Below are 72,089 nucleotides of genomic sequence, written 5' to 3'. Positions count from 1 at the left end.
TGCAAATACCTGCACTTGTTCTTGTTCTTCTGCACAGGTTACTGCACTTTATTGTTGTTCTGTTCTGAAAAGATGTGCAGTGGAAAACGGGTTCATTGTTAATAGGTTGTTGCCAAAAATCTGTATTTGTTGTTGAACTTATTGTTATTGTAAAAAGGTGATTTATTTTAGTTTGATCTGTTTTTGAAAAATCACACTGGAATTTTTTCTTTTTTCTTCACGCCCGTGGGCGCACAGATGGGTGCAAGTATATTTGCTACTTACACAATATACAACATAAACACAATTGGCCATAATCAAGAATGACACAGTGAACTCCATCCCATAGTTTAGATCACAGCTACTTACTGTAGAATCAATATTGCCAGCTATTTGTCACAGCACCATTAATATTACCACTGAGGAGCAGCAAAGCCTGAAGTTTACAAATTGTACAAATTATGGCTCTGCATTTGGTTTGTGGTGTCTAAATGAATGTTCTATGATTCAGTGGCCCTGAGAGCTCAATGCACTGCAGCATAACAACACATAACACAAGCAAAGGAAACATCAACAATGATGAACAAAGGAGCAACCAGATTCCTCAGCAAGGACACAGAACCACAACCTTCTTCCAGCCTGGTTCATCAACAGGCTGAGAAAGCAGCACACTGAAGGACCTTCTTCTTCCCTTTGAGGACTGGGAACAAACTCTGACTGGGCATATGTAGCATAGCATTACTGTATACATGGCTAAGCAATGGTTAACCTTGTTAATGTGTTGGTTTTGATTTACTTTAATGTTCACAGAGTTTGATTATTGTGATGTGTTGTAGTTTACTGTGCAGCCATAAAGTTTAGTTGATGTTAGTTTGCTCACACAGACACAGAGTCCTGCATGGAACTAACCATCCTCTCCTAACCTGGTACCTTTATCCTACACACTCACACACACAGTGTTACAATAGACCTCGACTGAGAGACAAAGCTAAGCTAACAGCTACAGCACTTAGCTGTCCTTTGTCTGCCTCTGACCCACACACCAGGGGGTCTGAGGGCCTCACACATACTCTCCCTATTGTTTGTTAGCCTGTCAGCCTGTCACACTGTTAGAATAGACACTGTTAGTGTCTACACTGTTAGACACTGTAAGTTAGATTGTTTATGATTGACTTTGTTTTAATAAATGTTTTAATCCACATGCTGTCTTCTTTAATATTGTACAAGAGTGAATCCTGCCAACCTCTATTCTGTCAAGAGCTCTGAAGTCCTTCAGCTGTCAATGTGGTAATTCTGGTTTTAGTTATTAAGTTAATTATTAATCATAATACCAAAGTAATAGTTTAGTATTTTAGAGACTGAATCAATTAAATTGGCTCTTTTTCCTCGTTTATCGAGGTGGTGCCCCAATCGAGGTGGACTTTACAAGTCCCACTAATCAATCAATCAATCAATCTTTATTTAAATAGTGCCAATTCATAACAGCGTTATCTCAAGACTCTTTCCATAAAGAGCAGGTCTAGACCAAACTCTTTAATTAGAGAGAGACCCAACGATTCAGGAATTCAACATTAAGGATTTTGAATCAAAATAATTATTAATTATCTTTGATAGTTATTAATTATTTCCGATTGCCAAATAGCCCCAGAAATGGTGCAAACCCCAACATTTATTGGTGCCCCAGAGTACCGAGCACAGCAAGAGTAATGCCCTGATGACATCACTGATGTCGGAATTGCGGACATTTTTCAGAACTAAATACATTTGTAAAATAATGTAATGAAAAAAGCAATACACATAACGGGAATAACAAAAATATTATATATTATATATAATAACCTAAATTTAAAGGATGATGGACATCTCACCTAAATATATTGCTAAACGTAAACAGGCCTTGGATAGTAATGCGCATTGGCACTATGAGGTGGAATTTGTGGTTGACATAACGTAATCATACTGAACAAACAATGGTACAGCAAAGGTCATGGCTAGGAAAGTCTAGGTACATGGGGGACAAATGGCATGAATGAGTCTCCTTTGCCTTCAAAATCCTAAGATTTCAAACAATATGTCACTGGGTCCACTCATGACAAGGGTCACACCTTTTGGGTCTCTGCAGGAAACCGGTGGCATGCCAACTCCGGCTAGGGAATGAGCCCTTACCTCGAGTGAAGGAGTTCAAGTACCTCGGAGTCTTGTTCACGAGGGAACAATGGAGCGGGAGATGGGCCGGAGAATTGGCACAGCGGGAGCGGTTTTGCATTCGCTTAACCGCACTGTTGTGACGAAAAGGGAGCTGAGCCAGAAGGCAAAGCTCTCAATCTACCAGTCTATCTTCGTTCCTACCCTTACCTGTGGTCATGAAGGGGGTGAAGGTTACAAACGACCGATGTTATTTACCTTGTATATGCTTCCTCTGGGTAATATTATCAGGAAATACACCATTAATTTAAAGCCAGATGAATCCAATCAGTTGACTAAACTCCAAGTCTGCCTTAAGGACATAAAGTCCTGGATGAGCAGCAATGTTCTGCTGCTAAACTTAGACAACTGAAGTTATTCTGCTTGGCCCTAAACACATTAGAGACACATTTTCTACCAATATAGCTGCTCTGGATGGCATTACTCTGGCCTCCAGCTCCACTGTAAGGAATGTGGGAGTTATCTTTGATCAGGATTTGTCTTTTAACTCCCACATTAAACAGATTTCCAGGACTGCCTTTTTCCATCTATGTAATATTGCTAAAATCAGGTCCATCATATCCATAGATGATGCAGAAACACTAGTCCACACATTTGTCACTTCTAGGTTGGACTATTGCAACTCCTTATTATCAGACTGCCCCAATAAGTCCTTAAAGACTCTCCAGCTGGTCCAGAACGCTGCTGCTCGTGTTCTGATGAGAACTAAGAGAAGAGACCATATTTCTCCTGTACTGGCTTCTCTTCACTGGCTTCCAGTAAAGTTTAGTAGAGTTTAGAATCCTGGTCCAAGGCTGGCTCAGGCCTGGGACCAGCCCCTACTTATGCTGCTATAGGCTTAGACTGCTGGGGGACTTCCCATGATGCACTGGGCTCCTCTCTCCTCCTCTTCCTCTCCATCCTGATGCTTCATGTCTCTTTAATGTCTGTTACTAACTTGGTATCTTCCCTGCAGCCTTTCTGTGCTTTTCTCATCCCTCAGGTTCCTGTGGATCCTGGTCCTGGTTCTCCTGCTGTGGTTCTCTGGTTCCTGTGGATCCTGGTCCTGGTTCTCCTGCTGTGGTTCTCTGGTTCCTGTTGATCCTGGTCCTGGTTCTCCTGCTGTGGTTCTCTGGTTCCTGTTGATCCTGGTCCTGGTTCTCCTGCTGTGGTTCTCAGGTTCCTGTGGATCCTGGTCCTGGTTCTCCTGCTGTGGTTCTCTGGTTCCTGTTGATCCTGGTCCTGGTTCTCCTGCTGTGGTTCTCTGGTTCCTGTTGATCCTGGTCCTGGTTCTCCTGCTGTGGTTCTCAGGTTCCTGTGGATCCTGGTCCTGGTTCTCCTGCTGTGGTTCTCTGGTTCCTGTTGATCCTGGTCCTGGTTCTCCTGCTGTGGTTCTCTGGCTTCATGAATCACTGCTGAGGATCATCAGATGCCACCACTTTTTACTGATATTAGTCCTGTTATTATTATTCATATATGAACTATTGTCATGTTTTTCACTGTTACCATATTGCTCATTATTAGTCATGTTTCTATTGTCTATTGCTGTTTGTTTTCTCTCTCTCTCTCTCTCTCTCTCTCTCTCTCTCTCTCTCTCTCTCTCTCTCTCTCTCTCTCTCTGTCCAACCTCCACCCAACACAGACCCTGACAGCTGTTATGAATTGGCGCTATATAAATAAAGATTGACTGATTCAGTGTAGTGTTGATTCATACTGTAATGTAGAGGTTTGGGTTGGGAGTGTCTCTATTACAGGCTGAACCATGTTTGCTACCATCACTGTGATATCAACAGAGGGAGTATTGCTGTGGTCGGAGTGCAGTCAGACAATCGAATCAGAGTGATGAGATTAGAGGGGGTGGGGAGTGACTCCACACAGACACTTCTTATCTCTATTGTATTTGTACGCTAATTTTCAAGGTGTCTCTCATTATGTGTCATTGTTTATGGGTGGTTATGAAGCATGTTTACAGCTCCAGAAATGGTCACCAACAGCTGCCAACTATTCTCCCTTGAAGGGTTGTGTGTATGTGTGTGTGTGTGTGTGTGTGTGTGTGTATTGTATTACAGGCTTAATGGGGTCAGGTTAACAGGGACAGCACCCACATTTTGGGCCCCACAGTGTTTTGTGGGGCCATTTGGATGGACACCATGGGGAGAACAATGTTTTTCTGGACTATGTTGTTGTTACTGAGAAAAAACATAAAATATTAGTTTGGTCATTGCTAAGGTTGGAGTAAGGGTCAAGGTCAGGTATAGGTCAGTGTTTTTTAATGTGTGGGAAGTCCCCACAAAGATAGCGACACATACGGCATCAGCTTCAGTTAACACGAAGAGTTCCTTTATGGAGTTTCTTGCCTCCTTAACGTGTCTGAGACCCTCAGTAGTGTTGTGCAGAGGTCGGGTTGGTACACAGTTCTATACAGAGAAACAGTCCATCACTACTTAAAGACATGAAGGTCAGTCAGTCTGGATCAGTTCAAGAACTTTGAATTTATCTTCAAGTCCAGTCAGGAAAACCATCAAACGCTGATGAAATGATGAAGCTGGCTGTCATGAGGACCCTCCAGGAAAGGAAGACCAAGAGTTAGCTCTGCTGCAGAGGACAAGTTCATCAGAGCTACCAGCCTCAGAGACCACAAGTGAACAGAACCTCAGATTAGAGCCACAGAAATGCTTCAGAGCTCAAGTAGCAGACACATCTCAGCATCAGCTGTTCAGAGGAGGCTGAGTGGATCAGGCCTTCATGGTGGAGCTGCTGCAAAGAAACCACTGCTGAGGAAGAAGAAGAAGAAGAAGAGAACTGCTCGGGCCAAGAGACACAAAGAATGGACATTAGACCAGTGGAAATCTGGACTCTGGTCTGATTTGTGGTTCCACCCCCCCATGTCTTTGTGAGATGCAGAAAAGCTGAGTGGATGTTTCTACGTGTGTGGTTCCCACCGTGAAGCAGGGAGGAGGAGGTGTGATGGTGTGGGGGGGCTTTGCTGCTGATCCTGGCACACTTAACCAGCATTCTGCAGCCACGTGCCATCCCATGTAGTTTGAGCTTAGTGGGACCATCATTTGTTTTCCAGCAGGACAATGAGCCCAAACACTCCTCCGGGCCGTGTGAGGGCTGTTTGACCAGGAAGGAGAGTGATGGAGGCTGCGTCACATGACCTGGCCTCCACAGTCACCTGACATGAACCTAGCTGAGATGGTTTGGGACGAGTTGGACTGCAGAGTGAAGGAAAAGCAGCCAACAAGTGCTCAGCACCTCTGGGAGCTCTGTTGGAAAAGCATCCAGGCGACGAGCTCATGAAGCTGACTGAGAGAATGCAGAGAGTGTAAAGCTGTCATCAAAGCAAAAGGAGGCTAGTTTAAAGAATCCGAACTATAAAAAACATTCTGGTTTGGTCAACACTTGTTTGTTCACTACATAATTCCATATGTGTTCCTTCATAGTTTTGCTGTCTTTAATTCTGTATCTTCACTACTTCAATGGACACTTCAACTGCTTTCATCTTTTTCCTCCTCAGTTCAACTTATTTTATCACACATGCTGATCATCAGGTGAAGTTTATGTTTGCACTAACTAGGATTTTCCTTTTCTACATGTTGCAATATTAACCCTTCACAGGAGCACTAGAAAGAAAGTATCCTTGTGGTTACTACACAAAGAGAATGCAGGCTGCTTTTGCCGAAAGCCAGAAGTGAACTGGGAACTGTCACGTTGCATTTCATTAGCCAACTAGGTACAAGTAGGTAGTACAAGGTGCAACAGCCCCACCAAAAGAGTCACAGACTTTGAAATGTACTCTATTCAAGTTGCTGGACGACCCACGCTGTAAGTGTTATGACCCTGTTGTCTCTTCCCTGTTTCCCCCTGTCTCTCTCCCTCTTGTGTGTTTTTTCTCAGGCATACTGCGACATGCAGACTTTGATGGATGTTCCATGTGTTTATGTAGTCGTGCCTCTTCAGTGGTGCTGCTTCAAATTTCTCACAGTTAATCTTACAGTATGGCAGCTGGCAGAAGCTTTTGGTTAAATCTAGGGTGTGAGTAAGTGACTTTTCAGGGCTTTGTAGTGTTTGATTCTAAAAAGAGTTAAAGGGAAAGGTCTTCGACAGGAATACTCTGGATTTCACTGCTAAAGTGAATCCAACAGAAAGGATAAATAATAAAGGTAATGGTAATTCTGATATCAAACCATCACTATTGGGTTATTGCAAAGCATTATGTGATATTTCTACGCTGTTTGATCAAATACTTTTTCAGCATCTTAAGATACAGTAACTAACGAGTTGGAGAGGCTTTTGACATAGAGATGTCTCAGACTAAACTGTCATCTGTTTTTTAACAAAACTGAACTGAAACATCTTTCAGCACTTATATTTTAATTGCCAATACATCCTCTTTGAATATTTGCATTTCAACAACTACTTCAGCTCCAACTTAACTGTTTCAACTACATGAAATACTTCAGCAGCAAGCACACTTACACTACTCACAAAAAGTTAGGGATATTCAGCTTTCAGGTGAAGTCTCAGGATGAACCTAAAATGCATTCTAACCTTTCCAGGTGAACTTAATGTGACCTTCTCTAAACCTTTGAATGCACATGTCCAACTGTTCAGTGTCTCAGTACTTTTTGCACAAGTTGCTGTTCTCTAACAAGAAGCTTAACAGCAACATTCACAACAGGTTTGATCCATGAATCCACCAATACATTTCCTGGTTCAGTTAGAATTGGTATTTAAACAGTCCTCCTCATCCTGCTGTTCACATTCTGACATCATGAGACCAAGACGACACCTAACAGTTGATCAGCAGCACCTCAACACTGGAGGCTTCAAACAGGAAGTCCTCAGACGGAGGTGTTCACTGAGCTTAGAGGCTCACAGAGTGTCATCAGGAGGTTGGAACAGTGATACAGAGACTGGAAGAGTCACAGAAAGGAGAGGAGTGGACGTCCTTTGGCCACATCCCAATTTATTGAGGCACTGAAAATGTTTTGTTGTGGTATACCCTCCACTGTTGTTAGATTTTCTTTCAATAAATTGTTTAAAATGAAGAAATGACCATTGCATGCTTCTACTTAAATGCCCTACTTTCATGATATAATATCACTGTAGCATTCACTTTTTACATTTTCCATATATTTCACATGAAAGTCGAATATCCCTAACTTTTTGTGAGTAGTGTATATTTTGTTCAGAAAATATGGCCTTTTCTTGTTCAGTTCATGTTAGTGATCACTTTGTGAAGTCTGTGGCGTATGAACACTATAAACTGGCTTACGTTTCTGGCCTCTGTCTCCCACCCAAAATAACCTGTGATCAGTCTGAACGGATTTATTTCCTACCTGCAGTAGCTGTTTCAGTCCAGCAGAGGGCAGTGGTGGTCTGCAGGGAGTAAAGCTGGAACAGCGCATCAGAGAGGGAGGAGGAGGAGGAGGAGGAAGAGGAGAGCAGAGCGTAGCAAACAGAGGCAGAGAGGAGGAGAACCATGCAGAGTAGAAACACAAAATATTGTCAATTTACAGAAACTGGTTGACTGGCACAGGTTTCAATAACTGAGTATTCTCCTCAGTTGCCTGCTCCTCTTGCTGCCTACTGGCCATGCTGTGCCAGCTACATATCTGAGTCAGGGTGTGCTGTCACAGACAGTGAGAAGCTCTTTTGGTGAAAGCTAATGTAACTTAGCTGGTTTGTGTTTTATGACATGGATGAGGCGTTCATACAAACCAATCGAAGCAGAACTTGAGTTGAATAAAGTAAATCACAATCAGACAGAATAAAGGAAAACACTGGCCATGTTGTATGGTATGCTAGTGCCAGAGGTTTCCATGTGCAGCAGGTGATAGAGCTGAAGATATGGTCATTCTGAAAGTACTGTGAGTGATTTTTGATATTAGTTCCAGATCTGGTAATATTTTCATTTAAAGAGATGAATCAAATGTTACAGGTTGGGTTTTTTTTTGTACCTGAAAGAGCCTAGTTGGTTGAAAAGGACAGTATAAATGAAAAGAAACAAGAACTAAACTAAATCACAGACTATATGGACTAAGGAAGGATTTCTTGTTTATTGAGAGAGCTGGTTATTCAGTTGCACTAAAGAAAAAAGAACTGCACTATGTTCAGTGATACAGTTGAATAAATGCCGGCTATATGTTCTAATCAGACAAGTACAGAGAGAGTAAGCCAAGCAGCTGTTGTGGTATTTTTATTCCTCTAGTCCTCCTTGAAAAGTACCTGAGATAAGTGCTTGTGCACTTGTCGATTCATAGTGTGCTTAGGAAGTGCTTACACCTTTAATAAAGACGACTGAGATATCGCAGTCAATGATGGTTTGCAGTAAATGATGAGTTAATGATATGGGCATAGTGTTTTGTTATCTAATCATAACACTGAGAGAAGATCTCTTTTCTGAGAAAGAACTGAGCACAAGCAACATTCACAAAAACACAAAGAGCAAAATAGAAACAGCACAACAACACAATAAACCAGAATAAACATTTACATGGAAAGTTCACTAGAATTAATGAAGACATCAATAATAAGGCTTTAAAATCTGAAAGAAATCCCCCCCATTGAAAAGGGGTGTGGTGCCTGAAACCAGTTCTGCCACAGTTAGAGCGGACTTGAGAGATATCTCAGGTTCAGTGGTCACTGAGTCGTGTTGTAGAACGATGTGCCGTACGGTGTGGCAGCACGTCATCGTAGCCGCTGAGGTTCAAGTGTGTTTCTTTCTCATGTATTGTCATTGACAGGTGTGCAGGCAAAAATAATGATATATAAAATGAGTCATTATAGGAGCATCTAAATCCATTTCTTTAACATTTACAAGTTTGCTAATGTTGGTAGGAAACAAATGAACTACATTATCAGACAGCATCCCACTGATTCGTCTAGTGAAAACATTTTTGCAATTGGCCAGGTGTATTAATTCTCATTATGTTAATAGAAAACATAATTCATTGTCATTATGTTTCCCTCAAAACGTACTTTCTGTTGCAAATGACTTGTCTATAAATGTCATGTCTAGGAGACAGGGTTAGGGTGTGTGGTAACATTAAATCCCATTTTTCTATTTGGAGCACTTAAAGGACAAATTCATGCTGCCACTCTCCTGTCAGGAAACAAGTACAACAAGGTGAAGCTGCTCTTTCACGTTATGAATGTGACGTGTGTTCAGAGTCTACTACCACTACTCTACTCAACATCCGACACTCAGAGTTACTGGTTATTTTTCAGGTTAAGATTTTAAGTAAGAAAAAACATGATAAGCTATTTCCAACCCTCGCCTTGTGACCTCATATCTCAAAAGCAGTGTGTCGTTGTCCAGAAGTCTAGGAGAGACATTTTCTATCTAAACTTCTTACATGGTTCACTTTTAATGATCCAATATTGTGCAAAACATCAAAGATTAGAATCCCAAAACAAATGAACACAGATTTATGTATTAGAAATTTGTAGTTTGTTTTTTTCCTCTTTCCTCTGATATGAATCATGTTACGACCCCTCAGGTTTATATGGTGACGCTTTAACATTAATAAATATGTTATATAACTCATGTTATGTAATATAGTAATGTTATTTAGAATGATATATCAATCACAGGGACATTTACTGGTACTTTTACTGCTAATAACTAAACTACATGAAGCTGATGATATGTTTTAATTAAAGCTGCCCTGTGGGGGTTTCCAGTGAACAAACAAAAGTTTTATTTACATTCAGTATTACTGACCAAGATGTGTGTGAAATGAATGCTGCGCTCTCTGAATATCCATGTCTGTACAAGATGACATCCCCAGACTACAACAAAAATGCAAAACTGTATCAGGTGACGATACGTAACGCTGAGTAAATACTTGCCTTGCAATGACATTTTCACTTCCGTGAATATTCTGTATCACAGCGAAAAGAGCGTCTCAGCTGGAAAATGCTGTGCCCCCAAAGCACTGTCGAGACCTCCCCAAAGTGACCCCAACTGTGCATGAAAGTGTCTGGTATTTTTAGCTGGACGTGTCTGTCTGTCTGTCTGTCTGTCTGTCTGTCTGTCTGTCGATCTCCACTCTGATAAGTGCTATGGACAGCATGACCTGACCTTAAATCAGATTTAAAATGCATCCAAAGCGGGTAAATAAGTGATCTATGGAAGCATGTTCTTTCTTTTGTCTGGATTGGAAAAAAACAGAAGCCGATGTCACAAATGAGAAGATAAATCTATGAGCACTTGATGATCAGATTCAGTTATGAACATTTGTAGGCTGGGACTCCCCCCCCCACATGGAATAGTGTGAAATCACTGAGCAGAAATGTGTACCTGTGGCACCTGAACTTCCACACTACTCCACGGCACTATCCATCCTCCACTGTCTATATCGCAGAGAAAACCCACACAACATGCAAACTGCTAACTGGCAGATTTGAACCTTTAACCTTCTTGCTGTTAGACAATAGTGCTAACCCCAGTGTTAATTAGTTAATTGCCCGAGTAGTGGTGGAAGAGCCCAGGTTCAAACCTGGAAACTTCTTCCTGTTAAGGGCACAGCAGCCGCCCAGTGCTGCCTTCCATGGCACTCGTCAAGCCAAATTTATTTATGGAGCCTAAAATCACAATTTGCTTGCGAGGTGCACTTGTAGAGGTGTAAAACTGCATTCCTTTAAATGGGATTTTCAATGCTGGACTTCTACTTATAATGAAGGGTTTCTTTTTTTTTTATATATTTGTAATAGTGATTTTACTTAAATAATGTAGCTGAATACTTCCCCCACCCATTGTGCTTCCGGATGAAACAAATTGGATCAAATCCAGTGGCTGAGCAAGAAATGAGTGAATGCATCCAAAAGCCAGAGCTCAATGGGACGTTGATTATCATTAATGGAAGAGACTGGTTATTGATACTTCTCACAAGTGTGAGATGTGCTATGAGAGTAAGGCATGCTGGGTCATTTCACAACAGCAGACTGTATAAATTTGCTGAATTTTGGTGAATTGGTGAGTCACGATTTTAACTACATTGATTTGTTTGTCAAAATCTTCATCACAGCAAGAAGCACAGGAGCTGGTTTGGTGTATGAGGTGTATTATTGTATGTAGGTGTGGGGTTGAGTCGTGGGTTCAGGCACTGCTTGAAAAGAACTAGTCCAGAGAAGGCAAATGACCTCCTGGAACGTATCCAAAGTGGTAAACATAGTCGTTCATGTGAAAGAAGAAGAATTTAAAAGCCAGCTTACTGCTCTCACCTGCACGCAGCTGACCATTCACTGTATGAAGTGGGTATGAATGTTGGATTGTAAGGTTGGAAGCCATAGCCCTCTGTAGCCCATGTCCCATATTCCCCCTGTATATTTGGTGTGAAGGACAATAAGCTGGTATTAACAGATAAGAAGTAAACAGGGAAGTAGGGCATCAGTCACACATTCCTGATCCTATTTATCTGGTTTCCTAATACTTTTTTCTCTGAATGCAAAATTGGTATATCCTATAGCCATCAAATCAACAAGGCTGGAATCTTCCTCTGAATTTAGCGTGTATTATTCAGAAATGAAGAAAAATGCAAAAAGGTAGCACCTTTGCTTTATCCAGCACACCTCTAATAAGCGGACAACTTACATAGCAAAGCTGTCCTCTCAGCCTCGTACACACAGAGCATTGTCTTATGCCAGTAACAAGGGATGTCTGATTTGCAGTCATCCAGTGACCTTGCTGTCCTACTCCAACATTCTTTAAAAAGGATCTTTGAAAAGGATTGTGAGATGTTGTACATGCAGGGAGGGACCTGACCTAATTGGTACATTTTCATGGTCAGAGAACCTGTGAAACAGACCTTTGGTTTGTCCAGATATTGGACAAAGACCATCTTCTCTGTGTTTCTCTGGCTCAACCTTTCACTAAATGTGTGTGAAAACATGCCACGTAGATTTGGCTCCCTTTATGATGTCATAAGGGAATGCATTAATCACGTGACGGCCCCCGGCCCTTCAGCAGGCTGACCGTCCCTGCTCCCTGAAAACCTCCACAATCTACCTTGCTGTCTGCCATTGTAAATCTGTTCTGGCGGGACCTTCAAATTCAAGTTTGAACTTGAAATTGAGCTAAATATGAGCCCTTTAAAACAAAACATAGTGCTTATCTAGACGCTCCTGATGTGTATTTTGAGGTGAAAAATCAATCCAATCTCATGGCATAGCATATAAATAGTGTCACGTCTATGCACTGTAAGCTTTTCGTGTGTCAGTTAGCACCATTTCCCCTGACTAAGCGTTAAAATTACAGGGCCCATTCTGCAAGTTAGCAAAAACTTTCAAATTAAAGCTTTTCACATTTAACATGACAGTTTAGACAGGTTTAGCCACCAACCTCTTTTCCTAAGCACCTAACCATGTGGTTAAGTGGTTAGGTTTAGGTTGGTGGTGTAACGTGGCCTAACTGTTCACCCCCGACCTCCTCCCTATGTGGACCTCTAGGCACTATGTCGCTGTGTGTGTGCACTGACATGCTTTCTCTGCACAGAGTAAGTAGAGACTAAAGGGTGTGAAATGATGCAAAGAAGTTCAGCAGCGTTGTCATGCTATTCAAATGCCATTTGTTCAGTCCAGGCTTGAACATCTGTCCCTTCACATGAATGGGATTGAGGAAATGATGGTGGGTAATTACAAACAGTTCAACTTTGTGTACGCTGAAGTTCCACATTGTTATGTAGCTAGTTTGGCAGGTTAAATGTAATATGGTAAATGGTCTGTATTTGTATAGCTCCTTTCTAGTTATTTCAACTACTCAAAGCGCTTTACATCACATCACCCATTCACCCATTCACACATCATTCATACAGGAGGAATGCAATTTGGAGGAGACTATTCTTTCATACTCATTCACACACTGAAGCTGCTTCAGGAGCAAGTTGGGGTTCAGTGTCTTGCCCAAGGACACTTCGACATGCTGACCCATAGGAGCTGGGGACCCCCAACCTTCTGATTGAGGGACGACCCACTCTACCACTGAACCACAGCCGCCCCAATAACAGACTGCAAGTGGAAGGGCATTTATTCAGGAAAGACATCAGAGACTTGGAGAACCATGCATTTATTTGACCAGGCTGGATCCATTCTCAGGGAGCAGCAGCATAAATGACAAGGTCTCTGTCTACCCCCCTGGACCATAAATGGAGATTGGATGATGTCGGTGGTGTGAAGGAGAAGGGTTAACATCTGCAAAGACGGGAGAGACACGTTAGGTAAGATGTTCTAGCTGTACTGGATCATTTTCAGGCCATTTGGAGGAAGATGAGCTCCACAACACGCTGGAAACACACTTCTGTGAGAAGTTAACACCTTATAATTAGAAGTACTATTATGTTAATAACAACAGTTTAACTGTTTACACATCCAGCAGACGCTGGGTCTCTGTGGGCTTGTCACTGCAAGTGACATCTGTCACATTATACGGGATAATTTGATCAGTTATTAGTGCATCAGCCCACCCAAATTTCAGAAAAGCATATTTTCACACTAATACCCGGTGGTATTTAGCCATGCAAATAGTTTTGATTGTATTTGTTTGGATTTTGACATGGCTGCACAAAATGGATAGTTTACTGGCTGATTTTTAAATGATCCTTTTTTGTATATCTCGTTTTCATGTTGGGAAATGAAATGAACGGAAAAAAACATTTCACAAAATGAAATTAACCAGGTTAAATACAACTGGCAATACTACTGTCATTTCGCAAAATGTAAACACCTTGTTATCGAGCGAAAATCTCCTTTAGCGGGTGTGAGGCCAATGGATCAGTCCGGTGGATCAGTCCGAGGCATCACCTGCCCTTTATGACCCTCCTTCTTCGGGAAGGAAAAACTCAAAAAACCCAGTGGGAAAAGAGAAACCTCCGGGAGCACCACAGTGAAGGAGAGATCCAGCTCCCAAGGACGGACAGGCTGTAGCCTTGGACAGACGCACATCCATTGGCTGATGGAGAACCACATCAGCGGGACCAGGACCAGGATCCATAGGAACCAGAGAACCACATCAGCAGAACCAGGACCAGGATCCACAGGAACCAGAGAACCACATCAGCGGGACCGGGACCAGGATCCACAGGAACCAGAGAACCACATCAGCGGGACCGGGACCAGGACCCACAGGAACCAGAGAACCACATCAGCAGGGCCAGGACCAGGATCCACAGGATAGATAGATAGATATCCAGTGCACATAGTGTCCAGAGAATTTATGTGAACTATTTCTTCAACAGAATATGTAAAAAAAAAACTGCTGACAGTAAGGTGGGTAGAGTGGGAAAGTAGCGAAGCCCATGTCTAATTCTCTACTGTGCTACCTGTGTTACATCCGGAAACAGGAAACAGATTTTCAGCTTTTTGTTGCCATTACTTCATTTGGGCCACACCTTAATTAAACATAGGCCTGCCTACTGATGACTCATCCTTTGCTACCATTTACATGTCCTTGATTTTGGAAACAGCTGTTGAGAAAACATCACTACTACAATAAGGTCCATTTAGTAGCTACTCTGGAGCTTTCTATCGTATAATGTGATCTTCACCAGAAGATGGAATTTCACGGAGTTGTATGGTAGATGCTCAGATTTCTACTCAGCGTTTAGGCTGACACAGCAGAAAGTCCTTGTGGCTCTCTAAAAAGAGAAACATTTTGCAGCTATACTCCATCTGTCTTTATCATACGGTTTTGTTGAATACTCACTTCCAATTGGTCAATTACAGCATTCCATGGTCAGTTATTTCCATACAGCAGACTGTTGCTACGTATAAGAGAGATTGTTGCTATGGACGCAGTTCTGATAGCAGAGGCAATAAAATCATTTTCAAACAATAAAACAATTTTAAAATCAATACCTTACGTCCAAATATTGATTTCTTTAGTACGAAGCCATGGCATATCTTACATATTACACATTCCGTGACACCACATCAGCAGATCACAAAGTGGATTATGTGACATGACTGAAAGACATTCCTGCACAAACTGTACAGCTGTTGCACTTAAAATCATAAACTGCAAACATGTATTATTATTTTCATAGTCTGTATTGTAAATAATGCTATTTTAACTCTATTTTATATCTGTTTCTTGACTTTCTTGACTTAAAGTATTTTCTTTAACCTTTTTTTCTCTATGTTTACTGTATGCACCAACATACAAAGGCACATTCTTTGTATTGTGAAAATGTTCTTTGCAATAAACCTGATTCCAATTAGTAGCATTATTATTATTATTATTTTGAACATTGTCTGACAGACTGTCCCGATAATTCGAATCACTTCAGTTATGCGGTGGTGTCTCGGTTGAAATTGACTTAATGGTGGTCTAGTATATATATAATGCTCAACCAAAGCGTGGAGATGTCAGGGGCGGAGAGAAAGAGGGAGGCGAGCAAACCAGACAGCTTTACCTGATGCTGTTTAATCTAGAGAAGCAGTGGTAGCTGCTGGAAGTAGTGGGAAACATGTTCAGTGCACAGTAAGAAAGTTACAGAGCTACAATGTTGGCCAATGAGGTAACAATGACTGAGCCTCACATCCTCCATTACTGCAAGTCTGAGCTTGTGATTGTGTGTGTGTGTGTGTGTGTGTGTGTGTGGGAGAGAGAGGGAGAGACAGAGTATGAGACTGTGAAAGAGAAACAAAGAGGAGAGACAAAGACAGATTAATTAAAAGTATTTTGAGTTGAACAAGAAACAATTCAGTTTCAGGGATCGACAAAGGCACAAGCAGCATGACCCTATATGTAACGTGTTCAAGAGGAAATGGCGTATATCCGCCATTGCTGCTCTTTACTGCTTTTTCCACAAAGTACACACACACACACACACACACACACACACACACTCAAAGGCAACGGATGACGTAGAGCTCATGCTGCGAAAATACTGTCGGCTTCTTCTGGACGTCTCGTAAAACAGAACATCTTTCCACTTCAGTCAAAGTTGTTTATACTGTGTTTTTACGAAAAATGTTCTTCACGGCACTAGTTTGGTATTTGACAAGCAATACATATTCATCCGCTTCGACATGAGTGTCAAGAGCACGGCAGTACCCGGATGGACTGTCATGGCCGCCGTCGCTGTGGTTCCATAGAGAGGAGAGGAGGAAGGCTTATGTTTTCTGCTGTGAGTATTTTCTACCTTATCCTCCCTGTTACAATGTCGGACGATGACGGGACGCCGCCCGAACTTCCGTCGAGTTCATAGTAAGAAATAACTGATTTTCTGTAACTTTGAATATCTTCGCGTGGGTGGGGGCTTTATTTTTGATGTAATATAACTGCTTATTAAACTCCACGGACACCAACAGTGTCGCGAAGTGGCTCGTATATTTTCCACGTATCGAGGTAGAAATTGCCACAGTGCCCACAGTAACATATAAGCCAGCGCAGAGTCCGTGTCCTTTGTTGCTGTCCGTCCACAGCCTTTAATTCTTCCACTAATGCAGCTTTCACTCGCGTTTCTTAAACTTAAGCGACTGTGGAGGACCAAGTCAGTGAGGGAAAAAGTAAACATTAATTGAATGAAGATGTCGGGCTGAAGTGTTCGGGGCAGAAGAGTCACATTTCGAACAACGTGTTGTACTTGTTTGTGGTACTGAGGCTGAGTGGAACTGCAGTTATGAGACGATGGAACTTTTCCTATCATCTCCCCAGCTTCATTTCTAGCTTGTGAACCATTGTGTCCAGATGATGTGGGCCCGGAGCAGCCTACCTGTTTGCAGCCCAGGTGCTCTCTGCAGCCCTGCTCGGCTCCCATTCCACCATCACTTTCATTAATCCAGTTTGGTGGTAATGATAAAAGCTTAGTAGGCTTGTGTCTTGTGTAGTTGAATTTGAATGGGATTTTAAAACTTCTTTCCTGTTTTTCAAGTGTTCTCTGTTGATATGCACGATTTAAGTCGGGATTAAATCATGTCAAGTTGTTTGTGTGGACAATATTTGCAGAAATTAAATTGCATTAGATTGAACTAGACTACTTGGTGCAGATAAGTCATAAAATCATGGCAGCCATTTTCCCCCCAACATGGCTTCCCCTGATCCACAGGAGGACATATGGAGTTGGCGCAGGGCTCCTGCTGATCTTCCATCAATACATCCCTAGTGCAATACAGAATTGCTGTGGTAATACATAGTTGCATTTTGCTTATGTAATTAACCCTATGAATCTCTACTGTGGTACACAGGGCACGCAGGAAACAAAGCTGCATGCTAACACATTTCCCTGTGTTGATTGTCAGTTAACTCAATGTTGGAAAAAGATGCCTGTTCCAGTTTCACAAAGCCAAACGATGTCAGAGATATTAAAGGGGAATGCCACAGGTTTTTACACATCGGAGTGTGTTTCCAGGTGTTGGGAAGAGCTACTACACATGTGAAAAATAATATAAAGCTTTTAGGGCTGCGTAAAGTTAGAGAGGCGTGGGCTCACCGGACATCCTTAGCCCACGCCTCATCTGTGCTCAACGTTACATTAGCTGCTTCCAGCATAATGCACTGAAATCTCTGACTGAACTGCCAGTGATTAGCTGTATCGTGTGGAATTTAAGCGCCATGTTTTGGCAAGAAGGAAGACGTGGAATACAAAAGATGATGTCTCTGGTTCTGCAGTATTACCCTTTGATTATTTTTTTTTTTCTAAACTGTCCGTTGTTAGTCCCACTTTAATTTAGTTATCACATTTTAGTAGTATTCAGTTTACCGTCACATAGGATATAGAAAGCCATCCCTCACATTTGAGAGGCTTCAGGTTGGGAATGTTCTGTAGACAATAATGACTTAATAATGAGTGATTGATTATCACTGATGAATCATTTTGGCTCCGTATTTGACACAACATTAGTTCTGTCATTAGAAGCATTATGGCGGCAGGCATTGGTTCAGTTTTCACCTAATTCTACCTGCTCAGCCTCTTTCATTAGGAAAAGTGATCTCGTACGGGGTGTTTTCCCATTCATGCTCTAATGCTATGAATTTGCAAAGCAACCAGCAGAGTTATGAATATGAAAGGCACAAAAGAGGCTTAACTGATTCTGCTATAAGTGAGAAGCCAGCCAGTAACAGACATTTTTCTGTATCATCATGTTTTTACAATGAACTTGTAATTGTAACACTCACACATGCAGCCACAAAGTTAAGTTGTTAATATATAATATATTAACACTCTAGAAAAAGACTTCACCTTTGAAGTAAGGATACTTATACTTATTTTTATTATCTTATTAAATTAATTATTTAGAAATATAAGTTCATCTCTAAAGTTAAAAAGTGGATATATTAAATTTACAGATATCTGAAAAAGAAACATTCTAATCCTTAGTATTTGATGTCCAACTTGTAATAATATGTATGTGGACTGTGTCAATATTGATCATTTGGAGTTAAATGAAGTAATAGTATTTGAAAACTGTTGAGTCTGATTTTTATGCTTCTGTCTTCCAGGCGTCGTGACCACACTATAAGATCCACTTCTTCTGACACAACATGCATTAACAAGTGTTTCCGAAAGCAATACAGGTAATAACTGCTTTCTAAATGTATTTTCACCATTTCTCCATACCTCAGCAATGAAGCTCTAACTTCAGTTTGGATCTTAGAATCTGAAAAGAATATGCCTTATAAGTAGAGTAGAATATTGTTATTAGTGTCACCAGTAGTGGTATCTAACCATGTCAGTGCGTTTTGTTTCTGGTGCTCAGGGTCTTAACAGATATTCTTACGATAAAGATTTAATAGGGATTTCTTGAAGTGTCCTCTGTAATTCATTCTGAGTAACAGGGGCGTTATTTCTGAATAGGGATGTTGCTGTTAAACTTTTTCAAATGTCATTTTTCACTGATGTGATTACCTTAAACTAAATTCAGTTCTCCTCCATTGTTTTGGGGTGGAAATCTCAAGCTATGAATATCTCAAAGCCTACTTGGCTAGATAACCCTAGGAGTAACTGAGAATATATTCATATGTATTTGTTTTGTAATTTTTGTGAACTGACCATTTCAACATATGTAGATATAGACTTGTATGATGGGGATGGCAATTCGGTATTATCTCATCGGCTTTCGGTGGCATTGGATCCATTTTAATCTTTGTTTTCGCAGTGTAAAATGTCTACATAGTGAAAGTGACAGTCTACACAAAAGGATGAAAAAGTGAGAGTCACCTACATTCATTCAATTCAGTTCAGTTGGTGCTATTGCCCTGAGAGGTTTTAAAAAAGAAAAATACAATGTGTCCAAATATTTGGACAGTACACAGTAATATGAACATTAATCACATTAAAACACTATATACAGCATATCATATATCTATATCCAATAATTACATTTCAGCAGATTACATTACTGTGTGTGTGTGTGTGTGTGTGTGTGTGTGTGTGTGTGTGTGTGTGTGTGTGTGTGTTGTACTTGCTACATTTTGTGGACCAGATCATGCATTTTAGGTTAGGGTTAGAATTTTAGTTGTGGTAAGGGGCTGGAGTATGCATTGTGTCAATGAGGGTCCTCACAAAGATGGCTTCAGAATTAAAATTAGCTTATTCATTAACTGTGATTGAGTCACTATAGGCTCGTAACAGCAGTCGGAATAGTGTACTGTTGTGCACTCACGGTTTATGTCAGTTGATGGGGCATTATCTGGTCATGAGCGCTGAAGCCATGGGAGGGTGCTTGCCCCATTTATCTTAGTGAAGGCAGGCTGAATAATAGAAACATCTGTCTTCATAATGCAATGTTTGTCATTTTAAATGTGGACATGGCAGAGCTGTTCTACTGAATTGCATTAGATTACACAGTTGTAGCTATTAAAGTGGTTAGTCTGTCAGTCACACACCTACACGGTCCTGAACAGCGTTCAGCTGCATGCTGGGCTCTGTAGGACACTGTTGGCAATGTTGGTCTTTATATTGGTCCATATCATTCTGTAGATGGGCTGAGCCAGCTAAGCTCCCAGTTCAAGAGAGAGGAAAGAGACAAAGGGTGAAGGCAAGAGACAGCAATCAGCTGTCAGTGTAACGTCACTGGAAGCCTGAGGCACACTCTGCTAAAATGATTCATGAAAAAAGAGAAGCTTTAACAAAGCAAATCCATAGGTAGTCTCCCCCTAACTTTTCTTTACACTCAGATTTGTTCATTGTATTGAAAAGCCTGAGGGTAAGAAGTTAATTTGCATGCAAGCAAGCCAGGAGGAGAGAGACTGAGAAATGTGATTGGTGGAATTTGGTTTTTCTAACCACTCTGATGGAGCACTTGATCTCCAGGCAGTATCCCTGCTAAGCACCTCTGACTACGCTGACAACACTGGTTTGTAGACTAGAATGATTCTGTGTGAATAAATGCCTCTCAGTAGTTTTGGAGAGATGCAGATACCAGCATTCCCTCTAGGTTTGAGGGTCAGTGGGATGGGGGTGTGTGAGGAGTGGAATTCTGTCTTCTTCATCCATCCATCCATTGTCTATACCGCTTATCGATAAGGGTCATGGGGGCAGAGTGCACCCTGGACTGGTGGCCGGTCAATCACAGGGCTGATATGTTAAGACAGACAACCACTCATGCTCATTCACACCTACGGGCAGTTTAGAGTCACCAGTTAACTTAAGCTGTATGTCTTTGAACTGTGGGAAGAAGCCTGGGCATGTGGAAAGAACCCACTACAAACATGTAGTTTTTGTTCTGACACCTATTTTCAATTGCATCCCAAGCTACCTGACACACAGTAAAGGTCCATGCTCAAGGGACAAATTTCAAGATGTTGTTTTCAGGTGTATTGACAAAACTAAAAGTTTTTGTGGTTAACTAGACGAACAGGAAGCTATTTACCGCTATGCAGCGCTACATTGGCAGCTTGTAGGTACATAGAATAAATTCTTTCAGCTGTTAGGAGATGCTGTGAGAGAACTATTGAGTGTTTGATAATTTTGTTCAAATGGTCTTAAAATTGTAAATAATTTCAGTGGTGGTTAATTTATTGACACTCTTGGTCACTGATGGTAGCAGCAAGTGTGAATGCTACAGCAAAGACTTGTTAAGCAGCTACTTTTTCAGACTGACATCTTCATTATTATTAAAATGTGAGTTTGTTCAGCTGCACTGTAAACGCCCGTTTCTCTTCAATCAGTGTGCAGCTCTTTGTCACTGCTGTCTTCCATTACTCCCATACCAGGTTTCTAACGGAACCTTTATCCACAATACAGAAAATGACTATTGTCTCTTTCAGTAAATGCATTTTTGTTGAACGATCATTGTCAACACTGACCTTGACTAACCATGACAAATACCCTGTGTTTCCTTCCCGTGGCTAGCTGAGCACTGTAAATGTAAAACACCTGCAGTATACTAAATTACATCAACAATGACATCATACGGTTTTGATATGATGTACAGAGAATGAACAGTAAACATTGAAGCTGATATCACTGAGATCAAATTACAAACAGTAATGCTGAACTATATAAGGCATCACTTCTGTGAATCCCTCATGCATAGATTGGCAATTTAAAACCAGTATCCAGAATTCGGTGCGTACATTAATTGGCTATTGCTGAAAAAATTCTGACATTAAATGGTATCAGAAATGGGGAATGCTAATTCTGACAATCTTAAGGTTTATAACTTAAAAATTAAAACATTGCAACTATGGCTTATACTGGTTTGCTCTTTTTTGTTTGTCAGGCAGTGACTTTTATCAAGACTGGTTGGCTTCTAGCATGAAAAGTGCAGAGCATAAAAAAAGTTCACTGCTTTAATTTGGAAGCATTTTTCAAGATGCAGTGTGTAGGATTTAGTGACATCTAGTTGTGATGTTACAGCTTGCAACCAACTGAATGACCATCGGCTCACCCCTCCCTTTCCAAGTGTGGAGGAGAAGCTACGGTGGCTGATGAGGATTCACTTGTTTTTTTGTGAGATAAATAAAAAAAATGATCTTCCATTTATCAAACCTCCAAACCAAAATCCATTTGGCTTCATCAAACTTCTCGCAACACAACGTTGTATTCCTCTTCTTTTTTTTCTTCTTCATCTTCAAACCAGTACATTAATTCCAAACCAAATTCAAACTGCCTCTTCAACGATAAATCGCCAAAGGCCCTGATTGTTGGTGCAACGTGGCACACTCTGTAGAAGAGGACCCACTCCCAATGTAGACATAAAAAGCTCATCCTATGCTAGCGTTTCTTTGTGGGAATGGGATGTCAGAGTATCATCTTTAAAACAGTACGTCTACTGTGTGCTCTATTCTTTAGAGTCCTCTGTCAAGGAGACTAAGAGTTACTTCCTCTTGAAAGCATTTATTTCACCCAAGGATCTTCCACAACACCATGTTATTGCCATGGTTACAAATTTACAGTGATAGTCCACTGTTGGGCTACACATCTAGCATTCAAGCACACAGTGAAGAAACTGGCAAGCATGGGGGCTCACACTAACTTTCAAAGCAATTTATCTTACTTTTCTTGAGTTAAGATCACTAGTCCTATAATATATGTGCCTAATATTCACGGGGGTTCTGGAGAAATATGTCTTCACTCCAGAGACTCTGAGTTTGTCAGTCATGAGTGAAAAACTCCACACAGAAAGGCCCTGCAAGCCCATAGGGTTGACTTCTGGATGTGACAGTGTTAACCACTGCACCACCATGCTGGCCATTTAACATTTAATAATGTGAAAGGTGATTCAGAATTTTCCCACCTGCTAGCCTCTCTGCAACAGCTATTCACCGGTGTCTTCACTGAGGATTATCCCTCCAGATATCTGAGGCTTTCCCTCCAGAATCTGTAATTTATTCTCCAGAATTCCCGACTGGACCTCTGTCAGCCACAATCACCGGATTCCTGTCAGTCTGTGTACTGGACATCTCCACTGATCAGCTGTTAGCTTTTAGCATCCAGCACCAGCTAGGGAACCGCCATTGTCAAGACAACTGCGGATTACCTCTCCAGATCTCCCATAAGGACTCTCATTTGCCACGACAACTGGACTCTTCCGGACCTTGTCTGGCCCTGCCACCCCGCTCCGGTTCTCTGTGGCACTGCCTCAGCCCAGTCCCCTGTCCGACTGCTAGCGTCAACAGCCGGTGCCACCCGCGGCTTCTCTGCACTGCAGTCATGGTCCACCTAAAATATTCCTCACTTCAACTTCTCAACTTTGCTTCAGCAAAGTAGCAGAGGAGAGCTACGAGATGCATGTCTGGTTACTCTGACCATGCCATCCCCACTATATTGTCGGACCGGCACCCCGCCCCACCACAGTGACATCATCACAACAAACTACATGTGCAATCCGGCAATCTGAGACCTCTCCTATGTATTGACAGTGACATTCCTCCCACTCCCTCTTGCTCAGCTTCAAACAGTACTGCTTCATTACCAATAAAGCACTTCTCATGACATCATTACAGACAGGCAAATTGATTTCCCCTGCTTAACTGAAACCTGGCAATCACCGGCACAGTCTAGGCTCCAGTGCATTCAGAACTCAGCTGCCAGGGTTCTCACCCACACCAAGCCCTGGCGTTCTGCCAAACCCTTGTCCACCCTCACTGGCTTCCAGTGAAGTTCTGCATCCATTATAAAATCCTCCTATTCACCTACAAATGCCTCCATGCCCTTGCTCCTCAGTACCTCTCTGACCACGTTCAACCACACACCCCGTTGTGGAACCTCTGGTCCACAGACACCGGCCTCCTCTCCCTCCCTCACAACCATCTCCGCACCATTTGGGGACAGAGCTTTCAGTGTTGCAACCCCGACAACTCCCTGTTGACCTCTGGGCACGTTTAAAAAAAAAAACTCCGCAAACAGCACTTGTTCAGCACAGCCTACAACCTCTCCTGACTGTTTTTTTTATTTGTTTGTATTAAGTAAATCGTCCACGGGTTTCTTTTTAAAGGTGTTATAAAGATCCAAGCTGTTATTGTTATTGTTATGATTATTTATTGTAATTATTTAATTGGTCAAGAGCATTTCTGTTCTGTGTTCAGTGTAGTCATATTCAGTTTGTTCTACAGTATAACATGCTTTGGATTAAATATTTATTAAGTTCTAAAGTTAGAACCAAGAAAACTCAACCAGCTCAACTCACTTGCTGTACCCCACACTACAGTGTCTGTGATAAGCTATTAAATAAAGCTAAACCAAAAAGTAACCTCATAAGCTAATTAACAGAGAGCCCCTTAACTGGCTTCTTGTAAATAGAGACATACTGCACTTATAGTCGGCCTGCTCTTTACAGCCTACTTAGTAATGCATTTAAGATGGAGCATCTTTGACAGGTGAAAATCTTTGCATTCCAATAATATTTTGTCCTATACTGGTCTATGGTGATTCTATAATGTCCATGGAGAAAGATCTTTAACATCAGCGCTTGCTTAACATGCACTGATCAGTTTTTGTGACAATTCAGATTGTGTTTGGCTGGTTGGCCAGGATTGAAATTGCACATTTTATAGACTGAATGTGAGCAGTTATGCAAACATTCCACAAATGATCCTACTATTCATTGTTCTTTGGCTCTTAATTAATTTGTAACTCAATGTTTTATCCACACGTACTTAAATGTACATGTTAGTAAGGGTATAATTTATCACTGGCACTGAGACATTCCTCCCTACAAATCAAAGCCAAAGAGGCAGTGAAATGTGAAACATACTGATTGCCGTCTTGCTAACCCTGTTTTTTTTTTTTTTTTAATGGTAGATGGGGTTTCCCCTCATGGAAAATGTTTAGTGGAGGTCTAAGCCTCCCAGGTCTTGATGTATTTCACATGATGAGTAATTTACTCATTAAATATACAACACTTAAAATTGCATATTTTGTTTTTTTTCCTGAATGCTAATGTTTTATTTCGAAAAAGTGTATTTGTTTCTTGTCTTATTAGTAGAGATGGACCTTATTTCAAGGTGGTCAACCTCCTATTACAAACGTCAGCAAGCCGTGTTTTGAATGGGCACTAAACCATGATCAACGTGATCACCAATGGCCTTGTATCTCTTTGAAACAGGGATTATCATGCATCGTTGGATTGGTGCACTGCATTACATACATTATACATTGTGTAGGAGTGTGATCCTTCTGCCTGTCTTAATGAAAAACATTTGATCTCTTCTCTTACAGTTCTCTCCAGGTTCACAACTATGGAAGAAGATCTCACAATACCTCATAACTCTGCCAAAAACTGCAACATATCAGTAATGGAGGATGAAAAAGAAAAGGTAAAAGACTTTGTGTATAAGCATTTCAGGGAAGCGACAGATGGGTCCCTCCTCAATAATGCAGAAGAATCTTCCATTAAGGAACATGGGAGTACCACCAAGAAAGAGAAGCAAACACTCAACAAAGCCCATTGTAAAATTCAGCAGGGGGCAGTTTTCTCTGGAAAGATTCTGAGTTTTGAATGCTCGGTGTGTAAAGACGATTCCACGTACAGCCCCAATGATCTTCTTAAACATTTTCGAGCTGCTCATAAAGGAACCCTTCCTACATACCCTTGTGACCTGTGCAGTTTTGTCACACACGAGTTCCCTGCTCTTCAGCGCCATCGGATTGAGCACAGGAATACTTTAGTCACATGTGAACTCTGCAACGATGATGTTCAGTACTCTCTGCTCTTGCTTACCAGACATTACATCATGTGTCACAGTCTGAATGGGCAGTTTAACTGTGACTGGTGTGAGTTTAGTACTGTCGATGCTGGTACATTTGTCCAGCACATCCATCATCATAATGAGAGTCCTTGGAAGTGTTCAAAATGCAGACATATCAGCTTGAACGAAGAAGATCACCAGAAGCATATGAAAGCTCACGCGGGTACATTCCCCTTTACTTGTCAGATCTGTGGATATGGTGCAGCAAGAAGTGAATACCTTAAAAGACACACGACAGCTGTTCACAAAGAGCAGGCTGAGAGAATGAATGCATGGAAGGCTATAGAAGACAGCAGCACTCTGGCAAATTCATCTGCAAGCTTAAAACCTTTGCTAAAGAAGAGTGGTGAATCACAGGAGGGTCAAAGGATGTCGAAACTGAACTGTCTTTCTGGGAGTTTACCAAATCAAAACGGCAGGCTAATCAAACCAGAGATGTCCTTGGAGGAGACACAGCACTTTGTGGATAGCATTGTAGCAAAAAAGGACAACAAAACTTGGTACAAAGACCCTCATAACACAGAGCAGCAAATTCCAGTCATGTTACAGGAATGTGACAAACCTGCAAGTTCTGACACTGCAAGTCACACCAATCCTAATGGACTGACTGTTCTGATGGTGAAGAATAAAATCTGTCTTCCCCCCAACTGCACCACCAAAGTGATGGGATTCAAGATGGTTGATGGCAAAAAACATTTAGTTCTCAAAGTAATACCAACAGCAAAGCAAGATCTATTAACTCAGAATCATTCTTCAGTGGAAGATGTGGGATTCTCAGCACCATATTCTGTGTTGGATAGAAGTAAAGCTACTATTGAGAATGGGGGATGCTCTGACAACAAGACTTCAACGTCACATTGCTTTGCTGTTTCACCAAGAAGTGGATCATGCATACAGGTGGATCAAGATGATGATATTATGGCAGTAAAAGTAAAGATTGAGGATGAAGAAACCTCAATTTGCAACTTTGATTCCACCCCGCAGACAGATGATAATGATGAGGAACAAAGTAATCCTTCACTAAGTAGGTCATCAACTTGTGCAGATACGTTATATCCCATGACAGATGACTTTGATCATGTTGGTGATCAAAGTAGCCTAAGTCAAACAACCTGCTCAGAGGGAAGTAAGTTAGATAATAACTCTGTAACATTTAATTCTGGTGCAGACAGCCATATTGATCCTAAAATCAGTAATACTTCAACAGTGTGTGCTGGTAAGCTCACTGGTGTATCGTCACCTTCAAAAGTCACTCAAGCAAGATTGCTTTCAAAACAAGTCTCCAAGAAAACTGTTGAAAACTGTGGGGCTGCAGATAAGTTATCACTGACTGATACAGTAGCAGACGAGGTCAATGTTGAAGACAAATGGAACTCTTCCTTTAACACTATAGAAGTTGATGACCAATTCTTTCAGAGTACTCCAGAAAAGAATAATCCTGATAGGGTCCGACCTGTGATTAAAGATAAAAATAGCCAACAAAATCTTAAAAACCTTTTGACAAATCCAGTACCTCCATCAGACTTATCCCCACCTACTCCAGGTAGCTGCAGAGAAAGTGCTATTGGCTCAGAAAACTGCACACAAAATTCACCAAACCAAGAAGTATTTTCTTTCCACAATTATTCCAAGGAAGCATTCAGCACCTCACCTAACACTACCCAAAACTTTGACAGTATGTCCAAACACTCAGTAGACAGAGAAAGTATTTGCGAATCATCACAGTTTAGCTTGACATTGGCAGAGTCTCCAGAACCATTCACAGAAAGTGGCATTGGAAAAGAGAAGGTGTCAGATGATGACATTGAGGTTGACGAGTGCATATTTGACGATCCTCCCACTGAGGATGAAAATCCTGAGTCAGTGCTCCAAGACTTTAATATTATCAAAATTGAGGAGGACTGCATTCCTATATCAAAAAAACAGTCGGAAACAAAGAGTAGTTCAACTATGGGCACGTTTGTGGAGGAACATTCAGATGCAATCATCCACCAACAACTTAACAAGGAAAGAGTTGGATCTTCAAGTGCAAGCAATGATTCTTTAAAACAAACAAAAACAACTTTACGAATTCTTCAACTCCCCGAGGGTAAGAAGCCAGTACTCCTGAGAACTACAGAGAATCATTTTGCCATGCCAGTGCAGGTCAAGGCAACTCCAGGCTTCAAACTGATAACCAATTCTGCAAATCCTCAGATAAATGTATCTTACATGAAGCCAGGATCAGAAAGATCAAGTAACACTACTGGCGTAACCCTCGCACAGAGCAGCAGGAGGATAGGTGTATCAGCACCAAAGGCAGGAACTGTTGAAAAAGGGACAACACTTCTCTCTGCTGTTCAACCAAGTGTTAGCACCACCTCAAATCACTACTTGATCAACAGTCCAGGTTTTAAGGGTCCTGTACTTCTTTCAAGCACACCTCATAATACACCTGCAGACAAAACAGCAAAGACACAGCAAACATGTTACTTAGTACAGAGGTCTGTTCCATTTGTTCAGACCCAAAGCACTCCTGGCCTCAGATTGGCTAGTACACAACTCCCGCTGAGCTCGCGGCCAGTTTTAGCCATGCCCGTGGGCTCTGCAGACAAACCAAGTACTCTGCAGACTGGTCGCCAGGCATTCCTGCTCCGGTACATTTCTCCACCCAAATCAGGCCTATTATTAAACAGCCAAGAGGCAAAGACAGGGACTCAGTGTAGCCAAACCATTGAAAGTACTGGAAACAAAGTCATATTTAAAATTGTCACACCTACTGGTAGCCTTCTTACAAGTGGCACTCCGACCTCAAGCAGTCAACCTTTGTTTTTGGCTACCAGACCTCAGACCCAGTGTTTTCTGGTGTCATCTAACAAAACAAATGCAAATGCCTCCAATGGAGTAAAGAAATTGATCACCATACAAAATACTGCACAAAAAGATGTCAAGGAATCTTGCTTTTCACCCTCTCAGATGAATGTAACGGTACCACAGTGTGAAGCAGAAAAACCTATCCTAGCCCCAAGGCCAATTCGGCCTCCAAGCCAAAGGAAAAGGCGCAGGAAACCATTATTTGATGAGCTTCCAGCAACGATGTATAAATCTAGAAGACTCTCAAATAAAGTACTCACTGAGAAAGAGACTACTGTGTTATGGAAGCCTGCAGCCAAAGAAGTTGAAAGGACGCTGAGACTTGCCCCATTCAGTTGTCTACAGCAGGTCAAGTGCCCTCGTCGATACCAACCTGTAGTGGTGCTCAATCATCCAGATGCTGACATTCCTGAAGTGGTCAATATCATGAAGGTAGTTAACAGGTACAAAGGTGCTGTTACTAAGGTCTCTCTGTCTCAGAAAACAGTCCAAGCACTCACTGAGCTTGGTGCTCCAGGGAAGAATTCTTCGACCAAAGGTGTTCCGTCTCACAGCAATGATCCGAGACCAGTTCAGAGTTCCGTCCGTGAGCGATTCCTCCTGAAACTGAAGTTGAGGAAAAAAAGCAAAAAAAAATATGAGGTAGTTGACACTCGATCAGGTTGTAGACAAGAGCCCGTGGTGTTTGACTGTTGGTTTTGTGGTCGGCTCTTCAACAGCCAAGAAGACTGGATTGGTCATGGCCAGCGGCACCTCATGGAAGCAACTAGAGACTGGAATAAACTGTTCTGAAAGTTTTCCATCACCTTACATTAGGTTGATATTTTGTCCTTTTGAGGTAGAACAAATGGCTGAAGTTGTATATTTTTTAATGACCTTCCACCTACATTTGTTCCATTTCTGTTCCTGTAAATATATATTCTTTAGTAAATCATAGTTTATCTTTTCATAGGTGCATATTCTGGCAAATGATGTACTGTAAGCATGATTTATATCGTGCACGCACAGGTCAAGTTGAACTGTGAAAATGGTACACTGTAATTAGGAGTTGTTGTAAGAGGACTAGTTAAAAGAGAGGGGACAATGTTAACAAAGATTTTATGCAGAGTTGGATTAAATTACTCAGGTGATTTCATATTAATCTGGTTTGGCAGTTTTGCTCAGAAATTAAAAAAAAAAAAACATAGGCCTAGTTTAAGGGATTTTTTTTTATCTTTTATCATCCCGCATGAGGAAAGGAAACTATATTTGTATAGCTTAAAGCTTAAGAATGGGAACAAATTGTTTTTTGAGCTTGTGATGGAAAACGTTCCGGTCCAAATGATTCCTTTTTGTATATTTTAACTGAAGAGGATATATATATATATAAGTTTTTTTTTTTTTTTTTTTTTACAATATTCCATTGTCAGATTTAGTTTACAGTGTCCTTGTCAGCAATTCGTCAACCTCTAGCATGCTTTTTTTCATAACAGAGCAGAGATTTTTCATGGTAATCTCTTGAACCTGTCGAGTGTTGTAAGAGAAATCTCGTATCTGTTCAACAGGGATGTTTCATGGTCTGTTAGTACTTTGGAAAAGCAGGCCATTCAGCCCATTTGACACCATATGCAGTTCTGATGCTGTTCTTAGCGTCTCAGGCTGGCTGCTTGTGCTCATGTTGTTAATCATGAATCCATATTTGATTACTGAATTTACTAATGAATCTTAAAGGTCTCATGGTTTGTTTTTCAGATCACACATTTTTTGGCGGGTTCAATATTTGTTCTTTGAAGAAGATGTTGGTGCAGGATGTTAACATTAAGAGCTACATCAGAAACATGGAAATATTACGGTCAAGTGTTATCATAGGGCTCAACTGTAAGATTTTGCTTTTATTTGAAAGATGTTTAGATGCCAGACTTGAGAGAATCACTGCATTTGTTTGATTGTATATAATTAAAATTGTAAAGGTTGAGTTATTATACCTAATTTGTCAATACTAAGTGATATCAACAATTGCTAAACTATTGCTGCAACTACAAATTAATAATATTATCCATTAATCTGCCGGTTAACTTCTCAAATTCACTGTTTTTTTTAAAGACATCATTGAATGTCTTTGTGTTGTTTGTCAGTCCAACACCCAAAGGTATTCAGTTAATTATCACATAATTCAAAGAAAACATGAAATCATCACAATTTAAAATCAGTTTGACTCTGAAAAATTACTTAAACAATGAATCACTTATTAAAATGGTAGGAGATAATGATAATGTAGACGATTTTTATGTCGATTTGACAAATGATCAACTAATCAGTTCAATTTGATTTAAACTTTATTGTAAATGCGCAAATAAAAGTAGGTGTTCAAATAATGTCCAAGGCTCAGATACTAGAACACATTCCCAGTTCCTTTTACTTTGCCTTTTTTTTCCCCCTTTTTTGATTGTTGTTTAGGTAACAGTGGTGAAACTCAACACTTAATGTAGATATTTCACATTAAAAGGCTGTCAGGAAAGGGAAATCTTTTAATATGAAACATCTATGTAGGATGTTTAATTTTTTTTGATTGACACAAGTCTAACAGCAATTAAAGTTGAACCTGTGTTATTGCTGACAGTGCTGATTATGGCAAGGATTAAGGTAGTCTATGATGGGACAGGTTGGCTGGATCCCAAATCTTTTACTTGAAGTACAAAATGCAACGGCAGAAAATTTTTTAACTGTACAAGAATTGATGATTGTATGTGTAAAATGTGAAACAGTGTATTTTTTACATAACATTTGCTATAGCACAAAATACAGAAAGGAAATTTGCATATCTTTTAAACTGTTCTTGGTTCAATAAAAAGTTCCTTGTAATATCACCTACTTTGTGATTGAATAGTTACTGTCACATTTGTTTTTCCTACTGTATAGACATTGTGACAAGTATAGAAGGACTCTGAGCGTAACCCCTGTGTTTGGATCCTGCATTAACTTTCATCTTGTATTGCATTAACATGCTGTAAATGTGATCACTGTCATCAAGTCCAGTATACTGTACATACCTTTGTTTTAATGTTTGTTACATCATACTTTTTTTTTTTTTTACAGCATGGACACAGACTTTGTATTTTCTTTTTTTCTTTTGGTTTTAATGATTGTATTACTCAACGATTGAACAGAAGAATGAATGTTTGTATTCTGTTCAATATGCAAAGGTAACTGAACAATGCAAGCCATGCTAATGTTTTTTTTTTCTTTTCTTTCATAATAGTTCTAAACAGCCAGCCTCCAATTACTGAAATTCTGACCTCTGGGGTGCGCTTTTCACCAGCATTCACTAAATGTTCATTCAACTCATTTTATGCCCTGAAGGTTAATTTCCTGAGGTAAAACTCCTGTAAATGTAGCATGCTTGGTAGCTACATTCCACATTCGTTACCATCTTGTTTTGTTCCCTTTTTAGATGTAATAACATCCTAACCCAGCAAAAAGCTATTTCAAATCTACTTTGCAATTCAAGGTAAATTTGCGAACATTGACCTCTTTAATTGTTGTACAGTCTCTGATTTAAGACAGAAAAATAAGCCTGTCTGCAAAATATGTAACTTCACAACTTCAATACAGTGTTATAACTTTTTGTTTCAAGGATTTAAACTCCTGGAATATTTATGTGGTTCATGTTCCTCTCTAAGCTGGTTTTTGGAACTTTTTTTTTCAAATCAAGGGCTACAATTTGAAATGTTGCTTTCATATGCAGAATAACAGGATAAAGAACAACTAAATGTCCCTAATAGTTTTACTGTTATCATTGCAACCTTAATGTCAAGGAATATTACTTGTTCTCATGGTTCGTACCAACAATTAACAACATTGAGGTTTGGGAATCGATCAATCGAATAATAAGTTTGACACAATTGAGCATTTAGGTCACATTTAATGCAGCTAAATGGATGAAAACACCAAATGAACAACAGGTCTCATTCACTTTTGTTTTCAGACTCCTCTTACCTGATTTCATGTACATGATGGAAATGCACAGTGTGAAAACAGCCCCGTCATTGTTCCCTTTCTTTCCACTGCTACTTCACCGCTGTCAGGCCAAAGAGAATTTGGTGTCATCGCGACGTTTTCTAAAATTTAGAAGTGTTGCAGATTGGATTTCTAACTGTACAAATGAGTTCTGCACTGCATCAAGTACAAACCACTCGTGATATGGGGACACACTACTAGATTGGCTTATTTAGTCAGTCGTATGAGCCTGTAATTAAAAGTGAACAATCATTCAAATCCACCCCCCCTTGCTGCTCCCCATCAGCTGTTGGGATGATGATGCTTTACCACAGACTACATTAGAATGTAGGTTTCAACCCTGAAATGCTGAGCTCATGTACTGTCCAGCAGGCTGATCTGACTCTTTCCTCATGCTAAGTGCCTTTGGCAGGTTGACACTGTGTACTGTATTCTTTTGTTAATCTTAGTGGTTCTCTCTCTTCTAATAAATGTATATACCTTATGGAAACAGTGTGGTGGGTGTTTTTGTTGACTTATAAATGGTCACAAATGATGACACCTATTCATATGCTTTATATAGCACAAGTGTCTGATGCTGAGAAGGTCCACATGAGGGCAGCACAAGACAAAATGTTAACTGAATTTTATTCAGGTCAGTAATCTTTCACCTAGTGACTTCCTAATGAGACAGTGAGTTGAACTGGAAACCTCAAATGAGTAATATCTTCTGAAATAAAACATTTATGGACTGCTTTGTGTCGTCACAAATTGTATTATTATGGGCTTAATTATCTTTTGCATTACTGTAATATTGGTTAGCGCATGCTATACAGTGCAGTTGGCTGATCAGGTCCACCCAGCTGAAAGTAATGCAGTCTAATGCAATGGTCCTGCAATGGATCTTTCTATTATGAAGGTACTAATGTTCAATTTGTGTTGATTTTATTTAATCTGGTATGAAATCTATCTGATTAGAATTTATAATAAAGTAGGTAAAGTTAGTAATATAAGAAACAAAATAGAGACAATTCAAGAGGCATGAAATGAGATCAGTCACAAGAACAGTTACATAATATAGATGTGACCTTAACACAATATACAGTGTACACACTATATATGAATAGAAACAAAATATCACATTTACAGTAAGTGACAAAAATTGCATTTGAATAAAAGGCTTGAAAAATCAATAAATCACAGCTAAATTATCTGGCAGCGGAATAACTGATCAATCAACTAATCATCATCAGCATCAGCACTAAAATGTTTTAATCTCAGCAGTTTAAAGCCCATTTTTAGTTACAGTTATGAATGGAGAATGGAAAAATGTGCAAACTGTATAGTTTAGTGGCGCTGCCTATGGAACCTGGAGGGGGGTGTGAATGCTCTCCCCAGGGATTTAGCATGAACGTTAAACTGCATCACACACTGGCCTTGTATACATTCAAATATTGTATGAAATATGTATATTACATAAAGTTCTTCCTGAATGAAACTGTTGAGTGAAGTGGATTGAAATAGCCTGCCCTCACGAATGAAATGAAATGAACAGATTTAAAGTGAATCAAAATAGATATAAAATGATTCAATATTCTCCCCCCGAAGTCAGCTGGGATTGACTCCAGCTTCCCCGACAACGGATGGATGGATGGATGATTCAATATGCCCACTTAAAAATGTAAATGTAAATAATAAGCGCAAATATAATGTATATAAACAGGGAAAGGACTTTATGTGTAGAGAAGCTGAAGAAAAGCGCCCAGGGGGAAGGCAACGCAGCAAAAAGACTGGATATTAGTGCAGCAAATATGCGCTAATTAGGTATGAATACTGCGCTGTAAAAGTGAATTAAAAGAGCTTCAGTCTTTATCTGTGTGTATATACTGTAGCATGTCATGTAGGCAGATGCAGGCAATAGGCCAGCGCGGCAGGAAGACAGCCAGGTCTGCAGGCTTCTGTAGGGCTTCAAAATAGGTCATGTTCACATCAGGGATGTCTGCATAATTTTTCTGACTTCTCTGCTGCTGAAGTGGTTCAGGCCAGTGGCCCGTGGCTGTGGAGAAGAGCGCTATGTGGGGGGATGGGACGAATGGAGGAGCCCTCTCCGTGAAAGATTATTGTCGTCAGAGATGCTAGGACACATTTCATCTCAAATCATTTCTTGATCAGTCACTGGTGGAATTACACAGGCTGGGGATTAGAAATATGAAAGGTTGAGTCTCCTCTTGTTTAGACACAGAGTTTCAAATGACAGTGACTAAGTCAATGTGAATACAACAAGCTCATGGGGTCACATGAAGACTGTACTTGTATTTGATCATTTTGGTTCGTGACATCTATATGTTATTGTTATCAAAAAGGAAATAGAGAAAAGATCTGTTGCTGCAACTACGGCAATTAACTAATTAAACTAACACTGAACTTGAGCAGGGCTGCACTCTGGTGCAGTGGTTAGCATTGTCTCACAGCACAAAGGTTGTGTGGAGTTTACATGTTCTCCCTGTCCTTGTGTGGGTTCTTTCCAGGTACTCCAGGTTCCTCCCACAGTCCAAAGACATGCAGGTTAAATGGTAACTCTAAAGTGAGTGTGAGTGGTTGTCTGTCTCTGTGTGTTGGCCCTTAGATTGACTGGGTGTACCCTGCCTATAGACAATGGATGGATAAAGCTGGCCACAACATAGTGTGTGCCAGTGGTTGCCATCACCAAAGCATCCTCTGAATGTGTCTGACTTCACTTTAGTGGTGGGAGCCACGGTGGGTGTCCACTGGTGCGTCCAACTGACAGGCCATAGCTCAGAATTGATTTCAGTGTAGACAAAGTAAACCAGAACTCCTCGGGGATGAAGGTCATTATTCATTGTCCATCACAGTCTCAACTAAAGGACTTTCTTGCAAGCAGCAACACATCAACTTTATTGTGATGGCGTTTCATTTCTCCTCCTTCTTTTGCCAACTGCCTTCAGCCTCTTCCTATAACATAAAACACAGCATAACAGGGGCAGAAAGGCTGAAATGAAGCCCCCCTTAATACAAAACAATTCAAACTAAAGACCATCTTGTGATGGGATCACACAAGCCGCTGCGCCAAATCGGAGTGAGTTTGGTAAAACAGGTGACTTAACAAAAATTGTTTTAGATGAATCTTCCACTGAAAACAGTCATTCTCTGATTCTGGGGAGTGAATAAGACTAAAACTCTACATTATATTCTGCTAACTTACACACACACAGAGGTTTTGTGAAGGTGAGCGAGAAGCTGCCAAGCAGGTTCCTGGGCTCACCGCAACCTGAACATTACAGCCTACATGATGTTTTTATAAAATGATTGTGGTAACTAACCCTGTCAATGGTACTTGCAGCCACACAACCGTTCAGAAACGGCGGGGCATCTGATGACGGGCAGGACTTAGGTGTGGTACGGTGGCTGTGACCTTGTTCTTGCCATTCATTCAACTTTTCAGGACCCGCCGCACTCTGTGGAGATATCTGGCTATGGCTGACTTCCTTGTGCCCTCCGTATGGTTCCCATTTGCCTGCTGGATTCCAAGGTATTTCTAGATGCTTAGATGCCTCTGTATATATAGTTTATTTATTCAGTTATCTGTTCGATTTTACAGTACGTTTATTTTGATTTCCAAAATGCTAAATTCCTCCAAATGTTTCCAAATGTTTTTTTCTGTTTTTTCCATTTTGGTCTTTAGCATTAAAATGTATATACACAGTAAAGAATAATATAATAATAATAATATCTGATGCTGCTCATGTGGGAATTCTTGAATCCTTCATGTTGAATTCCTGAATCGTTGGGTCTCTCTTAATTAAAGAGTTTGGTCTGGACCTGCTCTTTATGGAAAGAGTCTTGAGATAACGCTGTTATGAATTGGCACTATATAAATTAAGATTGATCGATAAAGACAAATGTTCTGAGTGTAAAAATACTGTACCAGCCTATAAAATACCCACCATGTATTGTGGAATTTAACCAAAAGTGGTCAACTCCAAATCAAATACAGGGAACATGATCATCTTTGATGGTAGCTATGGACCTGTACAGAAAGAGATCATCGACTCATTCAGTGTATCACAGTCATTTTTTTATTTTTAGTGCAGACAACACACAGTGCTCATATTGGTTCTCCCTTTGTCTTACAAGGTGTCACTATGTTTCTTTACACTGTTGAGAACATCCACAATATAAGTGAGAAATTAAAAAGGTCACATTAAAATGAACTCTATATGGATATCATTCTTTGGTGTCATTTCAACACCAACAGGTGATCCCTCTCCCTGGTCTGGGGAGACACTTAAAGCTGTCGCAACACTGGGACACAACAAAACATCACATGCACACTATCATCAATGCCAGGCTGGGTTAGTGTCCTTTGATGATCACATGGTACCACAAACTGTACTCCTACATCAAACTGGGATATGCTGACATATAAGTGAACGTGTGTGTTTAACCAACAATATATAACAAAGTGATATAATTCATCCCTCTTTAAAGTAACGCTAATTCCAGTATGGAGGCCTAATTATGATTTAAAAGTAGAATAAAATGTAAGGATGGGTGAAATTCAGAAGACTCACTTGTTCCAAATGTGTCGCTAAATACCAGAGAGGTGTTTCATAAAGGAAGCCCAGACGAGCGGAGCTTACTAGCTCTTCTTGGAACGTTCATCTCTGTGCTGTTATATACGTGTCTCGTTTCTGAACGCATGATGGGTCATTTTGAGTACAAAACTTAACTCTCGTGTCTTTGTCTTTAGAATGGAGCAGGAGGTGGTGGTGGTGGTGGTGATCAGCCAAAACAGCTAAATTAGTTCTGTCCAAAGTCCAAAAACATCCCTATCATCACGTCTACAGCTCACAAATGAACACGATGTCTCATTTGTTTAATTCATACACAAACATGTAGAAATGACAATTTTGGTTTGATGGTAAGTCACATTCTGGGACTTTGTGCTAAGCTGGATCACCTCCTGGCTCTATTTTGACATCCACAGATTCTGCTTCAGCCTGAACACTAGCTGTACCACAACTAGGCTAGTCTGGAAAGCTAGGTTTCCATGGTAACTTACTTAAACCTGCTTTATGAAACAAAAAAAGTAAGCCTGGCTTAACTGGTAATGTATTATGAAACACCTTTCTGGAGAAAACATATGGACGTGTCTGGAATGACTTGACAGGGTTGCTGATGATCTTCTAAAACCTGAGTTCAAGTTTGCATGATGCTACAAACTATATGATCTCTCAAAACTCTTTGAGACTGAGTTGTGTGTAGTTTCTCATCACAGTGAAAGCTGGCACATCATTTTGGCACTATACAAAGTTTGTGCTTGTAGCACATTGCACTTTTTTGGAATTATTATCTCACTAAGTGAGGTTTACTATAGTTCATACTAGTGCAATATTTGTCAGACAAGAGTCTCTCTGACTCTATTTGGCAGCATACATAAAGTGTCTCCATAAAAATCTTCATAGGCTGCATAAATTAATCTTTGTCAAGATTTTAATAAATGTAAAATTCTGCAAGGGTGGATTCATAATAATAAATACATATAGCACAGACACACCACATCTGTATGTAACTACTCATGCACTGTTGCACACATAAAAACACGCACATGCTCACACTGATCCAAGTGTTTTCACATGTGTAACCACTCCTATTAACATTTTTACTGTGTCTAGCAATGCCATTAAAAACATAATAATATATAATAACAAATATAGACCATTTTCAAAATGATAAATCCAAGTATTTAAAGGTGCAATCAGTGGTATTTTTCTGCCTGTGTGAATACTAATGAATATTAGTATTAAGAGAGGTTTGCGGATGTTGATAATCAATACCAGTCATTTCTCATTACTGCCACAATTTTAGGTTTACTTAACAGACCTCTTAAGCTGCTTGTGATGCACACAGTACAGTAGTTCCTCCCAAACCCCAGTGAACACAGGAGTCTCCAATTTTTCCACTTGCTGGTTAACTAGCCTGTGGGTATTTCAGCTGCACCGTGTTCTGGTTCCATCATGGCTTCAGTGTACACAAAAACCATTTCAGAAGCAGTGGCGTCTGTTCTTAGCAGCCACATTAATAATATAGTTTAGAGTTGTTTTATGTTTTACAAGCACAGATACACATAAATGCAGCTCACTTAGATGGCAACACATGCACATTTGTCGCTGCTAACTTTCTCTGTCATCACTCGTTTTAGGGGCCAGTGTGGCTGATATGGCAGCACAGCTGCTATTATCAGCCTGTGTTCTTATTTTGTGTGACTATGTCATGATCATAAAATAATGATTTCATCTGCAGCTCAGCAGTTTGGTAATGACTGCTGGTCAACAGAATGTTTATGAGCTGCAATCAAATTTCATACTTCTTCAGTCAGAATTTATGTCCATTCACAAATGAACTTCATGCTTCAGAGCTGCTGAAATTGGACCCCGTGGATAACGATAGCAAAGGGAGGAAAAGAGTCTTGTACACACACAGAGGCTGGAATGGCCGCGGTCGTCTCTGGCAGCTATGACGGAGATGGAAGGTGACACAGCCGGATACTGTGTACATTGGCCATTAAACTTGAAAGTCGCATCTCGATAGAATGTTTGTTTTCAAATTCAACTTCTGAAGCAAAGTGTCAAAAGCGGGGCTTAATTTATGATCCTGCCCGAAAAGGGTCAATCATTATCACCAATACCCAGTTTAGTAATGCACGGGTTGGCTGGGTTAGGGTCAGCTTCCAAGTAAATACCATGGGCATGTTTGGCATATGGGCCAAAAATGACAAAGCAGCATTCCAAGTAAATTATTAATAAAGAAACACTGTGAGTAATAGTACACCTTCCAGCTTCTCTTCCATGTCTTTCCTGTCACACTCTTCCTCTCTCTCTCTCTCTTAAACACACACACACACACACACACACACGCATGCTAGCAGCTTTGTCATCATTAGTGTTGAGGCTTGACCTACAAGTTTTTTTCCCCTAAGTGGAATCAATGGCTCGTGTTTACACCACAGGCATATTGATGCATTTGCAGGTTGGTTCAGGTTTGAGTTGACTCATATTGGAAGTTGGCTCTCAGTCAATCAGTCAGTCAGTGCGTGTATTAAAAACCCTGACCCACACATCACTAATAGACAGGCAGAGGAACACGTCACTTAGTTCGGTTCCTTAGTCTGCTTGCTGTTCCTTAATCTGCTTGACCCACTGGAACAGCCCTCTCATCTGTGTTCCGGGTCCTCCTGATTTACAAATTAAGCACTGATTGCTTGTTAATTGTCGTGCATACTGTTGCTGCCAGTGTTGGTCTTTTCTGCCAGTTGGGGTCTGTTTTGGTTTCAACCACATATTACCTCAGGTCTAAATATCTTTGGGTGTGTGTGGAATGGGGTCGTCCAGCCTTTGGATCACTTTATTTTTTCCAATGTGTCTGTTTTGGATTGGGTCCAACCTTTTCAAGACCCCTGCTCCAAAACCCAAGTGAGAATATACAAGCAGCATTTGAGAGATTAATAGAACTTTCTTTTTTCTGAATAATAAAATGTGAGAAAAGTAAAAATACTGCCTGTGACTGGGAAACACTGTCAGCCAACAGTTTCTGAAACAAATCCCAATAGAAATTTTGTTTCAAAATTCCAATTCCTTGGTTAAGTGCAATGGCAGTAACAGCTCCATGTGATACCTAGTAACGAAGACCAGGTCTAACAAGGTTGAGTAGGGTACTATTATAAGTCTCAGGTCTGTATATCAATATGTTTGATTCCCAAAGGAATCCAGACTTGCTATCAGCTTTATCCTTGACATCTTCACATTTGGTACTGTCCTTGAGTCCCTTTTTCGATCAGGTCTGTTGTTTTAGAAAAATAATTTACGCACATTGAGTTTGGGTATTTTCCACTGGTCTGTTTGAGTTCAGGTCCAAAGTTTTGCATCTGCAGAAACCTCTACATAGGAGCGTTCCCTGTACCTGACCTGCACCATCTTTGGACTGTGGGAGGAATGTGAAGCAACTGACACAAACACTGGGAGAATTTTCAAACTCCACATAAAAAAGGCATCAACTGAGCTGATGGGGTTTGAACTCAGGACCTTCTTGCAGTGTCCTTCCTAACTACTAAGCAACTGTGCCCCAAGAGAGCCACACAATACTGATTGCAACTTTAAACAGCATGGAGCATAATATCAATTCAACATTATTTGAACCTTTCCTGTGTTTGAATATTTCTTATAAAAACTGATTAGTAACACACCTAGAGATAACTTAGTCATAAAGGGTTCTGAAATATCTTCAGGATATGAGGTCTCAGTGAAAAATCAACCTGTGGTTTAAGGGCAAAGCTGAAGGCATTGAGACCCTAACACTTACAGAGTAATTTGATAACAGGGCTTCTGGTAGGTCTGGCAAGTATAAGCATAGGAAAACTATACTGTGGTTTCATTCTTCCACGGGCCAGTCCGTATGTTTCCTGTGGCATCTGAACCAAACAGGCCGTCTTCCTGCAGGCTCCTGTTTCGGCCGATGGTACCTCGGCGGCTGACAGCAGCATGCTGCCGAGGCAGAGTATTTCTGGGGAAACCTTTCTCCTCTGCCTCTATGCAGAGATTACCCTTTTCTTTGTCTGTTGTCTTTGTCATGCAGCTGTATGTGTCGGGGTCTTGCTGATACTGCAAGGTGAACAGATCGGGTTTCTCACAGCAGCTTGTAGAGGAGGAGTGATCAGCTGAGCTATACATGTGCCATTGGCAGGTGTGAAGCCCATGAGAAGGCAGGAGGAGGCTGTGGCAGGAAGTAATGCTGTCGTGCATTTTATTTGCGTGGCTATGGCAGGAAGTCATAGACTCTTGTACGCTGTGGCAGGAAGTCTGGCGTTGCAAGCTGTGGCAGGAAGCCAGCTGCTTATCCAAGTGAGGGCTGGGGCAGGGAAGCTGGAGGTCTGGGTGTGGGCTGCTGGAAACCAGAGGCGAACCTTCATGATGGTGCACAGCATGAGGGCTGTCCAGGTGGGAGCTGTGCACACTCCCATCCATACTGGTGGAAGTCATGTGAGAACGGTAATCCTGGAGGCATGGGCGTGGGCGGTTAAAGGAGCGTGACTTTGTTCTGTTATTAAGGCAGCTCTGTAGAGGCAGAGTGGGACGGGGGAGATCGTCAGAAAGTGACTGTGGATGCGGTGAGTGTATTGGCTCAGCAAGAGGTGAGATGGGGGTTGGGGTAACTGGACCTATCATGGACACGCAGCATGGACCTGGTTGATTGAGTGTGGGGCTCTGTGGAGGTGGTGTCATTTTGTGATAAGAGCTCTGCACGACGTGAGGAGAGAGCAGAGGCTGCTTGCCTGAGTGTGGGGAGCTCAGGTGGCAGTGTGGCTGATGGAGTTCCTGCCTCTGGCCCTGTCTGTCCCCATTCCCATCCTCTGACTTGGACTTGGACGGGCAACAAGCCCACCAGCGGTGCCATACGTCATCACGTTTGGCACAGTGCTGAATAAGAAGGAAGAGTCCTAGAGTGACACAAAAAGCCCCATACAGACAGCTGAATATCATATCCAGGAAATGTCCCAATGATACCGCCAGTGCTCCTAAAGCCCAGGTGGCCAGGAACAGAAAGAGGGTGAAGGCTGTAGCCCGGAGCTGAGATTTAAATGAGTGCTCATTAGCCAGAACCGACACTCCTGTTGCAAATGGAGGACAATCGGCAGCAGGCCCCGAAGCCCCCCCAGTATCGCTGTGGTAGTGATGGTTTGACTCACTGGATGATAACTGCTGCTGCTCCTCACTCAGAACTCGAAGCTCGTACTTCCTCTCTGGGTGGCGTTTAAGCTGGATGTAGGTACATAAGAAGTACACAGACATTGCTAAAACCAGAAGACTCATGGGGGCATAGAAACTTCCCAGGCTTGGTTCCCATGCCATCCAGCAACTGAAGAAGACACAGAGAAACATGAACATTTATTTTATTTATTGAACAATGAGCTAAAGCATCACTGTTCAGAAAAAATGAGTACTTACTACAACGCGTCATCCCTGCTGCCATAGTTATCCATACCAAATGCTGCCGTGACCCCGACAATTATGAGAGGTATTCCATCACTTACGAGATAAAATCTGCAAAAAAAAAAAGGGAACATTAGAAAGTATGAGGGCTTGGGGATTTTGCAGAGTAACAGGTGGGGCAGAGAGGTCCAGAGTCCAGCTGAATCAAATTACTGTATCTCATTAAAGTAAATTGATCTCTGCTGTTTTAGGCTTAGTTACATGTTGGAACAGCCACATTATTAGCCATGCTAGTGACGTGCCGCATTGCATCAATGTCTGTCAGTCTGTCGGTCAGCTGCCACCATGTTGGACCTTTCACAACCCCCGGTCCATCATCATCAGGTCAAAATTGTTAATTAATGAGCCTTAGAAGTTTGTGTAGGCATATTTTTACTTTGTACTAAGACCGGTTAGCTGTTTCCTGTTTCTTCCAGTTGACTTTGATCAATTGCTTCGTGGCTCCTCATACTGTCATAATCCTGTAAGATTTATCAGTTGGTGCCGACAGGGTGAGCAAGTAGGGACTACATCAACTGGCATTGTTACAGTTCTGCAAGGGCATTTAAGGATGAAGTGAATAAGGACCAGCTGGCTCAACACTTCAAAATTAGTTTTCTTAAAATCAGCTCAGAATCTTGTAAGAGTCAGAGGTCCAAGGCCACCTGTATCACTGCTAAACTTACCATACAACACAGTTCAACATCTTTCAAACATCAAACCCTAATGGCGGTTTGAAAAAGCAGGATATTGCTTGTTAAAAGAACCCAGTGAAGTAGTCATGACTAATTCGTACATTGTCAGTTAGTAATTTCATCAGAACATTATTCAGCCCTGTTGTGCCCTTAAACCCCTGCTTACTAGCTTACAGCTTACCTGAGGATAGTTGGTTTGGTGCGAGTCTGAGCAAGCCCGTTCCTGTCCTGGCTGCGTAGTGGGTCTTTAGACACATCTTTACAGATGTTTCTAGCAGTAAACGTCAGCCACAGCATGGTAGACAAAGAGGCATAGTGGAGCACGATACCTACCTAACACAGATGAAGGTGTAAACAAATTTTATTAAAGGCATCATGCGTTCATTGTCCAAATGAGTGTGTGTGTGTGTGTGTGTGTGTGTGTGTGTGCGTGCGCATTAATGTTTTGTATATGAATTTGTGATGGAATAGCAATCATCATACATACCATAACCTGCTCTATAATTATGTTTGCATCATGCTGCTGAACAAATAGCCGTGTTATGTTAAGAAAGTGGACTAAATAAATGAGCAAGGTGGTCGAATGAACTGGTCCAGATTTAGAAATGCTTTGCAGTATGTCGAATCACAAGGTACACATTGTTGCTGTGCTGCTTTGCAGTATTAAATTCTTTACCCAGCACTGAAGGTATTGAAAACTTGACTGAAAGATAAGTATTCACTTCGCTTTGAACTTGAAAATGTGAAGCATTAGCAATTACAGTTTTTAAACACTATTAGTGGGGTGACAGAATGTAGGTCTGCACCATCAATTTGATCCAAACAGATCTTATTATAAAAAAGGTGGAATAGCCATTGATGTTCCCCACAGTATCGCAGGCCCCAAAACTAATGTTCCAGTGAGTATCAACAGTGCTTTGTGTTTAATCCTAATTAGCGATGTTAATTACATGTTAATCTTAAACTGATGTTGTTTAGAGCACCACTGTGCTTAAGTATAGCCTCACTATATCTTCCTTCATCATGCTCTTCCACTGAGACTGAGTGTAGCAAAAAAAGTGGGGGCAAATACCTTCAATATGAATAGTTCTGTATGTTTGAGCCAGAACCAATTTTACACATGAGCAGCCTGAAAGGAAACCAGAAAATAATGTATAGCAGGCCTCGACTATTTCAGCTCAAGGAGTAAGGGAATGGTAGCGATTTAACTTCACACTCAGTGAACATTCTCTCTCCCATGGACACTGATGCCTCTCCTAGTTTCTGAGTGAAGCCTGTAGCTGCCAGTGACCTCAAAGCTGACTGAAACGGCTCAACCAACAACTGACAAAGCTTTCAGTTCCCTTCGGACCATCATACTGCGCAGAACACCTTTTTAAAAGTGCTGCGAAATAACGCTATGTTGAGGAAATTGGGGGGAAAAAAAACAACTTACAATTTGACACACAAATGGTAAGCTGATCTGATTGATGCCCCCGGCAAAAACTCCAAATGTCAGGCCTGTGTGAAAAAGGAAGTTGAGGAGTGTGTGCCAGCCATTTCTGCTGATGCGGATCACACTGCAAATGATGAACAGAGTTAAGCGTTACAAAGATGGATGTCCTTTTACCTACTGTATCCACTGCACACCAAAAGAAGTGGGTTGTAGACATGAATAAAGTATTGGTGCGAACTGTCACACTATGCAGTAGTGCCCTGAGATGTATTTAATGGATAAAGTAGCATTAACTTGTAACACTATAAGAGTGACACAAATAAACTGTACAGCTTTGTGAGAGTATTTTGGTATTAAAGCCAGATTTAACCTTTTTTTAAGTGTACAACATTTTAAACGTTAACCGATGAACAACATGACCCAAACCTCAACTTAAGGATATGCCATATGTACGTTGAAAGAATTATTGTTGGCTGTGATCATTCTTTCTGTCCCTACTGACCCTGAGGTGAACCCTTCCTAATGTGACTCCCCTGTTAGAGATGGAATAACAATCCACAGTACTCGTCCCACGCTACAGTGAATTCAAGCTCAGTTCAGAGTTCAAGATCAAGATCTAACGTGACATTTAAGCAGTCTAAGATACAGAGTGCTCAGATTGTAAACAGTGCTGCATCAAAACAATGGGCTGCGTTGGTGGGGGAGCGTATTACTTCTGGTACCAGTGAGATGAATCCAGAACGTCCAGGTTGGGTCTTAGATCCGAGTGTTTAAAGGCTTATCAAAAGCCAAAATACTGCATGTGTTTAAAATGCCATGAGACATCATTTTACAACATCAAATCAGGAATGCACGCTTGCATGTATTTGCCTGGCATATGCAGGGTGTTTCAGGATGATGTCGCTGCACAAAGACGTTAGTGTACTAAAAAGTCTTTGATTTTGGGTCCTATTTCTTACACTGACGTCATGTTGAGATGGGATTCCTGGGAGGCCTACATGCTTCAAACTAACTGACACGTTGTCCTACTATGTATAAAGTCTGATCTGCTCAGAATGGCCACACTCAAGGACTGGATGAAAGACCTGCTGGATCATACAAATGGGAATAGCATGGCACGACTTTCAGACAATCTCTCCCTGAAGGCACTGGCATTAAAAACAGGGGGGCTTCACACACTGTTAGACAATCCAAGAGGCATTTTGAAGCATACTGTGACCTTTACACTGACCAATAGCTCTTTTAATGTACATATGGGCATGTGAGTAGTACACTAAGATAGACTTGAAAAGTGTGAAAGAACCCTTTAATAAATGTTCTCACCTGTGGTGAACAATATAAGTCATGATGGAGACGAGCAGACAGAGTAGCATGACTGCTGTGCAGGCATACACCACTGGATGCAGGTAATCTCCAGGGTAAGGTGGGAAGGAGAGCACTCTCTTCAGATCCTGCAGGATGGCAGAAGTTTACAAAGACAGCAGAATAATGAGATCTACAAGAATCAGTGGAAAGCAAAACACACAGAAAGATAAACGCTCCTGTTCAGTTCACTTTGATAAGCTTCCAAAACTTACAAATTACAAAACTATCCAGATGGTTCCGTGTGGATCGAAGCCAATGAAGACTTGGTCACGAGGGAGTTGGTGCATTTGTCTGCCTACATCATTCAGCTTAAAGGAATAGTTCAGCATTTTGGGATACTGGATTAGATGTTTTGACTGATACCAATCCCATGTCTCTACTTGTTAATTATAGAGCAGCAATCAGGACTTTGTTAGCCATAATTGAGCATAAAGACTGCACACAAGGTGAAGTTTCTTTTTTTTTTCTATGATGGCAAAGGCAAGTCTGCCTGATTGACCTGACCCTGATGGTCCTATCCAAACCATCCTTCTGCCTAAACCCAACCAATCATGGTTCCCCATGCCTAACCCTAGCCAATCAGTGGTTTCAGAGGTGGGACCTTCCATCACCTTCCTAATTAATTAATAATTTTACCAAGGAGGCTGAAATAGCCTGTTCCCAGTTCAGAAATACACCTACCAACACCTCTAAAGCTCACTAATGAACATGTTGTTTGTGGTTTGTATATTTAATATGCAAAAAGAAATGTTTTAGGGGGAGTTACATGCTGGAAATTGTCCTTCCAGCCATTTGTTCCGTTCGCACGCTACGCCTGTGTCTCCAGTTATAGTGCAGGTGCAGTTGGTGTGCACATGATTTGGTATGTAGTGAAGCATGATGCATGCATGAAGCATGATGGTAGCAAACCTGGCAACAGTGCTGCAGTCATGCCTTTGGAAATTTACCTGGAGTTTTCTGAAAGCTTCAAAATGTGTGACACACTGTTTTTAACCCCTACCACGTCTAACCACCACACTGCGAGTATACAACTGTTTTGAGTTATCCAATGACATGAGTGCTTGTAAGCTGCAAATATGGGAGTTCTTCCATCTCTACCAGCCATTTATAGCTACAGGATGTGAAAATGACTCAAGGAAGACTCATGGGAGCTGCAATGGTCACTGCACCCAGCTGTTACTGCTACAGTATGTAATCCTGTATAAAACCATAATTGTCTACAAAGAAGATACAGCGTGTTAATCCATCGTTTCCAGTCTTTATGCTAAGCTACGTTAACTACATCCTGACTGTAGCACTGAACTGAAAACACACATAAAATTGATATCAATCTTCTCATCTCACTCTCAACAAGACAGCAAATGCAGACCTGTTCCTTTACTGATCTAAATAGCCGGCCTGTAGCTGTTCCTCCTTCTGACATGGATGCCAACATGCTGCTACGAGCAAAGAGCTGTAAGAGAGCTTATAAAAAAAGGCAGTCATGTTTGCTCTATGCATGCGGACAGTGATGCTACCATGAACCATCAGCACTCATAACATCCAGCCTCACTCATTCTATAGTCAGAATGACTACATGAGGCCTGCAGACTTGCTGCTGGAGGTTGGAGTTGGCTGCACATTTCCAAACTGTGCACAATTACTGAAGCCTCTTTCAGTATTAGCACATTACTGCAATCTCCTGACACACGTACAAGGATCTAGCAACATGGTGAAATGTCTATGTACAGTAACGTAAATTATTCCAATTATACTGATTACGTTATTGAAGCAAACTGCCTGAGCTTGCTGTAGATGTAAAGTATTACTGTAGTTGTGGTGTTGCCTAACTACACTGACATCACCTTCTTAAAATAACTCATGCATATCATTAAACATGTAAAACATAGTAACAGGGACTTCGGTGTCTCCTGAAATATGAAATCAAAGCACATTATCAGACCTTGCTTGGAAAGCTGTATATATTTGCCTTTTGTAACACTTAGGCAAGAGTAGCTTTCTATGATGAAAACCCAACTGCACTTTTCTCCCAGGTAGATACCGTCTAGTGATCTGATACGTTGAGAGGACCATACCGTACCGTCAGTGCTAATTATGTAGGGCTGCAACTAAGGCTTATCTTCAGTATTGACAAATCTGCAAAATCTTTTCCGTTAATTGATTTTAGTGTAAAATGTTAGACAAAAATCATAATCCTAATTTTCACACCCCAAGGTGACAACTACAACTAAATGTCCAAAACCCAGAGATACGTCATTTATAATCATATACGACCAAGAAAACAGCACACATTCGCATTTGAAAAGCTGGAACTAGTGACTGATTATTAAAGCTGCATTAACTGATTTAAAGGATTTGAAAACTTCTTCTTCTGGCTTTGATCATTAAAGTAATCAAATCATTGTAAATTAACTTTAAAACTCAATTGATTTTTTTTAACCACTTGGAGCTGAAAGCACAACACAAACACATAATAATCATGTGATCAGAACAACATCAGCATTCATTTTGAATCGTGTTGGCTCCGATTCATTTTTGTTTTCTGTTTTTGGTCTCCATCAACTGCTGAGAAAAATGTCTTCTCATCTCACTCTCGTCTCGCTACGTTCACCAGCTGCTCTCTAACTGTGTCTGTGAAAGGGCGGTGTTCGGTGGGTCTGAGAAAACAGAGCAGAGTTGGTAATAATTCTCTGTGGGTTCATCATTAAAAGCAGCATTTTTTTCCATTGTCATAATCAAAAAGTTTGATTAATACAGTTTCCTACAATCAACCAACCAGAATAGATGCGTATCAAATATTTTAGCACTATAATCAAACATTCCTACTATTAACAATACATTTATAGTCCTTCACTACTTCAAACCTATGGCTAGATTGCAAAGCTGGGGCTTGAGTTTATGTATCTGGTCGTCAAATATGTGCTGTTCAGCTATATACTGAGCATCCATTGGTGCTTGCACACACTTTTACAGATGCTGAAATTTGCAAACGATTTGGATTTCTTTAGTACTGCAATGATGTTACATTTCTTTCATATAAAAGGCATGTATGTTGCAGGTTTACTGAACAAGTAGTGAATGGACTTAACCTGGTAAAACACAGCCTGATTTACAGTAGTTCATTCCATCATGCCATAGAACACACACACACACACACCCACCTCACCCCGTCGAATGGCAAACATGCAATCAGCCTCTGTCATCATACATTTACATGGAAAAAACAAAGATGAAAGTCACAGCTACAGTGCGATCATCTGCAAAGACTCTGAAAGAAAAGAATTCGAGCTTTTACAGGAGCCGTCTGTGCCATGTGAAACGGTGAATTCAACACTAAGCCATTACAGGCTCGTCTTGATGCCTGAAGGTGTCTCTCTAAAGGCCAGTATACACTGGGCCATTTTGGGCTGTCACACACAATTCGATAACTGAGGTGAAATCTTTGGTCGTCAATCTAAAATGCCTGTAAACATGAGATTGATATCAATCTTCTGAGTGAATAAACACTAGTTCTCAAAATGTTCAATTATTCCTTTAATCTGCGCTTGTGATTGACATTTCAAAAGACTGTTCCAGTCCTTTGGGCGATGGAAAATCCATGAGACTACCAACAAACACATTGTATGAGATGGGAATCGCTGCACTTGCGTTAGTACTGTTTAGCCAAGATCAGATGACTTCGCTGTGGAGGCAGGAGTGTGGAGGAGGCTTCGAGAAAGTGACTCATATACAGTAAGTGATGTGCATGTCCTGGACAGGTCAAGGATTCCCTCTTTGTTAAAAGGCAAAACGTGCCTTCGACCAACAGTTAGGCCCTCTCCTTCCTTTCGCTGGCGCTCGCCCCTGCATGTGCATAATTCAAGCCGAAGATCCCTGTAGAGGCAGGAATCAAGAGCTAACTTGGCTCTGTCTTTACGACAGCGTCAACTCGCTTTTCTTTTGTGTTCCAAGGCCTTGTATTTTAGAGACGCTGTCATGTCTTCCTCCTCTCACCGCTCTCTCACTGCGGGACAGCATGCTCTCTCGTCACGCTCCACTGAACAACCCATCTATTAGACAGAGCATGACTGATTAAATCCTTTGCAGATCCCATAAAATGAAAAAACAGGCATGCACACACAACAGTGGAGATCTGTGCGCACTACACTCCACTTATCTCAGATGACTGACCCTGCATTGTGTCAGGAGGTAAGATTTTGTAATTAGGCTTCTTTTGTTCTAAATCTTAATCAAGAGCACTGGATCTTTTCACCAGCTTACAAGTGTTACAGAGTCTCCAGATACAAGTTACAAGAGACCAAATCTGATTTTCTTCTAAATACATTTGAAGTGGCCGAGGATAGAAGCATCCAACTGTTGTATTGTCCTTCCGCCCCTCCATTTTTCTTCCTACTGTTTACATTTCTGTGGCATAGGGGAGCCGAATGGACCGCTTTTGAGGAATATCGATCATGGATCTATCAGACACATTTCATTAGTATCAGTGAGGTCTGGAGCAGATATACCGGCTGTATTGGAGCTGGTTCTCTAACTGATATCATCTGCCGTAAAGCCTGATTCATTTTGAGTCCAGCTACACCCGATGACAAAAATACCACCACTCCACTATATCTCAGTTTCCTAACCAGAGGCTCAGTGGAACACACACACCCAAACCCAACAAGCATGAGCAGATGATAATATAATTAGATCTGATAAAAATGAGCCAAACAGGGAGAGAATATCAACACTGGTTCCTAGGAACTGAGGCAGTTTGAACCTTGAAGATGAGTCAGGCAAACCTGGCAACTGCTCCGGAGGCCCCAGACCAGGTTTTAGGCAGCCTGAAGGCTCCAGGTTCACTGCATGGTTATTGGTGTGTTGTACTCTCGTTAAAGAGGCACTTTGGTGATTAACAGTTGCATTTCCATAAAGTTGGGAAAAGACAGATTAAGGGTCTGCAGCCATGCTAGCTGCTGTGTGAGGCCGTACTCAGGCACAATGATGTACACGCCGAAGTCATAAGGATCCTTTCGTGGGGCACTATGGATCTCTCTACAGATTTTCATGGTGACCCATGTGGAGATTTTACTTAAAACTGAGCAACAGACCAAAACCGCCATCCCTAGAACCAAACCACTATAATGACTAAAAGAATAGAATCACGGCTTTTTTTCCTAGTTTGGGTCAAGTTCAAAAACTCTGAATTATGTGCTGATCCATGATGCAATCCCATCTTGTCCTTTGCCAGACCCGCCCGGCCTGCTAACTGTCAGTTCTCCATGTTTTGTCTCCACGTCCTCACTCATCACTGATTTTGCCAACATGGTAAAAACTCATGCAAAGTCGCTGAAGACACCATACAGCTGTGTTCACAGGCTGAGTAGAGCTCTGTGTGACTAGTAACTGTGTGAGTTTGGCACATAAAACCAGGAAGGCAATACCCTGTGTTGGTGTATGTAAAGAACTTATTTCAATGCTTTTATGATATAAGTTTATATTGGATTTTATCCACACTGACGGTGAGTGTCGGTGAGCAGAGGTGTGGGTTCAAAAGAACAAGATGCAATCGTACATTTATTCTGTTTTAGAATGAATATAACAACTTTACAAACCACATGAGGTTTGACCCCATCAATAAAAAGCAACTTACCATTAGTCTTGGTGGAGTTACACTTCAGGTATGAAGCTCTGGTCTCTCCAGGAGGGCCCTGCCGCCCCCCCACCCCCTACCCTGCGCCCTCCGGCTCCATGTAAAGGATGAGGCTTTTTAATCAACTTGGTGTTGCTCCTTCCCAGCAGGGGATAATGTGGTCACAGGAGTTGGTCCAGCAGAGGGCCGGTGCTATTCCTCCGGCTCGGAGGCTTCAGGAGCAGCGCTGACGGGCTGCCACGGCCTCCCGGTCCCGACTCCATCTGCGGAGAGGAGATTCATGTGTCGTTCGAACACTTTCCATCTTTCTCTCTGAGCGCACAGGAGTGTGGGCGGCGGGGAGAAGGACAGGACGCGTTCAGGGCGCATCGGGACTGTTTCAAATTGATGTTATATTCGATAGTGACGACAGGCAGGAAAACCTGTCAGGAGATGACTGCCTAAATGTCTACGTCTACATCATTTGTCCTTTCTATTGCAAGTTAAGGAAACGTGGCTATCAAGAGGGTTTCAGTGCGTTTTGCGCTCTGAATGGATAATACATCAGTTATTTCTCCAAATACATCATTTATCAGATGACAAAGATGTGAACGCACCAACGATTTTCTACGACAAGCAGAGGGCTGAGTTACCTGCGGTGGTGTCCTCTCTTCCTGCAGACCCTCCTCAGTGCAGCTCAGTGGACACGGACCCTGCGCTCCATCCGCTCGGAACGGGGTGCCGCATGTTACGTAGAGAGCGAGGGCGGGGACAAGCATTAAATACAGCGCACGCGGTACACGAGACTGAGGAGGCTGTGACGTCTCAGCTGCCAATCAAACAGCATCGGGATGTGGCAGCCATGGCAACCGTGCTCTTTGAGGATGACTTGTTATGAGACGGGGAGAGCACTATTACTCAGTAGCCTACTGTCCTTGAGTACAATGCTTCATAGTTCCACTCCACACCCAGTGGCCTTTTGGGGAAGAATAAAGTGATGACATGTCAGAGGGAAGTAAAGTTTGGAGGCATGGTCCTGTATGGAAGCTGTCAGCGTGTTCGTTTTTTCGATGAAGGACAGGCAACTTCTCTCATTTGAGGTGTTTTATTTTCTGTGTGAATAAGTATTGATCTTGGCCAAGGACTCAGTCTGAGCTCTGAAAACCACAGTCAGCAAGCTGTTAGTCTGTAGCCAACAGGTCAAAGAGTGAGCCCCGAGCACATGTGCAGTAACAGTATATACATTTCACCAAGAATACAATTATTTTTGATTGGTTGACTAGGTGGGGAGTAGCCATGGATTTATGCTTGGCCCTCCCTTCGTTGGTGCACAGGCTGGTCCCAGCCTCTTGGCATCACGACCTTCATCCAGCAGCCGTACCTGTAACAAAGTATCCTCCTTGGTGACCTTTCCCTATCGTGTGTGTGCATCTTACAATGGAGTCTTTCTGAGAACATCCCTCCCGTGTAGTTATCTCATCCTGCTGTTCCAGTAACGGCCTCCCACCAGCCTCGTCCTTGGAGCTCCCAGTACTGGGTGTGAAGTAGTTTATGAGATGTGTAGTGGTGCATGTAAGCGTGTACTTTCTTGCCATATACATCCCACTTAATCATCATGTGTCTGGCCCTTCAGAACCTGGGGCCAGTGCTTGTTCCCCTCTTTAGTAACTATGGGGTATGGCTCTTCCCTGTGGCGGTGCATTGCATTAATAAGTCTCTCCCTGCTGATTAACATAGAGCATACATTGTCAGTAAGAACTGAGCTTCCAGTGTTAGCAACACAAATGATTCTAATGATTGGTTATATAGTGTTATTAGTTCACTCACAGGTCATGTAGTTAGTTCAAATAAAGGTCATACAGTTTGTGATAACGTTAATCAATACATTAATAGTGTTAATTCAAATCCAGTGTTCTGTAATTGGTTATATATGATGTTGTTAGTACTTACTCAGTTACATATATATTTAGTGCAGTTAGTACAAATTTGAGGCTCAGTATTGTATAATTGGCCTTTTAAAAGTAGTGATCAAAAGTAATAATAAAATTCCCCACAAAGCCCATGGAGGCCACATTAAAACAACGTGAATTGGAGAATGGAAATATAATCCCACATTAGAATTACAACACTCACTTACACTTACTTGAGCAAACATTTGAGCATTTTCATTTTTCGCATGCCGTTCTATGACCGTACCAAAATGAAAATGGAAAAGCCATTTGAAACATAGTTTTTAATTTCACCACAGAGTAATGGGCTAAAAACTATTTATAGGTGACCACATGAATAGCTTCAAAAAGACACCTGGGAAAAATGACATTCTGAAGCTGGAACTGTGTCATGATTTTAAGAACCTCTTCACTAGCTACTGAGTCTATGTTACCTGACTACTGTCATCTACTACAGCGTGTCTATGCATACATCTATTGTCTGATTTGTTACAAAACTCTCTGGGTGAAAGATTTAAGGGCTGAAGCTATGTCTCCAACTTGGATTCCTCCTGTAGGAATGATGTGTGAATGGGTGAGTGTGATTGTAGTGTAAATGCACAATGACTGGTATGAGTACGGATCTGTACTGAAATTGTAGAAAGAAAATAATATAAAATGAAATGATATATACTAAAAACCTCAAAACCAAATTTAATCGCAGACTACAGCTTTTCTTGTGCTCTTACTGTTGTAAGCATTGAGTGCTGAGTTAGTTTCTGATATTTCAACAGGACTTTAGCATCATCGGATGAGCTCTAATCAGTCACTCTGCACAAGTGATCAGTTCTTCTGTTACTCGGATATACATACTGTACATTCTAGAAAGTGTGTGGATGTCGTTTGTGTTACGACCCAAATGCTCAACACGAGGCAAACAGATGGTAAAAGGTGCAGTTTATTGTTGAACACAATCAACAAAGACAAGGCACCAAAAACAAGACACAGATCCACACAATCCAAAAAATACTTACTGACTAATACAATCCTGACTAGACTCTAACACTCTGAACAAGATTCTAACACTGACTAGGATGCTGGAACGCTCGACACAAGGGCACAAGACCATCTGGGACAGGAGAGGGGCAGGGAAGGGGGCACAGGTGGAAACAATCAGGGAGGGGCAGACAGTCACAGGAGCAGGAGGTCAAGAAGCCTGAAACAAGAGGGAGAAGTTGAACGCCACAATAAAAGAGGAAATACATAACGCATGAACTAAACTTAACAAACTAGACAAGACATAACACTGTGTTAGTTAACTGCAGTATCATTGATAGCTAAAATTGACATATTGGACTACTGCTGTACACAATGTACACACAGAGTCTGAAGTTATTCAAAGACAGACACGCAGATACACTAAAACGTGACTTGCAATCATAACGCCATCCAGAGTAATATCCAGACTCAGGAAGTCTTGTCACAGATGAGGACCGAAAGCCGGTAGATATTGAGGATGACAACCAGAAAGTTTTTAATGGCGAAGAAGATCAGCATCTGGTGCACCACATCAAAGTAGATCATGACAGTGAGTCGGACGACCAGAAAAGGCCCATCCTGGATAAACAAAGCTTCTACCATGCTCCAGATATCAGTCCTGAGGTGAGAGAGGCGAGAGTGGGCAGGTTCGGCGAGGTTGTCTGAGGATGCACCCATTACTGTTAAGACAAAAGGAAAAGAAACTGAGGTCAGCTGCATCAGTTGTAATCTGCAATATTTTCATTGGAAAAACATCTGTTGTCCTATTAATCACTGTTTGATATGTCACAGTTGGAATCCCCCTTCTTTCAAGTATTTGCTGTTCCAAACACCTGCTGTCTGGTGGATCGTTTTTTTCACAGGCAGAGTGACCACTACATTAGTCTAGATCAGCTTTCTCAAAACTTAATTGACACTTATATACACTGTATTATTTGATATCATGACTGTAGTCTCTTTTTTGTACTGGAAGTCCAATATTCACTCTCCTTTTAGCTCTGTTTTGGTCTCCACCAACTCTTTAGCAGCGAAAGCTCTCTGTTGCAGGTAGTCTACTGTGAGTTTATCAGAACTTTTTCACTTAACATAGCTGCCTGTTGAAAATAGGCTGATGGAAACAAGGTTTGCCACTTTGTTGTGTTGAAAGAAGTACTCACCTGTTCATATATCACACATAAACCAAAAAAGTAAAATAGCCCCCTATTAGTGATTCAATTATAAATGTAGGTTTGGTCGATGGATCTGGTCAGTGTCATGTATTTGTACAAGTACGGCCATGGTGATTATTCCTCAAGCTGATGTGAGCACTGAGCATTGCCTGCCCTTTCGCGCATGCACTACACAAAGGTCAAGTGTTTTGTGGTGGCTGCCTGACGAATGCATTGCCTTCGCGCCTTCACAGCAGTCCGGACTAAAGAAAAGGGAAGCAGGGCTGGCCAAAGGGGGTTCACTTACAGTAGAGAAGATAAGATAAGATATTCCTTCATCAGTTCCACAACGGGGACATTTACAATGTCACAGCAGACACGAGGAGATATAAAAAATATGTACAGATAAGACTGGAAGTATAAAAATAGAAACAATATAATATACATGGGGGGATATAAAAAAAAAAAAAATAAGGGGAATGGATGAATATATTGCACAGACTGAGGTTTTTCTAAATAAATATATTGCACAGTTGGTGTACATTATAGTGCTGTTATTGTCAGTTTAGGTCGAGTGTGGTCTACTGGGAGCAGCTGCCAGAAGGAACGACCTGCGCTATCGCTCCTTCACACACTGAGGGTGGAGCAGTGTGTCGCTGAAGGAGCTCTCCAGTGCTGTCAGTGTGTCCTTCATGGGGTGGGAGTCATTCTGTCTCATGGATGATAGCTTTGCCATCATCCTCCTCTCTCCCACCAACACCCAGGACAGGGGCGTCTGTGCGTCTGTGGAAACACCAGTTCTTTGGTTTTGCCCGTGTTGATCCGGAGATGGTTCCTTTGGCAATGGTCCACAAAGTCCTGCGTTAGCTCTCTGTGCTCCCTGTCAGCTCCATCGGTGATGAGACCAACGGTGGCAGAATCATCAGAGAACTTTTGCAGGTGGCAGGTGTGCGAGTTGTAGGAGAAGTCTGCAGTGTGGAGGGTGAAGAAGAACCAGGACTGTTCACTGCAGGGTCCCGTACTGCAGACAACCATGTCGGACACACAGTCCCGTGTCCTCACATTCTGTGGATGGTTGGTGAGGTAGTCCAGAATCCAGGATGTGAGGTGTCCCTCAGAGGCGCTGGCTGTATTGTGTTGAAAGCACTGGAGAAATCAAGGTACAGGATCCTCACAGTGCTTCCAGCCTTCTCCAGGTGAGAGAGAGCTCGGTGAAGGAGGAGGATGACTGTGTCGTCCACCCTGATGCCAGGTTGGTGGGCAAACTGAAGTGGGTCCATCACAGGGCTCACCAGCAAGTACCAGGCGCTCCAGGGTCTTCATTGGGTGGGATGATAATGCCACCGGCCTGTAGCTGCCAAAGTCCCGGGGGTGTGGAGTCTTGGGAAAGATACCACGCAGGATGTTTTCCACAGCTGTGGCACCCTCCCCAGCTTCAGGCTCAAGTTGAAGATGTGTTCCACAATCCCACACAGCTGGTCTGTGCAGGACTTCAGGAGCCTGGAGCTTCCTCATTTTCATCTTTCTGAGCTGGTTCCTCACCTGGAGTGCTGTGAGGGTCAGGTTGGAGCAGGGGGGCTGTGAACTGGAGTATGTAGGCGGTAGGGTTGGGTGAGCTGTGGGGTCATGTATCCAAGACAGGTCGAAGAAGATGGGGAAGGGGGTGGGGCAGACGAGGGGGGCTGCAGCGGGGCTGACTGGGGTGGGACAGATTGGCATGGTTAAAGTCCCCAGAGATGAGAAGGGGGGGGCTGTGGGTGCTGTGTTTGCAGCCTGCTAGTGACAGTGTGGAGGACATCACAGACTACATCAGCACTAGCAGAGGGGGGGGACGTACGCAGCTATCGTGATAACATGCGAGAATTCCTGCAGCAGGTAGTACAGCCTCATGCTAACTGCTAACAGCTCAGTGTCCCTGCTGCAGAGTTGTTCTTTAACAGTGATGAACAGAGTTACACCAGCTATTAACAAACACTGCTGCAAACACGGGTCAGTGCAGATAGTTCGTCCATCTTATTGGGGAGAGACCTTACATTCCCCATGATGGTGGATGGGAGGACGGGTCTGTATCTCCTCCTCATCAGCTCGCAGGGAACGTCGGGCCTCTCCTTGGGCAGCACCGCTGTGTTACAGAGCGCCATCAGCTGATCCCAACAAACAGTAGGGCCATGGCCGCTCCCGGGGGGGCCTGACACAGTCGTGAAAAGTGCAAAAAACAGCAGAGGGGCCAAAGCAACCACGGAGACTTTAGGCTGCATACTAAACTTGGAATGAAAACAATAACACTAAAATAACAGGTTAGATAAAAACAAAAATAAGAAAAAGTAAGAGGAAAACAAGTTGGGCAAGAGCTGCTGTAACAGGCTGCCACTTGTACAAGCAAAAACATCTAACGTCTATCTCTCTACACTACTTCCTGCATTGGCACTGAACTGAACTGAGAGTCATCAAATATTATATTCCCATTCCAGGGAATTCCAGATCTCATAGCTTGTAGTGACAGTAGCCCCTTCAAAATAAGAGTTGCTCAGTGGGAAAAAGTTGCACACAGCTATGCAGCTCTGTTTGTTGATGTATGCACATTGCAAGGCAATTTGTTGATGATAAAGAATTGATAAAGAGCTGATAATGCATCTTTAGCTAAACCTAAACATAAGTATGTGTTCTATGTATATTTATAAATGAATAGAGAATAAAATGAAAAATTGGCTTGAAGCCATGTTAGTGCTGTACCTGAGAAATGCAGTGGAAACTGCAGCATGCTCCAAGTCCACACAGCTAGAATAATGTAGACCATGGCTGGACTGCTGTCCCTGTCTCATACAAACACACACACACACACACACACACACACACACACACACACACATTTGATTTCACCTCATTGTTTTAAAGGCAATGAGCATCCCTTCTGTTCCCCTCTCACTCACTTGATGTCAGACAGTGTTTCAGACGTGAACTCCAGTATGTCAGCAGCTGTGCCCACAAAGATGAGCAGTAACTGGGAGAGCTGGTCTCTGCTCAGCTCACCAGCGGCCGGCAGCAGCCACTTCCCCAAGATCAGTAAAATGAGCAGGATTTGGTGTAAAGCCAGGATCCAGGCGTTGGCACACACAGAAGACAGAGGGATCCCCTGTAGTGTGTAGACATGAAAAGAAGTCACACACAGAAACGCAACAGCATCAGATGTTTTACAGGCCCACAAAGTCATGTATATACCAATCACCAGGCCTGTCACAAAAACTACTTTTGTCTTTACTAGCTCCTTTACGTTAGTTAGCTCTCCTTTCTCATTGGTCTTAAACCCAAAATGTCTCCACACCAGAGATGATTAATTCTTCTGTCCAGGAATAGTTCAGCATTGTGGGTAATATGATTATTGGCTTTGTTTCCACAGATTAGATGAGAAGATGGATGTCGATCTCATGCCAGTGTGTTAACAAGTGGAGCCAAGGTGTGGTTATCCTAGCTAAGCAGAAAGACTGGAAACAGATGGACTCAGGTAGCCTGGCTCCATCCAAAATTTAAAAAAAACACACCACCTGACACCAATGATCTAAAAGATTACTGTGTCTTCTGATCTGACACCACTGTTGGCAAGATATCATCGTTTGTCAGTGCCTTACAAAACCCAGTTTCAAAAGTCTATGCATTTCCTGATCTTATAGTCTAATGGTTAAGGTTTAGTTAGGTTTAGTCAAATTTGCTGATATCAGTGATGCAGTTGTAAACAAAACGTCACTGGATTTTCATGAAAAGATACTTTCATTTTAAATCTACACATTAGAAAAGGTTATAGGTAAAAGTAAAAGGAGAAGCACCGCGGGTTAAAAATACGTCTCTGTAGAAAAATAATTGAGGAAGCCGAGCGAAAACACACAGCCTACAGTATTTTACAGAGCAGACTAGACTTTTCATGTTAAGCTTGTAATTGTTTTTATTGAGGGTGGATCGTTTCATTAAAAGCAGCCTGTTCTATGAATGTGCTTGGGTTATAAGGGAAAAAACACCCGCAGCCTTACAACAGCCCCTTTGAGGTGAACCAGCATTACCAAACACTGTGCCGGTAAAAGAGCCCCACTGTCTAGACATGTTAGCACATGGAAAGCAAAAGTGCAGGAAATTACATGATGTGGGACTCAGCAAAGACATAGATATTTATCATTTAGTAACGCTAAACAAAGAATGAATTTTTTTTGGAAAAGTACCATCCTACCTTGACTGAAAAACATCCAAATGCTCTCAATATTTCTCAACCTAGAAAACAGTTTGTACAGACCACAGCCCTCCACTGATGTAATTATTACAATGCGATAATTCAAAGATCTCTTTCTCTGCGGTCTAATTATGTGAACTAAAGCTACATTCAGGACAAGCATTTGAAACAACAATAACCACCATAGAAGTTTACTCTGAAACCTACCTCGGGTGGCTCACTGGCATTGGTTGAGTTCTTCCAGAGTCTAAAAAGACTCTTAATATTTTCAGCCGAGTCAAGTTTTTCACACTAAAATGAGCAGCACAGAGGTTAACACTGTAAATGAACACAGGGATATGGCTCACAGAGCAGATGAGAATATGGTAGAGAGTAGAATATATGGTGATACCCGTGAGATAGCGGATTTGTTCTCCTGGTGATGAAGCTCTAAAATCCATATTGATGGGATGATACTGATGAGGAAGAGGAGGATAGCTGGAGAAAACCTGTAGGGAGGTATGTTTATCATTTTTACTCTCTTTACAACTCACTTACATTCTAGCTAAGTGTTCTATTTGTTCTGTGATAACGAATTGGAATTCAGTAGCTTGTACCATTTGTAATCATTTCCCCTCCTTCTCCTCAGGGTCACGATCATCTCAGCCACCAGAGGCAGGTAGAGTATGGTGAGAAACCAGTAGAGTCCATTGTCCTTCACCCACACCACCCTCCACACTCCTATGAGAGAGATGAGGATAAAGAGCGACCTGGTCACCACGGCGCAAATGAACTTGAAGAACATGGCGCTTGAAGTCTTGCAGTTTGTGAAGCACACTGGAGGAGCTCTGGCTGCTGCAGGGGACAGAGGACTTCTATGTGAGTGGTCTGAGGGACTTTGTGTGCTGCAGAGGCGTGGGAAAAGGAGCTGGGCCACGCCTCCATCTGCCCACTATTATGTCATCTTTCTGTTTACTGCCATGACATGCACTTGACATGCAGTTGTTGGCTCTGAATAACAAATCTAAGGTTTCGAAGTATACCGCATGCTTACAATACTACCTGCAGTTAGTAAAATACTTTTTATAATGGCTAAACAGTTTATCCACAGACATACAGACTCTACACCCGAGTGCACTCATTGCTATCTTGGGTGACTTCAACCATGTCACCATGGCAAAGGCACTGCCCAACTTCACCCAGTACATGAACTGTTTCACCAGAGAGGAGAGGAGCCTGGACTCTGGACTCACCTGATTATTATTATTGTTATTATTATTATTACATAATACAGCTCCTCACTCGGAGTGTACATGTTGTTATATGTTATTGTTGGTGGTAGTAGTATTATTGGTATTATACAATTCATCTCCTCACTCTGAATGTACATGTTGTTATACATTATTAGTAGTGGTATTATTATGGTGGTATGTGGTGGTATGTATTATTATAAGACTCTGGACTCACCTGGTGCAATAATTTACCTCAATAATACCTAATAATTTGTAATAATAATTTTTAATACATAATTTTTAAAATGTACTTTTCTATGTATAGATTTTTACTTTTATGTTTGAAGTTTATTCTTAGTCTTTTTGGAGCTGTGTGTAACAAAAACAATTTCCCCCTGGGGATTATTAAAGTAATTCTGATTCTGACCACGGTTCTTAGTCTTCGTGAATTCATTAAAGCACTGAAATATTAATAAACCGAGCAGTACAATCGTACTGCTGTCTGATTCCAACTGTGACACTACTCACGTGTCTTACCTGTGTTCACAGCTCTCACACCTGCTCAGTGTGTGGCCTGTCAGCAACCTGCTGACGTTGCAGTCTGGTGGGGCTGTTGCTATAGCAACGACTACACAGTCAACATGGCCGGAGGAGCGACGCGTCGTGAGAAGAGGGAGCCGCCAAAAGTAAAGGATAATACGTTTACAGGTGATGACTGCGCCGTTTGCACGTGTTGCCTGCTGTCTTATCTTTAACGTGACTTCAGCAGAGTGCCCCCCCCCCCCGGTCTCAGAGAGGAGGCGCTCCTCCAGTGGGACGTCCTGCCGCAACAACGGATCCGGGAGCTGCTGAGCGGGACGGCGGCGGGCGAGCTTGAGGCGTGAGTAGAGTTAGCACCTTCTGCATGGAGAGAGAGGGTTCAGAAGGCTTCTGAAGATGCTTGAGTAAATGTGTACACAGGGCCGGCTCAAGGCATAGGCCATATAGACGGTCGCCTAGAGCGCCAACTGCTGGAGGGGTAATAATTTGCATCCCCGAGTGGCGCCCTCCGTCCAAAACCCACTTAACAGTCCCACTGAAGAACACAGTCCATAAGATATCTGGGAGGTCTAACATGAAGAGGGGACAGCAGGGGACCTCCTAATCATGACTTGACCAGAGGGGGAAGCAGTCAGACACTTAGTCCAAGGAGAAGGTGATGGGGGAGAGTGGGAGTGGGGCTCTGTCCGGCAGATCTGAGGGACCAGTGAGGGGACACTGCTGCAGCCAGGTACGTTGTGGCTCGTCGTTGCTGCAGACAATGCAGTAAAGTGAAGGAGTTGAGACTGGACAGATGGGTCACACTCAGGTGTGTTAAGTCCATGATCTGGTACAGAAACATTGTAATGAATAATCTGGGGTTTGTCAGGCTGATCCAGGAGGTAATCCTATACATCACTGCAAGAGAATCCACATTAGATCCAAGGTACTCCAATATTTCAAAGGGGCCTTTCCAGTGTGGAGCAAGTTTTTGTTTTAACGGTGTTGGACGCATTTGTGATACAGCTGTTTCTGCTGTTCGCAGGCACACACACTGTTCAATGCAGCAGAACTGAAGGCTGATCAAAGTTTCTGGGTGAACTGTGCAACATAGTCTGCAGGAGTACCTGGAGTAGATAACGATGGATTGCTGTTAGGGAACAACAGATTAGGAAGTATCCTGGCTTCATGACCATGTGTGAGGAAGAATGGTGTGAAACCTGTCATAGAGTGCTGGAGTTCTAACCAGAGCCAGTTTCATCATACTTGAGGATACAGTCAAAGTTTTTGAAAGTTCCAGATTGACTGACCTTCAAATATATATGTATATATATCCCTCATACAGGTTTGATGCTATATATATCTATATCTGGAACTTTCAAAAACTTTGAATGTATCCTCATTGATATATACACATATATATATATATATACATAAATCTCTTGGGAGTAATGCTGAAGTCTTTAAATATTTGCCATGTTGTTGACCTAAATTTTTTAATTTATTGCAAACAACTGGAGCCAGCTTTTAAAATAAACATGTTTTTCTAGAGGAACTGTCCTTTGGTTGCTAAAACCCACAAATTCACCAAAAAGAAAAAACACACACTGATGTCATACCAGATGTTTCATCCGAAGTGAAGTGACTCTATTTTAGTGTACAATTACAGCTGCACTGAAACAGTATTTATCCAGACCTGTTCCCTGCTGTCTGCAGGGAAATAAAGGAGATTCTGGGCTTCAGCAACCATCAAACCTGTATGAGGGAAGCTGCCCTGCTGGATTACTATGTCTGCGGTTTCTGGTGGGCAAAAGAGTCCAACCTCACCCCCGCACAGACCTCCTTCACCATGGCTGTGCTGCACATGCTGCTGGATAACATAAGAGGTGAGGAGGGCACACTATACCACACACTATATATCTTTCCATCCATCCACTGCTTCGTCTCCACACATCTTTACTATTCCTCCGCCACTTTAACATTCATTCAAATACTTATTATTGTAGTTTTTGGAACTCTGATTTTAAAAATAATTATAGTCAAGTTTTACTTTACTTGGTAGTTATGTAGAGAGGGAGGTAGAAAAGGTCTGTAACTACAACACCTCCATGGATCTAACTATTTCTGACCTATTTAAAAGAATCTCTTACTCTTAGTCACTGCATCCTAATTGTGTGCTTCATTAAATCGGATTGTCATGGACACTGCTGTAGCTTCCTGCTCCTAAACCCCACCCTCCTGGGCACACCCCATCTGCCTATCTGCCAGTCAGCACCCGCCAGCTTTTTCACAACAGTTTACCATCCACACACACACACCGTTTTGTCTGCCTGTCACTCACTCATCAGCTCATACTCATACTCATCTATACCAGTCGGTTTGTCAGATTCTACCATTGCCTGCTTGCCTGGATTTATGATTTTTGACTGTACATTCATCTGTCTCTGCCTCTCAAAGTTATATGATTGTTGCATGGTGAGGAAATTTAAGTACAAAAGAATTTGAAAATTTAAAAAAGGGATTCCATCAGCATTTAAGCTAATGCCATGTCTCAGTACGATAGAAGACCCCAATGCTAATCATAGCCCCCAATCGATTATCTGGTCGATAGTGCTGCACGGTCAATGCCAATGACACTTGACTCCATCGACCCTCTAAAAAAGAAGATAATTAAAGAAAAGAGACAAGCTCCTTGGTATAATTCCCAGACCCGCAAACTTAAGCAAAATTTGCAAAAACTTGAAAGGATGTAGCGTGCCACCAAATTAGAAGAATCACACTGTAATGCCAGACCTGCCTATTACGCCTCACTGATAGAAGATAATAAAAACACCCCTGGGTTCCTTTTCAGCACGTTAAGTAGACTGACTAAGAGCCAGAACTCCATTGATCCTTGTATTCCTTTAGAGCTCAGTAACAACGACTTCATGAGCTTCTTTAAAGATCAGGCTCTGATTCAACCTCAAACTTAGGAATCATGGAAACAGCTGTTGGGCTTAATGTGCATTTGGACTGTTTTTCTTCCTGAATCGGCTTCAATAATTTCCTCATCCAAACCGTCAGCTTGTCTCCTAGACCCCATTCCTACTGGGCTACTTAAGGAAGTAGACAGGCTACGTCCTTTAAAGTAGTGGTAATTAAACCTCTTCTGAAAAAGTCCACTCTTGATTCAGGTGTATTAGCCAACTATAGACCTTTATCCAACCTTCCCTTTCTCTCCAAGATCCTTGAGAAAGTAATAGCCAATCAGCTGTGTAATTTTCTAAATTCCAATAGTCTATTTGAGGATTTTCAGTCGTGTTTTAGAGCGAACCATAGCACAGAGACAGCATCTGGCCTTATTGATAAGTATAATTAGGTATCATCTGCACAACAGTGGAAATTAATGGACTGTGTCCTGATAATATTACCCAGAGGAAGCATATAAATTATAACGTGAATAAAATTGGTCCAAGCACCGAACCTTGTGGAACTCCATGTCCAATTTCAGTGTGGATGGAGGACTCATTGTCATCATGTACAAACTGAAATCGATCTGATAAATAAGACTTAAACCAGCTTAATGTGGTTCCTTTTATGCTGATTAAGTGTTCCAGTCTCTGTAATAGGATGTGATGGTCAATGGTATCAAATGCAGCACTCAAGTCTAACAAGACCAGTACAGAGAGAAGTCCTCTGTCTGATGCCATAAGGAGGTTGTTTGTAACCTTTAGAAGTGCTGCATCTGTGCTATGATGCGTTGAAAATCCTCAGATAGACTATTGGTATTTAGAAAATTACACAGCTGATTGGCTACTGCTTTCTCAAGGATCTTGGAGAGAAAGGGAAGGTTGGATATAGGTCTATAGTTGGCTAATACACCTCAATCAAGAGTGGACTTTTTCAGAAGAGGTTTAATTACTGCTACTTTAAAGGACTGAGGTACATAGCCTGTTAGTAAAGACTGATTGATCATATCCAGAAAAGACTACACACCCTGACAAATGTATCAGCATCACAGCACTAATTTGTGCTTTTCGTCATATTTCAGAGAAACAGATGGCTTTAGTGGAGAACTTGATGGAGTTTGCTAAGGCCTTAGGAGCTGCCTGCCAGCCCTCAAGTTCAGAAGACACCACTTCACTTTTAGACAGGGAGCAAGCCATGGCACTCATAAGTTATATCAGAAACAGGTAAGAAAATTGTCTGGTATTCAAAGCAAAATCTTTAAGACCCAGAAAACATGTCCGTGTGGTTCAGTTACCGATATGCTGGCTTGCAAATGTGTCCATCAATTTGCTCGATGCAGACCCCATGTTGGTTACCTTAGTATACTCTAGCCAGTGATTAACATTGGGCTCACACCATTTTCAGATGGTGGGAACCACATGTTTCTTTCTCCTTTGAACAAAAGGACTCCTTTTCTGAACTTACTTTCCCAAAGTCCGTAGGTTGTCACACCGAAATGCAACGCTTCACCACCATTGGTCATTGTGTGGTACATGACCCATGACATCTTCAGGTCAATGAAAGCAGAACTCCCCTCTTGTTCTCTCTCTTCTCCCCTGGGGCTCTCTTTTCTCCCGGACTTTGCTGAGGATCCAGCTTTGCTGCTCTACCTCTTCTGCTGGGATCATCTCTTAGGCTGAGGAGGCCCTCAGCTGCTGGCTCTCTGCATTAGTGTGGCCTGTACAAAGCAGATCAGAATCAGAATCAGAAAGTTTTATTGTCATTGCCATCTCCTCATGTCAGCAATGCAAAGTTCTACCTGAAACAAGCAGGCTCTTGCATGCAAACTAACCATCCTTTATCCTACACACTCACATGTACATCCACAAAAGTTGGCCTCAACTGAGAGACACACACCAGTTGGTTTGAGTGGCAGCCATTTTGTCTTTAGTCACCTTTTGATTCTCCTGTCTTTGTAGACTTCCTTTATCTCAACTAGCACACGGCTGGGCTCCCCATCTCCCTTCTTTTGCATATTCACACATACACGTACACATACACACACACGCACACACACACTAACAAACAGTTTGTTTGTTTTATTAAAACAATCAGTTAAATTGACCGAATCAGTTAAATTGGCTATCTTTTTCTTTTAAAGAAGTGTGTTATTAAGGCCTGTTAATCAGTATAATTATTGATTATTATTAATTCTTTTTGATTCTTTTTGAAGTAAGTCTGCTGTTGTTGTGTTGTCATGTCTACTGTCTGACTGTCAGTTGTGTCAAATGGAACAGTGCTGTGAAAAAGAATTTCCCCCCTGGGGACAATAAAGTCTAAAGTAAAAGTAAAGAGCTGGCACACCCCCAACATTAACCTACATGATTCACACTCAAACTCAGGTCCTCCCATGTGGGCTTTATAGTCACAAAAATGGTCCTAAGGCTCCACCTGTAACCCACATTGGCCTTACCCGCCACACACCAGTAGCATACAGTATATGGAGCTGACAGGCACATTTCTATGCCAGTCTATAAGGGACAGTGTGGCCAATGGGCATGCTGACTGGATTAATTCTGGAGGACCTGATATCCTGGTGAACACACAGACTCACAGAACTCACAGAATGTTTACTGAAACACAGAAAGTGGGCAAACAGGGGACATTTTGGCTTCTCAGTCTTTTTAAAATCAGGAAAAAGTAACGGCTAAATCTCATTTATTTCATTTGAGACTCATTTATATTATGAACTTTTCAAAGTTCTCATAAATATTTCAGTAAATTAAACTGATTTTACTGTCTGCAAGGAAGTATAGATAGAAGATAGATATGTAACATGACTCTGTGTTCTTGTAGGCTTATTGTGTTTTAATGGTGAAAGTGATGCAGCTGATCCTGTGCATCCTGTATGTTGGCTAGTCTGTTTCAGAAATACAGACTCTATGAGCTTCTCTTCACCATGCCTAGAGAGGAGCTACTGACAGGCATGGAGGTGAGGCATCTTCTCTGTGTGTGTGTGTGTGTGTGTGTGTGTGTGCGCGTGCACATGTGTGCGTATGCAATTAGATAATATGAATGCACTCTTTTCCAGAGGACCATTGAGGTGTTCAACTGCCAGGATGCTCTCACTCCATTGAAGGAAGGCATTTCCACTCACCTCTACTTCCTGTGAATGGCTCTGCCTGCTTTCCAGAACAAATGAACAGGTGATGATTGGCAGATGGATTGAGTGAGGGACAGCATTGACTGTCTGTGTCATCACACTAAACATAAGCAGTCTATATTTCATACCCCACTGTCTTAAGTTTGCTTTGTTTCTTTACTATTCACACAATCCATTAGTGAATCTATCATTCATTATATACTAGGCTAATATTATTTAGTATTTGGAATTTTTATGGGTCTGGTGTTTACAGTGACACAGAGGTCTACACATGGTGAGGTGTACTATCGTTGACTACTGTACAAACATACTAAACCTGACCACAGAGTTAGAGCACATTAATAATGCAGACAGGAATGCGTACAATTCAGACAGGATTTTAACTTCTGAATAATGTATGGGGTTCTATTGCAAGCTTATATGTGTATGTATGCATTGTATATAGTGTTGCAGGATATAGGCATTTCACTAGTTTCTAATATAATTAAATATGTGAAGTCCAACTCCATCTCAATTTCTAATGTTGAAAACTCAAATTTAATAGAAGATAGGTCAAGAGTACACTTCTACTTATTGTCCTGGTGTTTTTAGTGTGAATTTTTTGATGAATTAAGAGCTCCATTCCATGACCTGGTGCTTTCACTGGGATATTTCAGTTGGTTTTTAGCCTGTCACAGATTGCCTGCACTCTCGTAAATGGTTTTTATACCCTCCCCCCACCCCCCTCCTCTTGTATCTGTGGTAATAATAATCACGGCATGTTTTATTCAGAAAGCTTTTTTCAAGACAAAATCTCAGACCGCTACAAGGAAAGAAGGCCCAGAGTGAAAAGCTCTGTCTCTGTGAGTGGGAAGGATATTTGAGTTTTTCTAACTAGGCATGCAGCTCCCATCAGGCCCTCTGAGGTTGATGTTCAGAGGGCTAGAGGTAGTACATAGGTTTGGAACAGTTGCATTTGCAAGCTTAAAATGACACAAAGCCGATAAATTCAACTATGATATGAGAATACATTTTTAACATGTGGAATAAAGTCAATTGAACAGAGATGAATGTCTGTTGTAAAGAAAGGCAGTCAACAAAAAGTGTCTTATAATAGAGACAATAAATGCCAAGGCTGGTATGTGAATAACAAAGTGAAGTACATTTAGAGATAAGATCATGTGACGTCCTTTATTATGTAACTATGTAACAAACTCCTTGAAATGACCAACCTGACTTTGTGTTAGACAGACTTTGAATACTTTCCGACATGCCTATTGCTATCAGTGGCCATTGGTTCCTACTGAGGACATAACACTTTAAAAAGCACAATGCACACAACAAGCACAAAAGAAAAGTTTCCCATATGCACAGAACAACATTAGCATTCATTTGGAGTTGTGTCTACTTCTACTAGATGTATGTCAGTATTCAGTAGTAGTAGACTGTCAGTAGTCCGTTTTAGTTCCCACAAACTCCTGAGGAAAAAGAATCTGGCTTCTTTTATTATTCATGGGAATATTGATGAGTGCGGCTTTAAAAAAAAAATGGGGCACAACCAAACAGTTGCATATTTTAAAGGGCTTAGTAGTTTTCTTGTGGTTTTCTAAGATATGACGGTAAAGGTTCATCTTCTGTTGCATCCCATGGTCCCAGTGTGATGTTTGTGTCCGTGTGTGTGTGTCATTCTCAGGCTCTACAGCTTGAAGAGGAAAGCTCTGCTGTCAGACCAGAGTGCCTGTAAAAACAACACCAATCCAAAAAGCTGCAATAAAGCACATCTACAGATTTACAGCCACATAGCCAATGTGAATCACACATGCTCCTTTAAAGATATTGTTTGAAGTAATAAATACCTTTGTAGTTCCTATGGCTGTCTGCAGTTTCTTCTCCTGCCTGGTAACAATTCAGGGGAGGATGAGCAAAGCATAGTGTACCCTCAGGAAGAATGCGCTTATTACACCGGAGAATCTGAATAAAACCACAGCATCACATTTGAGTTGTAGACAAAAACTATTTTGGTGATCCTGGCGTTACTCAGCCTTGTGGTGTTTTAGTGAATAGGTGAGCAAAATCTATTTTTTCTTACTTAAATCAATCAACTTTTGTTTTTGTTTTGTTTTCTACTGACATAAACTACAGATGTAGGAAAGCAATCTTAAACTACTGATTCTGTGTCTGTGGTTTGAGTGTGTACAACAGTTGCCAGATAGATTCTGCCCTCTTCTGGCCAATAATACGCATTGTAGAAGTACTGAATATCATTTCAGAGCAATTTATGCAATCCCAACATTGACATAAGTGTGAACAAATCAGTGGATGGAAACATGCATTAAGAAATTGGGAAATAAATGAATACGCCAAATAATGACTGGTATTTGTCAAAATAATCTTATAGCACACACAAGTTTTAAGTTTTAAGTGATTCAGTCACATAAAATAAAACTATCAATTTAGTATTATGATTAATGATTAACTTAATAACTACGACGAGTTACCATGTTGATAGCTAGTTGAAGGCTGACAACCTCTGTCAAGAAATTCTGTCATTCTGCTGCACACATCACAGACTGTCAACTAACTGGCAGTTAAATCCGTTTTATTGTATTTTAATTTACTGACTCCTTGGTTTTTAATACCTCTTTTATGTCTGATTTTAGTGTTTTTTATCCTCTGTTATGCTGAACAGAGTTACTATGGTTGGTGATTTTAATATTCATGTTGATGACACTTCATGTAACTTTGCTGCTGTATTTCTTAATATCACTGAGTCTTTTAATTTTGTTCAAAATGTCTCCACACACATTAAGGGTCATACACTGGACCATGTTTTTACACATGGTTTAAATATTGACTCCATTTGGTCTGAGGAGCTGCATGTTTCTGACCATGAATACGTTTTACTAAACTAGTCTTTCAAGTTTGATTCTCTGCCAAGTAAACGTGTGCGTTGCCCTGGTATTTTAAACGACCTTTCAGCTGAGAAGTTCTCTGAGTGCTGTACTGATGTTGACAGTCTAATTCACTCTTTAAATTCCCGACATCCAGGACCAAATAGCTCCAAGGAAGATGAGACTCATGTCCTCTGTCACTCCATCCCCCCGGTTGAATGACACTATTCGTTGTTTCCTGCGTAAATGTCGGAGGGTAGAGTAGTTGTGGACATCCACCAAGCTCCACGTTCATCGTCTCTTTTTGAAATACCTTTTAGCTGAAACATGGTTAAGGATGCCATAACCTTAATTCTTCTAGTAAGCGCAACCCTGTTTGAAAGTTCAGTTTGACACCATAATTATATAACGATTGCAATAACATTCTCTCCTTCTTTGTATAAGATTAGAGATGTCATGGCTAACATCATCCTCTCTTCTACTCCCATATCTCCCCATCCAACTCTGCCATCAATTTTGGACCAATTTTCTCTAGTTTCTCTTCAAGACCTCAGTGATCTGATGGGTAGTATGAAAATTTCCTCAAGCTCTATTGATATTATATCAACTTCCTTGCTCAAAAATGCTTTTGGGTCGCTTGGTCCATGCATGCTCACTATTTTAAATAACTTTGCAATCTGGATGTGTCCCAGTTTATTTTAAACCTGCAGCTGTACAGCCTCTTCTGAAAAAAGCCAACCTTGATCCATATCTACAGGTCCATATCCAAGATACCTTTTATTCCAGATTTTAGAGAAAGGTGTTGCGAAACAGCTCAGTCTTTTTAACTGTCAACAACACTTTTGATACATTTCTTTCAGGTTTCTATCAGAAGCATTCCACGGAAACAGCTCCGTTGATGGGTGACGTGGTTGAATGCTCTGGTGCTGCTGAACCTCAGCGCAACATTTGATACTGTAGATCACAGCATCCTGATTGAACGGCTCAAGCAGTGGGAGGGTGTCTCTGGGAGAGCCCTGAACTGGTTCTCCTCCTACCTTTCAGACAGGAGTTTTTCTGTGTCACTTGACCCCTACAAGTCTAAATCAGCTGCTCTTTCCTGCTGTGACAAGTCAAAATGAGGCTCAGTAGTGTGTGTGGCCTCCACGTGCCTGTATGACCTCCCTACAACACCTGGGCATGCTCCTGATGAGGCGGCTGATGTTCTCCTGATGGGTCTGCTGCCAGACCTGGATTAAAGCACCAGTCAACTCCTGGACAGTCCCAGATGTGCTCCTGTAC

The 72,089-nt window shown here is 41.6% G+C and overlaps 4 protein-coding genes across 4 annotated transcripts; 2 read left to right on the top strand and 2 right to left on the bottom strand.

The window, feature by feature from the left end:
* Positions 1 to 18,649: 18,649 nt before the first annotated feature.
* Positions 18,650 to 30,159, top strand: LOC139220271 (zinc finger protein 518A). The gene is made up of 2 exons (XM_070852344.1): positions 18,650 to 18,688; positions 25,278 to 30,159. Exon 2 carries the CDS (start codon positions 25,298 to 25,300, stop codon positions 29,450 to 29,452), a length of 4,155 nt encoding a protein of 1,384 aa, XP_070708445.1. The 5' UTR covers positions 18,650 to 18,688; positions 25,278 to 25,297; the 3' UTR covers positions 29,453 to 30,159.
* Positions 30,160 to 41,070: 10,911 nt separating this feature from the next.
* Positions 41,071 to 46,268, bottom strand: adgra1a (adhesion G protein-coupled receptor A1a). Its single transcript, XM_070852419.1, has 5 exons — positions 46,135 to 46,268; positions 44,812 to 44,935; positions 43,558 to 43,709; positions 42,658 to 42,753; positions 41,071 to 42,568 (listed from the first exon to the last, which is right to left on the bottom strand). Exons 1-5 carry the CDS (start codon positions 46,182 to 46,184, stop codon positions 41,071 to 41,073), a joined length of 1,920 nt encoding a protein of 639 aa, XP_070708520.1. The 5' UTR covers positions 46,185 to 46,268.
* Positions 46,269 to 55,164: 8,896 nt separating this feature from the next.
* On the bottom strand, positions 55,165 to 60,901 carry tmem26b (transmembrane protein 26b). Its single transcript, XM_070852406.1, has 6 exons — positions 60,714 to 60,901; positions 60,509 to 60,605; positions 60,325 to 60,408; positions 58,832 to 59,034; positions 58,635 to 58,714; positions 55,165 to 55,433 (listed from the first exon to the last, which is right to left on the bottom strand). The coding sequence occupies exons 1-6, from the start codon at positions 60,899 to 60,901 to the stop codon at positions 55,183 to 55,185; spliced, it is 903 nt and encodes a 300-aa protein (XP_070708507.1). The 3' UTR covers positions 55,165 to 55,182.
* Positions 60,902 to 61,969: 1,068 nt separating this feature from the next.
* On the top strand, positions 61,970 to 69,768 carry cabcoco1 (ciliary associated calcium binding coiled-coil 1). The gene is made up of 7 exons (XM_070852457.1): positions 61,970 to 62,047; positions 62,129 to 62,208; positions 63,564 to 63,733; positions 65,878 to 66,019; positions 67,695 to 67,767; positions 67,867 to 67,981; positions 69,611 to 69,768. The coding sequence occupies exons 1-6, from the start codon at positions 61,970 to 61,972 to the stop codon at positions 67,945 to 67,947; spliced, it is 624 nt and encodes a 207-aa protein (XP_070708558.1). The 3' UTR covers positions 67,948 to 67,981; positions 69,611 to 69,768.
* The last annotated feature ends 2,321 nt before the right edge of the window (positions 69,769 to 72,089 follow it).

Source organism: Pempheris klunzingeri, chromosome 20 (assembly GCF_042242105.1).
Source record: "Pempheris klunzingeri isolate RE-2024b chromosome 20, fPemKlu1.hap1, whole genome shotgun sequence".
Classification (NCBI taxonomy): Eukaryota; Metazoa; Chordata; class Actinopteri; order Acropomatiformes; family Pempheridae; genus Pempheris; species Pempheris klunzingeri.
The sequence above is the reverse complement of the archived record's forward strand: the minus strand, read 5'-3'. Positions and strand labels throughout refer to the sequence as shown.

Bases quoted from the DNA above. Each gene is read 5' to 3' on its own strand.
- LOC139220271 (XM_070852344.1), top strand. From the start codon at position 25,298: ATGGAAGAAGATCTCACAATACCTCATAACTCTGCCAAAAACTGCAAC.
- adgra1a (XM_070852419.1), bottom strand. From the start codon at position 46,184: ATGCTACTCTGTCTGCTCGTCTCCATCATGACTTATATTGTTCACCAC. The intron at 42,754-43,557 runs GTAAGCTGTAAG...TTTTTTTTGCAG, and splicing joins ACCAAACCAACTATCCTCAG to ATTTTATCTCGTAAGTGATG. The intron at 42,569-42,657 runs GTAAGTACTCAT...TGTCTTCTTCAG, and splicing joins AGCAGGGATGACGCGTTGTA to TTGCTGGATGGCATGGGAAC.
- tmem26b (XM_070852406.1), bottom strand. From the start codon at position 60,901: ATGTTCTTCAAGTTCATTTGCGCCGTGGTGACCAGGTCGCTCTTTATC. The intron at 59,035-60,324 runs GTAGGTTTCAGA...TACACACTACAG, and splicing joins ATGCCAGTGAGCCACCCGAG to GGGATCCCTCTGTCTTCTGT. The intron at 55,434-58,634 runs GTACAGCACTAA...TTGTCTTAACAG, and splicing joins GTTTCCACTGCATTTCTCAG to TAATGGGTGCATCCTCAGAC.
- cabcoco1 (XM_070852457.1), top strand. From the start codon at position 61,970: ATGGCCGGAGGAGCGACGCGTCGTGAGAAGAGGGAGCCGCCAAAAGTA. The intron at 63,734-65,877 runs GTGAGGAGGGCA...GTCATATTTCAG, and splicing joins GCTGCTGGATAACATAAGAG to AGAAACAGATGGCTTTAGTG. The intron at 66,020-67,694 runs GTAAGAAAATTG...TATGTTGGCTAG, and splicing joins ATAAGTTATATCAGAAACAG to TCTGTTTCAGAAATACAGAC.